Consider the following 72,089-nt stretch of genomic DNA (forward strand, 5'->3'; position numbering starts at 1 on the left):
CATCACAAAACACCACTCATTGCACATGCCTTTCCCCTCTAATTCACATGCAAAAACCACCAACACATGCACCCATCTACATTCACTTTCCTTTGCCGAGCACTTCCCTTTCATTTCAGCATTTCCCCTTTGCATTTCCACCTTCCCACTTCATCATTTCACCACAAATCAACCACATGCCCTTATTCCTCCATCATTGCACAACATTGTAACCACATGCACCCTTTAATTCATTTTCAGCACAATCACTTCAAAGCCGTGCATTACTCCTTCACATTCCAACATTTCCACATGCATTCCCCTTACAATTTCAGCCATTACACATGCATTTCAAACCTTTCAACACCCTTTAATCATCTCCCTTTAAGTTATGATTTTATTTCCTAACCCTACATGCATTATTTATTAGCATCTTCACATGCATTCACACACACTTCACACAAACAAACATCCTTGCCGTGAGTTCCCTACCTTTTCAGCATTCCATTTCATCATTTCACCAACAATTCAGCCACATTCCACATGCATAACCAACCTAGTGTCACTCCCATTCATTCCCTTTAATCATTTAGCCACCATCATACATTTATTCTCTTCCCAAACACATACACAACCTGCCATCATTCCAGAAAACCATCCATGCCGTGGGTTCCCTTTCATTTCTGTCAAAGTACATGCACTTCCACCCTTTAATCACATGCATAAATCAGCCACATGCATCTCCCATCACCATTTCAAATTTCCACCAACCTCCTAGCTATTATGTTCCCCCCATTTCACCTATAAATAAGCATCCAACACTCCTCAAAATGCATTCACTCTTCCATACACATTTCAGTCACAAACACCAAGCAACAAACCCCTTGTTGCCGTGTATCTCCCTTACAATCCAAACACCATTCCAACACTTCACAACACCACTCCTCTACCATTTCCATAATCCCCCAAACCTCACCTTAGACCTTGTGCTACAACAACGAGGAAGATAAGAGGGCCTAAACGTTCATACAATTCAAGTTTGAGTTGTTGGAATGTTTAGGTGTTTCTTTGATTTGAAAGTTTAAATTCAATTCTCTTTGTTTTGTACGTATGAGGAATGGAAGAGAAGAGTGCCTAAACGTTCATACAATTCAAGTTTGAGTTGTTGGAATGTTTAGGTGTTTCTTTAATTTCAAAGTTATGAGGAAATAAACCCCCCTTTAGCTAGGGGGTGATTCGAAACTATGTTTATACTTGCATTACGAATTGATTACCTTTCGTTGGAATTTCATAAGTTTTGAATTTAATTTGTTTAACCGTTTGATTGATAACTTATTTATGAATGTTTATTAAGAATGCGCGCTTAATTTTCATGCATGAATATGACGCTAGAATATAAGTGAGTTTCACCTAATCGTTATGAACTTATATTCACAAGTAGTGGAGGTTGCTTATAAACAATCGCGTTAAATGAATTCTTGGCACGAGTTTCATGCTCATCATAGTAACGAATGCCTCGTCAACATTTATAGTTTTCATAATGCTTAATGATCTTTGATTGTATCTTTATTGTGCTGTTCACGTAAAGGACTTTTGGAGAATGTTGTGAATTGCGTTGCGCTAACCCATCCAATTCATTAACTTAAGGAAAACTTGACGGTTAATTTAAGCGGACCTAATTAACCCGGGACGTTGAGTTTCATAATTTATCGAAAGACCAACTGAGAATCAATCTTGTATGCAAGTGTAACATACGTGGAGAAGAATCCCTTGGCTATTCCATCATCCATATTTTCATCGCATTCATATTCTGTTTTAATTGCAATTTGTTCATTTAGTTTAATTTCGTCAAAACCTAAATCCCCCTTTACTTTAAATGTCAAATTAGTTAGAAATCAATTTAGTCTGTGTTTTTAAAGTATTTTGAGTCTTTTGGTTTGTCTTAGTGTTTTAAAGTTTAGTTTTGCATTCTTTGAGTCTAGTTTAGTGTTTATTATTACGTTTTTACGTTTTTGAGTCAAATCCAAGTGATTAACAATCCCTCCTAATCCCCGGTCCAGAACGATCCCTACTTATATACTTACTACAATTGACAAAAAAAGGGTTTAATTTGTGTGCGTATAAATCACGCATCAACCACATTCGAAGCAACCTTCCTTCTTTTTTTTTTTTTTTTCTTCTTGGATTTTGACCTACCTCTGTTGCCTATTTTCTCTTCCTTTGTCTTTTCCCGCCCCCTCTCCTTGCCTTTTGCATAAAGGCCTTGAGAGCTTTCAATTATATCAACTAGTTTACCATATGACTAAAGAGCTTGAATTACATCTTCAAGCTTTGATAGGAGCATATTTATGCGACTTAAATGGCTTGTTCTCGTACATTTATGTTATGTTTCTTTAGTTATTTTAGTACTTTAAGCTATTTTCGTGTGTTTGTAGGTCCAAAGGGCTAAAGGAGCAAAAAGATGCATTTTGGAGACTTTTGGAGCACTTTTGGGCTAAGGACGGATAGCTTATGCTTGAAGCCAAAGTATTGGACGAAATTGAAGACCTAATTGGAGCCAAAGTGTTGGAACCTTGTTCTCTTTAGTTTTAGGACATTTAAACCTTTCCTAATCCCAATCATGCCATGCATAACACACATCCATTCTAACACATTGTCATTGCACATGCATTTCCTTCATTAGTTAACCCACATGCACTTATCACTTATCATCACCACATATCATATCACTTAATCACTTATCACTTATCATCACCACTTAACCACTTATCATATCATAACCACATATCATATCACTTATCACTTATCACTTAACATAACATCCACCTACTTCACCTACAACATCCACTTCACCTACAACATCCACCCACTTCACCTACAACATCCACCCACTTCACCTACAACATCCACCTACTTCACCTACAACATCCACCTACTTCACCTACAAATGACATAGCCATATGTTCCCTCCACTACTCCTATAAATACCCTTGCATTCATTCATTCATGAACATCTCATTTCATACACAACACATTACAAACACATTCTCCCTTCCCTAGCCGTGAGCTTCCCATCCATTCCCTTATAATCCAAACACCACTCCTCATCCATTTCCATAATCCCCCAAACCTCACCTTAGACCTTGTGCTACAACAACGAGGAAGATAAGAGGGCCTAAACGTTCATACAATTCAAGTGTGAGTTGTTGGAATGTTTAGGTGTTTCTTTGATTTCAAAGTTTAAATTCAATTCTCTTTGTTTTGTATGAGGAACTAAACCCCCCTTTAGCTAGGGGGGGATTCGAAATATATGTTTATGCTTGCATTTTGATTTGATTACTTCTAATTGCGTTTCATAAGTTGTGGATTCAATTTGTTTAACCGTTTGATTGATAACTTATTTATGTATGTTTATTAAGAATGCGCGCTTAATTTTCATGCATGAATATGACGCTAGAATATAAGTGAGTTTCACCTAATCGTTATGAACTTATATTCACAAGTAGTGGAGGTTGCTTATAAACAATCGCGTTAAACGAATTCTTGGCATAAGTTTCATGCAATCATAGTAACGAATGCCTCGTCAACACTTATAGTTTTCATGATGCTTAATGATTCTTGCTTGTTTCTCTATTATGCAATTCATGTAGGGAACTTGTGAGGAATGCTTTGGGTTGTCGTATGCAATCATCCAATTCATTAACTTAAGGAAAACTTGACGGTTAATTTAAGCGGACCTAATTAACCCGGGGTGTTGAGAATTCATGGTTTATTGAAGTGCAATTGGAAATCATTTTATTATGCAAGTGTAACATGTATGGAGATGAACCCCTTAGCTAGCCATACCATCCATTCATTTCCGTCAATTTCATATTTACAATTTGTTTTCTTTACAATCTATCCATTTTAGTTTAAATTCGTCCAAAATCAATCCCCACATATTTCGTTTAAGTCTTAGTCTTAATCTTTCTTATTTTTAGTTTTGAATTCTTCGAGTTTAGTATAGCATTTTAGTTTGTGTTTTTAAAAGCATTTTGAGTCTTTTGATTTGTTTTAGTGTTTTAAAGTTTAGTTTTACATTCTTTGAGTCTAGTTTAGTGTTTTATATTATGTTTTTACGTTTTTAAGTCAAATCCAAGTGATTAACAATCCCTCCTAATCCCCGGTCCAGAACGATCCCTACTTGCACCTATACTACAATTGATAAAAAGAGGGTTTAATTTGTGTGCGTATAAACCACGCATCAAGCTTCAAGGACTTTTTTCCAAACATTAGAGTTGTTCGAAAGTGCTTGAAAGACAAAGGTAAAGACCTCAACAAGATGATAGCCATATCATCATCTTTGTAACTTTCTTCGACCTTTTGAAGATTAGCTATGCAATTCTGGAACTTGCATATGTGATCTTCAATATCACCTCCTTCTTCTAGTCGAAGCCCGAATAGTTCATCTTTTAGAAAAGTTTATTGGACACGGTTTTTCACATATAAACATTCTCCAACTTTTCCCATGCTTCTTGGGCAAACATTTCAATGATGTGTGATCGAACTGATCTTGTGAGATGGATCTCAATGGAACTCTTAGCCTTCTTGAGAACCTTATTCCATGCTGCTTTTGTCATGCTTTCCGGTTTCTTACCATCGAGTGAAGCATCCAAATCCTGCTGTATCAGTACGTTCTTCATCATCATTTGCCAGTCCGTGAAGTTATCCTTGCCGTCAAAGGGCTTTAACGCAAGTCCTTGAACCGCATTCATCTTCCCTTTTGACATCGTAGAACACCTTAATCCTAGCTTTGATACCAATTGTTGAAAAAACCCGCACATTAGACCTTGTTCTTTAATGTAACCAACGACAATAGACTAAACTAGCAAATATTAGAAAACTTAGAGACACACAAGAATTATACTAGTTCGGCAGAACTTTTGCCTATGTGCAGTTGTGATTTCTCTAGTAGAGAAATTATCGCTCCTTTGATTAATAATAGAGATTACAGATTTTGCATGCATTTATATCTTCCTTATTTGGCGTCTTTGTGATGTTTTGGATTAAACTAGTTGCATTTTATATTATTTGGTGTTAGTGTGCAGCTAAGTGTGTAATAAGATCAATTGGAAGGCAAATGAAGCAAAAGCACGCCTTTTGGCAGCTGAGCATTATTACAAACGTGGAAAGGATTCTTGGGAGTTAATTTGAAGTCCAAATGAGGAATCTAGGACTAATGTGGCTGCTGAAATTCAGGAGAAGATGTGTTAGGAAAGTGGTGCATTGGAGTCACATTGGGTGGTTCTAAACAAGGCAAAAACATTCGGACACCTTGCTTATTCCACATAACTTGTGCCGTGTACTCCCTTGCCTTGTCCAGCTCCCTTTTGCACCAAAAATATCCACTCCCATTAATTAAACCATTCAGCCACTTTTACATCAACATCACACACCATGCCGTGCATTTTCATCCCTTGTTCTAGCTTGGTACAACCAATTCCAGGTTGTCCACTCCCTTGTTGCAGACATTGCACATGCACCTTTGATTAAATAAACCACATACATGCATATTATCTTTGTGCCGTGCATCCACCATCCCAGAAATCCATCCATTCCATGCAGTTCCAGCTCACATTATGCCATTCCAACTCCCTCTTGCCCATGCCGTGCACTTTCATACCCTTTCCAGATTTGTACACCCAATTCCAGGTTGTCCATTTCAGCTTTGCAGCCAATACACATGCATGATCAATTAAAATAGCCATATGCATGCATATTTCCCTAGTGCCGTGCATCCACCACCCCAGAAACCCACTCATTCCAGCTCACTTATGCACTTCCATCTCACATGTGCAATTCCAGCTCCATTCTTAATGATGGCAGTGACATTTCCCTTCTATAAAAACCGTGCAAACTCACTTCTCTGGGCTTCTTCGATCATTCCATGATTCACACATTCTAAGCCGCTCCATTTCTGTCCATTTGCTCTCCCATTTGCAGAGAACATCCAACCTTAAGCCGATCCATTTCCTGTACATCACACTTGGAGAACCAACACCGAAGGCCACTCTTAAAGGATTTCAACATCCGTTTTGCTTCAAGGGTTTCTTCTTATTAATTCTATGTTCACTCATGTTATTTATTATTATGTCAAACCTTTTGTAAACATGAAGTGTAACTAATCTCTCTCTAGGGATTCGATGTAGCCTTGCAAGATTGCCATGTAGTTAATTCAGAATTCTCAGTTAGTCTATTTATTTCTTGTTTCATTCTTTAGTTTAATTGTGACTTAGTGAGTTGATTTTAATGCTTGATCATCGTTTGAGTTAACCACAGGTTGTTTAACCAAGATTAAAGCACACATCATGCATAATCTTGGTGGATATGTGAATGAACGAAGGGAATGTTTTGCAAACATCCTGCCGAGTGTTCCCTTGGGTTTTATGAAAGTTTCTTGTGCACTACATAATCTTGATTAGGAACCAAAGTTGCACATCACAATTAGGTTCATGATTAGAGACATTTGATCAAATCCACACATCATATGGTTGATCATATCCAAGTGAAACAAACTCAAGAAATAGGTAGATGACTGAGTATAAACTGATTTGACAAACATGGACTTGGTTTAGCAATGGTGAAATCGAATCCCTAGCTTCATCTCCATTGATACTATTCCATTTTATTAGTTGTTGATTCATTTATTTGTGTTTACTTCATTTCCTTATGCTTTCAAGTTACAACAACAAATCTGCCTACATTGATTAGTTTTATTTCTCTAGTAACGAGTTCTTGCAAAACAAGTGATTATATAGGTCCAATTAGTCTCTATGGATTCGACACCCTTACTTGTGCTATTATACTAAACATGTTTTAGCACTAGGAAGGAAGACAACAACAAAAATGGCGCCGTTGCCGGGGACTGATTTCAGTCCCTTGTAATTGCTTGTTTGCTATTAAACTTTGTTCTTTTCATTTTAAGTAGATTTCTAATTTTTATTCAAACTTGTTTTATTTTGTTTCTTGTAGTATATGTCAAATAGACTTGCTGAGTTAGGCCAAAGAATTGAACGGTTAAAGGGCAACACTTTGGACAACTTTGTGCCATCAAGTTCTTCCATTATCCGTGAAGAAGAGGAAGAGAATTCACCTAGTTCAACAAGTAAAGGATCTGAGCACTTTAATTGGGAAAGAGAAGAAGATATGGCGGGCAACCAAGATGAGCTTCGAGCTTTGGAGGACTTTGCTCAACCAATCATACCAAATTCACCTTCATGCATCTTGCTGCCCACAGAAGCTAGAAACTATGATCTTAAATCTTCACATTTCCATATGTTTCCCTCTTTTTATGGCTTACCTAATGAAGACCCTTTAGCTCATATTAAAGAGTTTTACAATGTTGTGAGTGGTTTACCTTTGCAGGGAGTAAGTGAAGCAAATTTGAGGATGAGAGTGTTTCCTTACACCTTGAAAGATAGGGCCAAGAGTTGGTTGATGACTCTAACACCAGGTTCCCTCACCACATGGGATGTCGTGGCTAAGAAGTTTTTGGAGAAGTTCTTTTCCACTCAAAAGACAGCCACATTAGGGGGACAAATCTTCAGCTTCAAACAAGATGATGGAGAACCTTTCAATGAGTGTTGGGAGCGCTTTAAAAGCCTTTTGCTGCAATGTCCACACCATGGGTTACCTTTTCACTTACAAATGCAAATTTTCTATGATGGACTAACCCAAACATGTCAATCAACTGTTGATAATGCAGCAGGTGGAGCTTTGAAGAAAAAGAATGCTCAAGAGTCATATAACATTTATGAGATGTTGGGGTCTAATGCTCAACACAAAGATTTAAGGGGTAAGAAAGTTGGAGTCTATGAAACAAGCTCTAATCATGATCCTTTGTTGCAGGTAGCTAACCTAGAAAGGAAGCTTGAATCCGTGCTCAACATGGTGCCAAAAGCAAATGAAGTGTGTGCCATTTGCAACATACCAAGCCATCCTACTCATCAATGTCCATCTAGGGAGGCTTACCCCGAGTATGTTCAAGAGCAAGTGAACCTCATGAATTCTTACAATCAAAGGCCAAGGAATGATGTGTATTCCAATACATATAACTCAAGTTGGAGAGATCATCCCAACCTTTCATGGAAGAACAACAATCAATTCCAAAATTTCCAACCAAAACCTGCCACTACTCTTGAGGATACGGTTAAGTTGTTAGCCCAAAATACCTTGCAATTCCAACATACCACAAATAGTACTCTCCAACAACATTCGGCGGCCCTAACCAAAATGGAGACACAATTGGGGCAGATTGCAGATGCCTTGAGCCAAAGAGAGGTTGGAAAGTTTCCAAGCCAACCCGTGATACTCCAAAGGAACCAAGAGCAAGCCAAAGCAATCACTACACTTAAAAGTGGTAAGGTTATCAATAATAGAGTTGGCAATGAAGTTACTAATGAATTTGATCATGTGAATGCAGGAGTTACTCAAGGAGAAAATGAGAAACCAAATGAGGAACCAAGCCATGCTACTTCCTCATTTGAAGCACCAAATCTTCACAAGGCCGAGAAACCATACACTCCACCAATACCATTCCCTGGAAGACTTGCCAAGAGCAAGCAGGATAAGTCATTTAAGGAAATTTTTGATATACTAAGTAAAGTGAATGTTAACTTGCCTTTGCTTGATGTCATTAGGAACATGCCGGCGTATGGGAAGTTCTTCAAGGAGTTAAACAGCTACAAAAGGAAGTATGGACCACATGAGAAGATAGTGGTGTCTGAGAATGTGAGTGCCGTTTTGCAAAGAAAACTTCCACCAAAGCTCAAGGATCCTGGTAGTTTCTCTATCAACATCACCATAGGGGACAAGAAAGTAGAGAAGGCGATGCTTGATTTAGGTGCTAGCATCAACTTAATGCCTTATTCCGTGTACCTTCAACTAGGTTTGGGGGATTTGAAAGCCACCACCATCTCATTACAACTTGCAGACAGATCCGTGAAATATCCAAGAGGTATAGTAGAAGATATTCTAGTTTAAGTTGATACGCTAATCTTGCCTGCAGATTTTGTAGTGTTGGACATGGAAGAAGCTCCTATACATGACCGAGAGTTGCCTATCTTGCTTGGAAGACCTTTCATGGCCACGGCCAAGACCATCATTGATGTGCAAAATGGACTCCTCACTATGACAGTGTTAGGAGAGATAGTTCAATTCAAAGTGTTTGAGTCTCTTTCTCATCCTTCTTCACCTCTTGATTGTTATGCCATTGATGTGCTTGATTCACTTGTTTTCTCTAAGTTCTTGCAGGCACAATCTAATGAACCATTACAAACTGTTTTGAGTCAATCTCAAGATGAGTTTGATGAAGAAGATGCACTCATGGAAGAAGTAGCTGCATTGGAAGCATTAGCATCGTATCCTTTGAATGTTTCACCTCTTTTAGAGCCTTTAGAATCATCGATGTCACATCTAACTCCTTCCAATGTTAAGGCACCAAAACTTGAACTTAAACCACTTCCACCACATCTAAAATATGCATATCTAGCTGAATTTGAAACTCTTCCAGTTATCATAGCTTCTGACCTCACCCCAAATGAAGAAGATAAACTAATTAGGGTGTTAAAAGAGTTCAAATCGGCTTTTGGTTGGTCTATTGCAGATATCAAGGGAATAAGCCCTACCATGTGCATGCATAGGATTCTTTTAGAGGAAGGAGCCAAGTCAACCCGTGAACCACAAAGAAGGCTCAATCCACACATGAAAGAAGTTGTGAGGAATGAAGTGTTGAAGTTGTTAGATGTGGGGATCATATATCCCATTTCTGATAGCAAATGGGTGAGTGCTATTCAGGTGGTACCTAAGAAGGTAGGAATCACGGTGATAAAGAATGAAAACAATGAGCTTGTGCCCACAAAGCCCACGGCTAGTTGGCGTGTTTGCACCGATTACAGGAAGTTGAATTCTAGCACTAGAAAAGATTACTTTCCTATGCCTTTCATAGATCAAATGCTTGAGAGATTGGCAGGTTACTCACACTATTGTTTCCTTGATGGTTACTCAGGTTACAATCAAATTGCAATTGCTCCGGAGGATCAAGAGAAAACAACCTTTACTTGCCCTTTTGGCACATTTGCATATAGGAGAATGCCTTTTGGACTTTGCAATGCTCCAGCAACATTTCAGAGATGCATGTTGGCAATCTTTTCTGACATGGTAGAAAGATTCATTGAGGTATTTATGGATGACTTCTCAGTGTTTGGTTCCTCTTTTGACGAATGTCTTAACCATCTCTCTTTAGTACTCCAAAGATGTCAGGAAACAAATTTGGTTCTCAATTGGGAAAAGTGCCAATTTATGGTGAAACAAGGAATTGCGTTAGGACATGTAATCTCTAGCAAAGGAATGGAGGTGGACAAAGCAAAAATTGACGTCATCACCAATATGGTAGCTCCCACCACTGTGAAGGGAGTAAGAAGTTTTTTGGGACATGCGGGCTTTTTTCGTCGTTTCATTAAGAACTTTTCAATGATCACTCGCCCATTATGCAATCTGTTAGCTAAAGATGTTGTATTTCATTTTGATAAGGCTTGCATGGATGCATTCAATACTTTGAAATATGAACTAACCTGGGCCCCTATTATTATGGCACCAGATTGGTCTTTACCTTTTGAATTAATGTGTGATGCCTCTGACTATGCTATTGGTGCAGTTTTAGGGCAAAGGGTGAACAAGCTTCCACATGTGATCTACTATGCAAGCCGGACTCTAGATGATGCTCAACTTAACTATTCCACAACTGAAAAGGAGTTGCTTGCTATTGTTTTTGCCTTAGAAAAGTTTCGGTCATATCTTGTGGGATCTAAAGTTATTGTGTTTTCTGATCATGCAGCCCTTAGGTATTTGATGACAAAAAAAGGATGCTAAACCACGCTTAATTAGATGGATACTCTTACTACAAGAGTTTGACTTGGAAATTCGAGATAAGAAGGGAAGTGATAATGTTGTGGCTGACCATTTGTCACGGCTTAATGAAAACCATGGAGTTGGACAACCTTTGCCTCTAAATGAATCATTTCCAGATGAACAACTCCTTGTTGTTCAAGAAAAAGAACCATGGTATGCTGATTTTGTTAATTATCTTGCTTGTGGTGTAATGAGAAATGACCTTTCTTTTCAGGAAAGAAAGAAGTTCCTTGCCATGGTAAAGCACTACGTTTGGGACGAACCATATTTGTTTAAATATTGCCCTGACCAAATCATTAGGAGGTGTGTCCCAGAGAGTGAGCAACAAAGCATTCTAACGTTCAGCCATACATTGGCATGTGGAGGACATTTTGGTGCCAAAAAGACATCTCTAAAGGTTTTACAATCTGGTTTCTTTCGGCCTACTTTATTCAAAGATGCTTTTGATTTTTATTCTAAGTGTGATAGGTGCCAGAAAATGGGGAACATTAGCCGAAGAAATGAGATGCCATTGAACAACATTTTGGTGGTGGAGCTCTTTGATGTTTGGGGAATCGATTTCATGGGACCATTTCCATCCTCTTTTGGTTACTTATACATATTAGTGGCAGTAGATTATGTATCCAAATGGGTTGAAGCCATTGCTACAATAACTAATGATCATAAGGTTGTTTTGAATTTTCTTAAAGATGTGATTTTTTGTAGGTTTGGAACCCCAAGAGCTATTATTAGTGATGGTGGCAGCCATTTCTGCAACAAACCCTTTGAATCCTTGATGAAGAAGTACAACATCAAACACAAAGTGGCAACCCCGTACCATCCTCAAACCTCAGGACAAGTGGAGATTAGCAACAGGGAGATCAAGAACATTTTGATGAAGACTGTGAGCCCTACAAGGAAGGATTGGTCATTGAGGTTAAATGATGCACTCTGGGCATATAGAACGGCATATAAGACCCCCATTGGCATGAGTCCTTATCGCCTTGTGTTTGGGAAAGCTTGTCATTTGCCAATGGAGCTTGAACACCGTGCATATTGGGCCATCAAGAAGTTCAACTTTGATTACAAGGATGCTGGAATAGCAAGAAAGCTCCAACTTAATGAGTTGGAAGAACTTAGAAATGAAGCATATGAGAATGCCAAAATCTACAAGGAACGGACTAAGCTCTATCATGACAAGGCCATCCTAAGGAAGGAGTTTCACCAAGGTATGAAAGTACTTTTGTATGACTCACGTTTGAGACTTTTTCCAGGTAAATTGAAGTCTAGGTGGGTGGGAGCATTCAAAGTGCTACAAACATTTCCCCACGGAGCTGTGGAGATAGAGAATATGAAGAATGGCACATCTTTTAAAGTCAATGGGCAGCGATTGAAACCATATTTGGAAAAAGTGGAGGAAGAACCAGTGTATCAAGTTGTAGATTTTCTTGAGTTTACAACACCATGAACATGCTACCATGTCTTGCCTAGACATTAAATAAAGCGCTTGCTAGGAGGCAACCTAGTGTGGTTTGTGTTATTTCTTTATGTTGTGTTTATATTGTTACCATGCCATATTCTTTGCCTACTTGCATTGCATACAATTTTAAAACATCGAGGACAATGTTTAGGTTAGGTTTGGGGGTATGGGATGGAAGGTTTGGTTTGTTTTAAGTGTGTTTGGTTTAGTTAAGTGTGTTTTTGCTTACTAATAAGAATGTATATGAAGGCTATGTAGTTTGCAAACAAACTATTGGGTTGCTATGAGAAAGTTTTGAATCTTGTTGTTATTTATAAAGCTGTAACTCTTGAAGATATGATGATAGAGGTACCATACTCAAATTCTGGAAGAAGAATAGTGGAGACTACCCTAGTGAGTTATTTTGAGCCTAATTACTTCTTTGAGAGGGTTTAAAGTTTTTCTACTCCTATCTTGTTCTTTCAATTTCACTCTAAATGATCTCATTACTTCTATTTTGTTTGGATACTAAGAATTACTCTCCGTTGCAGATACCATGTGTTTAGTATCATTTATGAATGAACTCAATGAGACGATGTTAGGCTATGCATGTTTTAACTACTCAAAGGCTTAAATCCTATCCCTTTGTGTGCTCCATTCACCCTTGTTGCAGCCAAACACTTTAGCCTAATTCTTTCATCACCCACATCATACTCTACCCATTCTAGCCCATTACAAGCCAAACCTTATAGTTTGGGGAATACCAATGTGATGAAGACTAAAGGTAAATTGAGCTTAGAACAACATTGTGGCGTGTACCAAGGGCACCTATGTTGAAGATGTTTCTAAAAAAAAAAAAAAAAAAAAAAAAAGAGAGTCAAAATGGATACAAGTTCCAAATCCCCTCATTATAATGCATAGGGCCTGGACGCCAAGAACAAAGAAAAAAAAAAAAAAAAGACAAATGCAAGTGAAGAGCATGATCCTCAAGGACACTTTGGTATGCCCCAAGCTCTAGTATTTCATATCACTTCTTTCGTAACCTATACCTTAAGCCTTGCATTACAATCTTGAGAAAGACCTAGCTGATCATTGAGGATGTATTCATGGGTGATGGTAAGTATGTGTGTTATCTATATTCTTAGCATTTGATTCATTTCATGAGATCTACTCAGAAATTGTGCTTCCATTTCAGATTTCATATGTGAGAATTTTGATTCCCTTTACATAATTTCACTCATATATGGTTGTGGAGAGACTAAACCTTAGGATCTGAGTGAGAACTTGAGGAGAAGATGTGAGGAGTAGAGTTGAGGTGAATTCTTTCTTAAGCATTTGGGTATGGTGACCTTGAAGTTGTAAGACACGGAGAAATATCTTTATACGTTACAATTGATACGATTCTTTGGAGTGGCAAACTTTTGAGTGTGAATGTATGACAAAATCTTCATTGGTTCTTATTAGTTTGTTTAAAGCATGTAGTAACCAAATTGTTTGCAGATTTTGTAGATGTTTGTGGGTGTCATCGCTGTAAACCCTCAGGAGACACAACTCCTCCAACTAGGGACACCTAGGGGTTCAAAGGCTTGTTGCATATGCTCAGTGCAATCGTTTGGCCAGCGAAAGTGGTTTAGTTAGATGTTTGTGTTTTGTGTGTTTTAGTTTTAAGTTTGCTCGAGGACTAGCAAAAACCAGGTTTGGGGGTATTTGATAAGGCACATTTTGCATGCATTTATATCTTCCTTATTTGGCGTCTTTGTGATGTTTTGGATTAAACTAGTTGCATTTTACATTATTTGGTGTTAGTGTGCAGCTAAGTGTGTAATAAGATCAATTGGAAGGCAAATGAAGCAAAAGCACGCCTTTTGGTAGCTGAGCATTATTACAAACGTGGAAAGGATTCTTGGGAGTTAATTTGAAGTCCAAATGAGGAATCTAGGACTAATGTGGCTGCTGAAATTCAGGAGAAGATGTGTTAGGAAAGTGGTGCATTGGAGTCACATTGGGTGGTTCTAAACAAGGCAAAAACATTCAAACACCTTGCTTATTCCACATAACTTGTGTCGTGTACTCCCTTGCCTTGTCCAGCTCCCTTTTGCACCAAAAATATCCACTCCCATTAATTAAACCATTCAGCCACTTTTACATCAACATCACACACCATGCCGTGCATTTTCATCCCTTATTCCAGCTTGGTACAACCAATTCCAGGTTGTCCACTCCCTTGTTGCAGACATTGCACATGCACCTTTGATTAAATAAACCACATACATGCATATTATCTTTGTGCCGTGCATCCACCATCCCAGAAATCCATCCATTCCATGCAGTTCCAGCTCACATTATGCCATTCCAACTCCCTCTTGCCCATGTCGTGCACTTTCATACCCTTTCCAGATTTGTACACCCAATTCCAGGTTGTCCATTTCAGCTTTGCAGCCAATACACATGCATGATCAATTAAAATAGCCATATGCATGCATATTTCCCTAGTGTTGTGCATCCACCACCCCAGAAACCCACTCATTCCAGCTCACTTATGCACTTCCATCTCACATGTGCAATTCCAGCTCCATTCTTAATGATGGCAGTGACATTTCCCTTCTATAAAAACCGTGCAAACTCACTTCTCTGGGCTTCTTCGATCATTCCATGATTCACACATTCTAAGCCGCTCCATTTCTGTCCATTTGCTCTCCCATTTGCAGAGAACATCCAACCTTAAGCCGATCCATTTCCTGTACATCACACTTAGAAAACCAACACCGAAGGCCACTCTTAAAGGTTTTCAACATCCGTTTTGCTTCAAGGGTTTTATTATTATGTCAAACCTTTTGTAAACATGAAGTGTAACTAATCTCTTTCTAGGGATTCGATGTAGCCTTGCAAGATTGCCATGTAGTTAATTCAGAATTCTTAGTTAGTCTATTTATTTCTTGTTTCATTCTCTAGTTTAATTGTGACTTAGTGAGTTGATTTTAATGCTTGATCATCATTTGAGTTAACCACAGGTTGTTTAACCAAGATTAAAGCACACATCATGCATAATCTTGGTGGATATGTGAATGAACGAAGGGAATGTTTTGCAAACATCCTGCCGAGTGTTCCCTTGGGTTTTATGAAAGTTTCTTGTGCACTACATAATCTTGATTAGGAACCAAAGTTGCACATCACAATTAGGTTCATGATTAGAGACATTTGATCAAATCCACACATCATATGGTTGATCATATCCAAGTGAAACAAACTCAAGAAATAGGTAGATGACTGAGTATAAACTGATTTGACAAACATGGACTTGGTTTAGCAATGGTGAAATCAAATCCCTAGCTTCATCTCCATTGATACTATTCCATTTTATTAGTTGTTGATTCATTTATTTGTGTTTACTTCATTTCCTTATGCTTTCAAGTTACAACAACAAATTTGCCTACATTGATTAGTTTTATTTCTCTAGTAACGAGTTCTTGCAAAACAAGTGATTATATAGGTCCAATTAGTCCCTGTGGATTCGACACCCTTACTTGTGCCATTATACTAAACATGTTTTAGCACTAGGAAGGAAGACAACAACATTATCCTTGCCGTCAAAGGGCTTTAACGCAAGTCCTTGAACCGCATTCATCTTCCCTTTTGACATCGTAGAACACCTTAATCCTAGCTTTGATACCAATTGTTGAAAAAACCCGCACATTAGACCTTGTTCTTTAATGTAACCAACGACAATAGACTAAACTAGCAAATATTAGAAAACTTAGAGACACACAAGAATTATACTAGTTCGGCAGAACTTTTGCCTATGTGCAGTTGTGATTTCTCTAGTAGAGAAATTATCGCTCCTTTGATTAATAATAAAGATTACAGAACTTTTGCAATACCCTAGAACTAATCTCTCTCTCTTGTCTTGGCTACCACAATTTTTCTCCCTTTTAAAAATAAGCCTTGCCGTACACTATTTGTAGGCATATGGTAGGCTTACATGTCCCAAGGTTGATGAAGTCCTATTTCTAAGTGGACTAGGAAATTACACTTATCCAAATCCAAATAGACTTCTAGAAATCCAAACCTAAATTGAATAAGGAAAACTGAAATTCTTTCCTAATCCCTCTAGGACAAGAATTGGTATACCTCTAATTTTCCTAAAACAATCCTAAACCAATTAGGACATGTTTGACGAGCCAAAATCCTAACAATGTTGACATCTTACGTAACATCGATAATAACCTTATAACTAGCTCAAACTATTATTATGAGATTTTTCTTTTAATATTATTGAATCTTCCTCTCGAACATACATATAGTTTTATATGAACTAACAAAAAAAAAAAAATTGGTTTAAAAGAAATCAAAATGTTGGTAGATGGGTAGTTATATATGGTAAACTTTATTTTAGGTAGGAGTTTAAAAAACCAAAGGGTAGTTTTCCATCAACAGGTGTTTACCCTAAGACTTACTCAAGTATCAGTAGACAATAAATATAAGTTTAAATTACAAGATAGGCCCTGGACTACCCTAGTCTCCATGTGGCTCCATCACTGTTTCTCACTGAGATGTAATATATTCTAAATTTTGTCTAATTGTTTTTATGGATTTTTCTAAAAATATTCTAACAACTCATTTAGTAAATAATTATGCTTATTATTTTCTAATATTATATTTTTTGCTTGACTAATAATAAGATCTACAATACTATTGGCTTATGGATTTTCTTCACTATGTAAAATATGATTATACTTTCTTAATGGAAAATAACAAACTAAACTATTTTGGTCTCAGGTTATTTTTCTTTTTTTTTTGTAGTTCATTAATTTCTAAATTAAGGTAATCTATCATAAACTACAATCTACGTTTTTTTTCTTTCTAAAGTTATGACTAATTGATTTCTTAAAAACTCTCTTTCTTCTCTCAAAGTCTTTGAAGAATGATTTGTTGCTCTTTTTGCTTTTAATACATTATGTTGCGCTTCTGTGTTCTTATATTTACTTATAAATGAAGGGTGTTCAAGATAACCAAGATAAAACTTCTGCCTCTTCAAGGTCTTGCTTATTCTATTAGAAATATATGATAATATTCTCTTTATGCTATTTATAGATGGGTGCCTATGACAATAAATACTTGGTGATTGTGGTTGACAAGGTTTACAAAGACAATAATATGTAGTGTTCATACAAAATAAACAAGTGTGATATCAGTTGTGTTTATGATTTCTATCCTCAAGGTACTTTACTATTATAATTATACTATTAAAATGCTAAACTTGGCTCTGATACCAAATTCGAAAGCAAATGCCCAGTTACATAGTCGGATGTCCATTATAACAACTAGACATAAAACCTTGCACATGGAATTCGACATGTTTCAGCATAATGACCACTCACAATGTAGGTATAAGGCCTTAAAGGCTAAACTCAGAGGTACCTTGGTTAATGTTCAATTATTTGTATGACAATCATTCAACTATAATAGAGTGCTCGAATAAAGTAGATTGTCAGTTTAGCAGGTTAATAATATAACTACAATAATGTTTCCCTATTTTGGAATGGAAGTCTAATTAAAAGAACACACTAAAAGAAAGAAGGAAAAACTTATGTAAGACTTGAGGATTGCTTGAATATATACACTTGAACTTTTATTGATGTATAGAAGATAATTACAAGGGAAGTGTTTGCAAGAAAAGTCTACAAAGAATGCTAGGAAGGCTTCGGATGCTCTATCCTTAAGTGTTTGCAGATTGAGGTGTGTGTTTACAATGAGGGAAAGCCTCTCTTATTGTAAAAAAAAAAAGTTTTCAAAATGAATGGTGTAGATGTCTCTTTGGGTGTTTGTCAACTTTTTCTTGATTTGTCACTTTGCTTTCACTATTTTTGAATCTGCTGAAATTGTTGAATCTATTTTCTGAAACGTGAACTGAATTATTTGTCTTCTTTTTGCTTTGTCTCTTTTACTTTTGTTTTGATAATGGCTATGTGAACTTGATGCATGCCTTGTCTCCCTAGAGCCCATACTTGTCATCTTTTCTTTATGCCCATTTTGGGTATTATAACAATTTTTTTGTCTTGATGATTAAACACAAATTTTTTAAGTGTGTTTCATTAGTTTTCCATAAAAAGAAAAAGTTTGTTCACAAAGAAAAATACAAGCACGTAAAATAAAATAAAAACTCCAGACTGTGGACTGTAGTGATGATTCTATCTGATATATTGGCAGAAGGGTTATTATCCAAAATGGTCCCTGAGATTTGCATGATCAATAGAAATGGTCTCTGAGATTGTCCACCATCCACGATTTTGGTCCTTCCGTTAAAAACGATTTAGGGCAATTTTCAAAGCTTTGTAACTCAATTGTTTCTTAACCAAATTCGACCCATAATATATCAAAATGAAGATAGGAAATTTTAGAATAAGATTATACCTATTTGGAAGCCCAATGGTGGCGGGAGATGGCCGGAAAATAGCTTGAAAGGTGATTGGTCCGCGGGAAAACTGGAAAACTGGCCGGAAATTGGGTAAACTTTAAGCATTCATAACTTATTCAATACTTAACCAAATCGAGTCATTTAAAAACAAAAATAATACTTCTTGACGAGATGAAAAGAATGGTACCTTTTTCGAAGGCTAACTCACTGTGGTTTGGTCGGACAATGGCTCGAAAATGGCTAACCATTTTCGAGTTATCCACTTTTGTGCAGTTTTTCGGCCAAACCATGGCGATTTAGTAGTAAAGAAAGATACCATTCTCTTCTTCTCATCGAGAAGTATGATTTTTGTTTTTGAATCACTCGATTTGGTTGAGTATTGAATAAGTTATGAACGCTTAAAGTTTACCCAGTTTCTGGCGAGTTTTCTAGTTTTCCTACCGACTAGTCACCTTTCAGGCTATTTTCCGGCCATCTCCGGCAATCAATGGGCTTCCAAATAGGTATAATCTTATTCTACACTTTCTTATCTTCATTTTGATATATTATGGGTCGAATTTGGTTAAGAATTGAGTTACGAAGCTTTGAAAATTGCCTAAAGAGTTTTTAACGGAATGACCAAAATCATGGATGATGGACAATCTCAGGAACCATTTTTATTGATTTTCAATATCAAGGACCATTTCTATAGATCATACAAATCTTAGGGACCATTTTGGATAATAACCCTAGTTTTAATTCCTTGACACAACAGTATAAAACATGGCCTTGAATGCATAAAAATAAAAAGTTTGAGTACCTCTTGAATTTGGTGTTGCATATCCAATAAGGGATGTGCTATCCACACACCCCTTTTTACTTCTCACACACCTCCTGCTAATTTCTGTCCGTTGATCTTCTTCAATTCATCCGATCCGATGGCAGAAAACTAAAAAGGTGTGGGAGAAGTAAAAAATGGTGTGTGGATATCACATCCCATCCAATAATCAACCAATAGTACATTTCATAGGCATTATACTTTAAAAAATGTCCTATCATTTCAGACTATTCAAACTATAGTAATTCGATTTCAAGCAATTTGCTTCGACTTTTTCAAACATTACTGCATATATATAGAGGTGACAAATCGACTCATTGGGTTGTTAATGGGTACCTATTAAGACTAGTTTAATTTGATTTCACCTTACACCATCATCATCACTACAAATCTCACCTTTATATTATGGTGGTATCAAATAAACAGGTCTTAACGAGAGGTGGCAAATCGACCCATTGAGTTGTTAATGAGTACACATTAAGACTCATTTAGTTTGTTTTCATCTTACACCATCATTATCATTACCAATCTCACCCTTATATTATGGTGATTTCAAACTAAACGTGTCTTAATGGGTACCCATTAACAACCCAATAAGTTGATTTGTCATCTCTAACTGCTTACCTTAAGCCTAAATTGAACTATTTTTAATCATAGTTTTACATGGGTTAAGCAAGGGTGGGCACGGGGAGGTGTGATGCAACTTCACCCTCAAACCTAAACCGAAACCGGGAAATATCAACGGTTCGGTGAGATGAGGTCCCGTTTAAATCTATTACTAAAACCGTAGAGTTCGGTTCACATTGGTTCCTATTCGATTCATGTTGGTTTACGGTTCTGAATATTAAATCATTTGAATACCAAATCAAAACAGTATTTAAAGTTTACTTGTTTTCACTTTCTTGTTTTTTGCATGCTTGTATTCAAATACGACTTCTAGAATGCTTATACAAAGTTACAAACAAAACATATCCTTTTCAAATACTAAACCAAAATGCAAATGTCCTTGACACCAAGCAAACAAAAAAAGAGACACAATTCAAATGTACAATATGTTTATAATACAAATATACATCCATATGTACAAATATATCCACTATGCAGTAAGAATGTTAGTACAAATACAATAATTTTAAGTCCAAAAGAGACTTATTAAGAGATTAAAAAAAAGCCCAAGAAAAAAGGGAAGAAAAAAGTAGGATGTAACATAAAACCTTAAGATCATTCTATCTAAGGAAAATATGAAATCGAAACCTAAATGTCAAATTTGGAAATTTAAGAGAGAAAACGACCTCCTTTTTTAAATATGTGCTTTACCTCAATAAGGGAACCGTGTAAGTGAAAGACGTAATTAAGAAATGCTCCCATGCAATCGCCCTAGGCAAAACCAGTTTGATTTTCACCACTCATTTAACAATACCTGTATACAACTATTAAATTTAGTTAATTATTTATATTCACGGTTCGGTTCGGTTTTAAGTAGTTATACTAACATGAGAACTGGAACTGAAACCAGTATGAACGGTTTGGTTTGATTCTTGAACCCACGTTGACTTTTGTTTGTCAACACAGTTTTTAATGGTCTATTTTGTCGCGGATTGATTTGGTTTCGTAGTTTCATGGTTGTTATGCCCACCCCTCTTACGCGTGTGGTTTGAGGTTTGAAATGAACCAAATTAGATCACTCCCATCCTTACTCCTAAGTGATCGATCATTCCTACTTAAATTAATGCTAGCTAGTGTCCACCACTTAGTACTACAGTCTAACAATATTTCTCTTCACCTCTAGGTGAAATGTCTTATTTTCGAATGTCGTGAATAACGAATTTGTTACCAATTTATTCCTTCAACCCTTAGTGTAGAATAAAAAAGAAAAAAATATTAGCTAGTGCCCTTCTGCCTTGAGCTAATTTGGTTACTAAAAGTTCTGGTTAATTACAGATATACTTTAGTGAAATATAATATGGAGCTGGCTATGTCATGTCAGCCTGAGAATGACCAAAAAAAACTTCCTAGAAATTCTCTGTATACTCCACCAATAATAGTATTTGTATAAAATAATCAGACATAGAATATTTGATTAGGTTGTTCTCATCTTCGGTCATCTTTTCCTAAGTCCTATTGGGACTAATCTAATCATTCATTACCAGTTGCACAGAGAGAGAGAGATAAATAAATATATATATATATATATATATATATATATAAACTTCCTAGAAATTCTCTGTATACTCCACCAATAATAGTATTTGTATAAAATAATCAGACATAGAATATTTGATTAGGTTGTTCTCATCTTCAGTCATCTTTTCCTAAGTCCTATTGGGACTAATCTAATCATTCATTACCAGTTGCACACAGAGAGAGAGAGATAAATAAATAAATATATATATATATATAGAGAGAGAGGAAACCTTTAAGTGAATGGATTCCAATTTTTTTTTTTTAAAAAAGGGTGACATTCTCTTAACTGTTAAATTTGGCTTTAATGAAATCTTATGGTTGAGATTCTATGGCTTATGATTTAATTTCAGTCATAAAATTTTATTAAAGTCAAATCTAATGATCAGGAAGATGTCCCCATTTTTCTAATGGTCAGGAAGATGTCCTCATTTTTTTTTAAAAATAGGGATTCCTTCCCTTAAAAGGTCTGTATAATATATGTTAAAAAAATAAAGGTGCATACAAAGTTGACTTTAAGTCTTACCAAACTCGCCCATCAAAGTCCAAAATCCATGTGTATAAAAGCTATCTCACCAGATTGCACTAAAACTTGTGTAGGAGAGAAACCTTCCCTTCATCCTATGCATGCAATTTGCACACAATATCTGATCAGGCATTGATGTATTGGTGCCAAAAAAAATAAAAAATAAAAAATAAAATAAAATAAAATAAAATAAAGAACACTTCATTTCTTTAGTCCTTGACCGTGATGGATTGGCCTTGGAATTTTCTTGTGTATTCTATCATCTTATCTTTACCCGCCCTGCTCTTCTTAATCCCCCGGAGATCATCAAACTTGGGTCACGATCGGCTTCCTCCTGGACCACCGGGACTGCCCTTGTTTCGCAATATGCATGTTTGACCTCGGCACAATGCCACACAGGACGCTCGCTGAGCTAAAACACAAGTTTGGTCCTGTAATTTGGCTAAGACTTGGTGCAAGAAACACCATGGTAATTCAATCTGCTAAAGCTGCTGCCAACCTTTTCAAGAACCATGACATCTCATTTGCAGGACGCACCAAGACTGAAGCAAGCCAAGTTTATGACTATCACAAAGGTTCATTAGCCTTAGCCCCTTACGGCTCACACTGGCGTGTGTTAAGGCGGTTAGTCACGGTTGACATGCTGGTGAACAAGCGCATCAATGAGATGGCTTTCATAAGAAAAAATTGCCTTGAAAAATTGCAATTGTGGATAGAAGAGGAGGCTTCAAAACTGAAAGAAGGGCACGGAGTTCATGTGGCAAGGTTTGTGTCCCTTGTGAGCTTCAACCTTCTTGGCAACTTCATGCTGTCTAAGGACTTGGTGGACCCGAATTCGAAAGAAGGGTCGGAGTTTTTTACAGCAATGACTGGAATGATGGAGTGGAATGGGCATGGCAACATGGCAGATTTCTTTCCATGGCTGAGGTGGCTTGATGCGCAAGGCTTGAAGAGGAAGATGAAAAGGGATCTCGGAAAAGCTTTAAAAATTGCCGCTAGGTTTGTGAGGCAGCGCATGAAAGACAAGCAGCTGCGGTGGGGTGAGAACTAGGGATTTCTTGGATGTGTTGCTTGAGTTCTGATCATGATGTCAATATTTTCATACTGGTAAGTGATGATAAGTTTTATTTTATTTTATTTTTTTTCATCCAATATAGAGTATATAATTAAATACCTTAATCAAGTCCTAATTAGCCATATGTACTTATCATTCTATTAAGTTCATAAAATTGGTGCTAATTACTTCAAGTTTTGAATTATATTAAAGTTGGGTTGAGATTACATAAAATGTTGTATCAACGTCATACATAAAATTCTTTGACCAATCGTTCTGTTAAATATATGTTCAGTTTAATTCGACCATAGTACATGCTATACATCACCCAATTATAATTTATAACTTCTTAAACTCATCCAAATACATGTAACAAACGTGTAGGGAGCTGTTACATTGATGCTGGCTTCAAAAGATTTTAGAGGATAATCCTATTTAATTTTGTGATGGTTTGTCGAATTGAGGAAAGCACAATCTCTAAATTGTAAATAGTAGTTTGCATCTTATAGTGAGTATTTTAATGTATGGAGAGGTTAAGGACCTTCCTACAAATACCTTAAATGTTGGGAAATATGCTCAAGTTTTAGCATATTACTTACAAAAGTCCTAACATATATATATATATATATATATATATATATATATATATATTTTGAAGACTTGACATTGAAAAACAACTACTCTCATATGAAATATAATTTCATAAGATGGACTGTGCACACTATTAAAGATAGTCAACCTAGTAGTGGATCCAATTATTAAGAGTTAGACTAATGAGTAAGTTGATCATCGAGGAGAATGAGGCTAAAGCCAACATAACTAATGAATTAGCCGGGTAGAAACCTAACTTAGTTGATTGGAGATCCTATGGTCTAAGTTCAATAGGCAAACTGGTTAGGCATGATTTAAAGAAGTTAACACAATATATACCTCATTCCTATGATGAAAGAAAGGTGTTGTAGTTTTAGGTGTACATATTTATACTTAATGACATTGACATCTTATAATAAATAAGCGGAGTAAAGCAGACTATTCTTAATCAACAGTCACCTATGTGAGAGTAGAAGTGGGATCACTTCTATGAGAATAAGATGGCTAAATTCTCTAAAGCACTTACGAATCTAGGATTTTTCAGGATCAAAATGAACACAATCTTATGAACCATTATATATTAGGATAAAAGATGTGTATTGGTTATTGTCTTAGTTTACTATACATGGTGAATGGTTCAATGTCTCCTATACACACTACTTCACTAGTAAATCCGATAAGTATTCACCAGGGTAGGTTCAAGTTCAAAAAACACCTTTCCTAATGCATCACTTGTTCGCATGTGTTCTCATATTCTTCTAATTTTTCATTCATGTAGGAGATTGTTGGAACTTATATATTATAATTATTATAATATTTTATTATAAATTTTATATGAAAAATAAGAGTCAATTAAGTGTTAAAAGTTATGTATCAAAGGGTGCCGCAAGGGGAGCAATCCCCTTTGGTGATGTATCTGTTGAAGTGTATTACTTAATTACCTAAACCCCAAAAAGATACATCTCATAGGCATACCGTATATTAGGTTCTATAAATGTTTAAGAACAGTTGTCTTTAAAAAAAAAAAAAAAAAAAATTAGTAGAGTTTTCTCCAATGTCTTTTTATCATTGTTAGTCAAATTTTGAATAGTGTCTTAAGAGTACGGAATATATAAGGTTTGTCAAAGTCTGAAGATTGTGGTGCTTCAACTTTAGATTCTAGATTGTTGAATCCTGAGAGACAGATTCCTACCGAACTACTAGCACAAAGTAGAGACGAAATTCTGTTTTTAGGACATTTCATTTATGCAAGCCTCAATCTCCAAATTTATCATTATTTCTTACTTTCTCTCTAGTTTATATTAACCTTGTGCACAATTAATGTTATGATTTACTTGATGACTATTATCATTAAAATTCTTTTATTATTTTCATATTTTCTTATATTGCATTCTTGAAACGACACTTTGCTTTGTCACACATATTTGGATTTAGATGCACCAAACGGCTTAATCTTTCTGTTCAAAAGTGGCCACAGAATTCGTAAACTTATACTTCTGTTGAACAGGAAATATTTCTGGCTGGCTCGGAAACGACGAGCAGCACAATAGAATGGGCACTGACCGAGCTGCTATGCAACCCGGAGAAATTAATCAAGGCCAAAGCTGAGCTCACTCAAGTGATAGGTCCAAGCTGCAGAAAGATTGAGGAGGGTGATATTGAAAAGCTTCCATACTTGCAGTGTATAATTAAAGAAACACTGAGATTGCATCCACCAATCCCATTCCTAATACCAAGAAAGGCCACGGAGGACACCAAATTCATGGACTACTTTATACCAAAAAACACGCAGGTGTTTGTGAATGCTTATGCAATCGGAAGGGACCCCGACGTGTGGGATGATGAGCCAGCGTTGTTTAAGCCGGAGAGGTTCATAGGCATGAAACGGGACTAAAAGGGTCAAGATTTTGAGTTCATTGCATTTGGAGCTGGAAGAAAAGTTTGTGCAGGGTTGCCACTAGCTCATACAATGTTGCATCTCACTTTAGGGATGTTGCTTCACCAATTTGACTGGGAACTTGGTGGAGATGTTACTAGAGTAAACATTGAGTGGAAGGACAAGTTAGGGATAACAATGAGGAAGTCTGAGCCTTTACTTGCAGTGCCTAGAAAGTGCTTGGTATAGTCACTCAACACTTGGTCAAATGATGTGGCGGGCCATAGGTTACAATAAGAGGTGGAGGATGGGCTAAGCCTCACAATGAGCTAGCAATAATGAGGTTCAAGTTCGCCTTTAGCGAGAATCGAACCTAATACCTCTTACTTACAAGTAAAGATGAATATCATTAAACCGTAGTATTAAATGACAAATTATACAATCGTATTTGTTAAAATAATGATGTGACCGGTGATAAGTTACCGTCTTACCTACAAAAAAAAATAAAAATCAAGTTCAAAGTGATCTCACATGTGTACAAATGAAGAAAAAATGTCACATTACTTGCATAACTAATTATATATTATCTCAAGGACTATCTTGAGAAAATGATTTATGCACCATCGTTTTATGTTTCTGCACTCTTTTGTTTTTGTTAGCTGGGTTGTCCTTGTCCTTAATGGCCAAATGCATTCTCAAAGTCCAAGGGATATATCCAATTATATGTTGCCATTTCAAGATCACCTGTTGGTAGATGTATAACAAAACTTCAAAGTTCAAACCTCTAAAGTAATTGTGTTATTTTTAACATAATCTAATAACAATACAGTGGTGGAAAAGAGTGTTGCCCTTACACCACGACATGGGTTTAAACTCCGTCGGCTCCCTAATCTAACAACTAATCTAATAAATCTATCATTGGACAAAAAAATAACAATACAAAATCTAAAAACTGAGTAAAATATTTGCATCACAGCTAAGAACAGATCGTAATAAATTCAATAATACTCATTATTACCTTAATTAAACACTAATCCAACGGCTATTATTTTTAAACTTTCCCTTAAGATCTATCTAAAAATTAACAGAAAACTTTGCCCACTCTGCTCACGAGAATACAAATACAAATAAAGTTTCCTTCATGCTTTGCACTTGCACACAATACTGCTGATTTTAAGAGACAAAAAACGTTACAATGCTTCATTTCTTCAACTTAAGCGAGTGGAGTTTTCTTGTATGTTTTATCATCTTCTTTTCACCAGCTCTGCTCTTCTTGATCCGCCGGAGATCATCGAAATTGGGTCGCCATCGGCTTCCTCCCGGACCAAATGGATGGCCTGTACTCGGCAACATGCTCGACCTTGGTACAATGCCACACAGGACTCTCACTGACCTAGGACACAAGTTTGGCCCTGTAATTTGGCTCACACTTGGTGTGAGAAACATTGTCAATTCAATCTGCCAAGGCAGCTGCAGACTTTTTCAAGAATTATGACCTCTCATTTGTAGAGCGCACAATAAACGAAACCGCAAGAGTTTATGACTACCTCAAAGGTTCATTGAGCTCCGTACGGCACACACTGGCGCGTGATGAGGCGGTTAGTGACAGTGGAGATGGTGGCGAACAAGCGCATCAACGAGACTGCTTTCATACGAAGAAAGTGCATAGAAAACATGCAGCTGTGCGTTGAAGAGGAAGCCTCCAAAGTCGAAGAAGAGCGTGGCATTCACGTGGCACGTTTCGTGTTTCTTATGACTTTCAACCTTCTTGGCAATCTTATGTTGTCTAGGGACTTGGTGGATCCGAATTCGGAAGAAGGGTTGGAGTTTTTAAGGCAATGAATGGACTGATGGGATGGAACGGGAATGCCAGCGTGGTAGATTTCTTTCCATGGCTGAGGTGGCTTGATCCGCAAGGCTTGAAGAGGAGGATGAAAAGGGAGCTTGGAAAAGCTATACAAATTGCCTCTTAAGTTTTTCAAGGAACGCATCCAAGAGAGGGACGTAAGTGGAGAGAAAACTTGAAAATGTGTGGATAGTGAACAGTAGTTACCCTTCACATTTCACTTCTCAAAGCCTGAATAGTGAAAAATTGAAAATGTGTGGTCCGGTGCAGGAAATATTTCGGGCTGGTTTGGAAACAACAAGCAGCACCACAGAATGGGCATTGACCGAGCTGTTATGCAACCCAGCAATGCTAATTGAGGCGAAAGCCGAGCTCACTCGGGTAGTAGGTCCGAGTAATGCATGACACCAGTTTCATGGGGAACTTTGTACCCAAAGACACACAGGTGTTTGTGAATGCTTATGCAATTGGAAGAGATCCAGATGTGTGGCATAAAGAGCCGACGTCGTCTAAGCCCGAGAGGTTCGTAGGCTCAAAGACTGATTATAAGGGGCAGAATTACTAGAGAAACTATGGATTGGAAGGACAAGTTGGGGATAACAATGACAAAATCTGAGCCATTGCTAGCAGTGCCTTAGGAAGTTGGGGATGCAAATGTTAATAGAGAAACTATGATTGTTGCTAGACAACAATTTGGTGTTCTTGAATGAGTGATCTTAATCGACTTGTTTAATATTGAAATATCATACTGAATGTCAAATGTATTCATTGAATAATGTGACATTGATTCAAATTACGTAAAATACTGACGCAAGCATTGCCCCACCTAATTTGTAAACAAATTTGGTGAATGAATTTGATGATTCAAACGATAATGGTAATAGTATTATGTCAAATTGTTGCTCAACTATGTGCTACAACAACGCTAGCTATAGGTTTTTTTTTTTTTTTTTTTTTTTTTTTTTTGGGTTTTTGGTGGGGTGGGGTGGGAAGTCTTAAAGAAGTAAGTTGTACGGCATTACTGAAGAATCATTGTGTAGAAAAAGAAGATCAATCGATTGATCATGCATGGTTTTTGATTAAAAATTTACATAAGAAAAAGTTAATCATTTGGATTTTTCCTTGTAGTTGGTATGATAAGGGAAAAGAGGTGGGGGGGGGGGGGGGGGTGTGGGAAGTCTTTTTTTTTTTTGGGTTTTTGGTGGGGTGGGGTGGGAAGTCTTAAAGAAGTAAGTTGTACGGCATTACTGAAGAATCATTGTGTAGAAAAAGAAGATCAATCGATTGATCATGCATGGTTTTTGATTAAAAATTTACATAAGAAAAAGTTAATCATTTGGATTTTTCCTTGTAGTTGGTATGATAAGGGGAAAGAGGGGGGGGGGGGGGTGTGGGGTGGGAAGTCTTAAAGAAGTAAGTTGTATGGCATTACTGAAGAATCATTGTGTAGAAAAAGAAGATCAATCGATTGATCACGCATGGTTTTTGATTAAAAATTTACATCAGAAAAAGTTAATCATCTGGATTTTTCCTTGTAGTTGGTATGATAAGGGGGAAAAAGAGGGGGGGGGGGGGGGGTGGGGGTGGGGTGGGGTGGGAAGTCTTAAAGAAGTAAGTTGTACAACATTACTGAAGAATCATTGTGTAGAAAAAGAAGATCAACTGATTGATCACGCATGGTTTTTGATTAAAAATTTACATAAGAAAAAGTTAATCATCTGGATTTTTCCTTGTAGTTGGTATGATAAGGACCCAAACAATAGGGGCAACATGATCAGCACATAGTCAATTTCTGACCGTTGATATATATGAAGAACATAATTCATTGATACTATTACCAAAAGAGGAGTGATTTCTGCCTTTTCACCTCTGACTCCCCTTTTTTTGCGGTCATTAGATTGAATAGATCAAATAAGAATCAATTGACAAAATTAGGAGTGCAGGAGGTCAAAAGGGAGTGCTGCAATCATTTACCCTTCCGAAAAACAGAGGACAAAAAGAGGAGAAAATAATTAAAAAGAAGCAATCAATCTGATTAAATGAATGTTGCTACGGATATGTCAAAAGATCGGTGCAAATATACCTATCCGTTATGCCACTGAGTTTCGTATTACAAGATAAGCTTTACAAGAAACTGACCATAGGCCACCATTTCATCCAACATATGAACAAACGAAAGAATCGTTGAGTTCCTTTGAAGAAAAACTAAACAGCAAAACAGAAGCGAAACGTGTTAATTTGATGCGTTAAACATCTTAAGAGTGGTGTAATTCGATTTCTGATCACTTAAAACTACTTCTTGGAAGTGTTGTCTAGTAACTCATGCTTCTCTAAACCACTTTATTGATGAACATCTCCACCTTATAGACCTGTGCAAGTCCAAAATCTGCTAATGCCATCTGCAGAATTTGTTAAGCAATTTCATCCCGCTTGAGGATATAATCATCGTATGGCCAGCTGCCACCAGCGTCTCGCATAGCCTTCCTATTAAGTTCGTCAACCATGCACATATAGTTCAGACCAATGAGAAGCTCTGTAATTGCATCTTCAGTTTTAGCCTGACTTGCAAAGTAAAGGGTCTGGACCAGAAGCACATTTGTCTTGGAAACTTCCTGCTGCTTCACAATATTGTGGTCAGAATGCCACCGTATCATGTTATGGGCGAGTGGAGCAAGCCATCCCAAGATGTGCTCCATTGCTCGATTCCACTCTCCTGCAAGGGCAGGATTATACACAGATGAGCCCATAGTTTTGGCATATGACTTTAGTCTAGCTCTCAGTGCAGCTCTTATGGTTGTGGTCAACATATTGTAAAGATCAGATCTTACGTCAAGGCTGATCAAGTGAGGTGATGAAGCTATCTTTTCAATCAAAACTATCAAATATGCGTAATGGAGAGCTAGAGCAGCATCGCCAAGGGTAGATGGTGGAGCATTCAATAGTGTGCATTTTGAACTAAACAGGGACAGTTTAGAATAGATGCCGTGGCTGAAAGATTGAGATCCCATATGTGTGTACTTTAAGTTATCAAAATGTTTGATACCGGTAATTCTCAACCTCATAGAACCACCCATATCTGGCTTGCAGCTCTCAAGAACAGGAGAATTGCTTCCACCCGTCACACATTCTTTAAAAGACCGAACATGAGCAAACCGTTTGGGTTTTAGATGGGAATAACTTCCATGTTGGACGGATGACTGGTGATGAGCTTGCTGCTGCTTGTTTGTTCTATTCTTGCCAGCATTAAGCCTCGGCTTTGTAAGCGACCTCCCAAGAGGTCCAGAATAGAACCCACATGGATTACCATCAGATGGATGAACGGAAGAGTGCATAAGAGCAGAAAATGAATGACTGCGGGAAAGACAAACAGAATTGATAACTTCAGAGCTATCCATTCCCTCTCCCAAAGCCATTTGATTAAATCCAAAGACCAGCTTTATCCTCTCTAACATTGTAAAAAGGGATCTTGCCAAAAGTCGGACAATGTAATCATACGTTCTACTCCAAGGAGACATATCTTGTAAAATTTTCACTTCTTGACGCCGCCACATTACCTTCTGTTGAAACTCAAGCAATTTTACCCGATTTACTTCAGGATTAGCGCGCATTCTCCTCAGAGTTTGCTCAAGCTCTGCCAGCACTTCCAGCTCCTGCGATAATTGCATTGTAGCCTCAACAAATTTCTCCATTTTCTTCACTTTCCTCTCCATTTTGCTCCAACTGTAAGCCCATCCAAGCCACTGAAAACCATTCTCGACAGGGTCCTCGAAAATTTCTTCAAAACGGTGATACACAGGGTCAGTGCACTTCTTCCCAAGCCTGACGACAGACATTGCCAGATATCCCAAATCCTCAATTATCTCATTCAGTGCAAGTTCCATCAAGTAATCATCGTTGTCAGACACGAGCCTTCTGACCCCAATCAAGTTAACAATCTCTTCCCTCAACCTAAGCATCTCATTCTCACTCACACTATTCCATAAATTAACCATCTTTAACATCAACCCCGCAACTTCAAATGCCAGAATTCCAATCACCGGCTTGTCAGCCTCCGCCAAACGACTCCATGAGAACCTCAAACTACCAAACCAGGACCCAGACACTATCTCACCCCCCATTTAAGCACATACACCGCAAAGTGCGAAACTAACCCTAAACAGAAACCTCAGTAGATTCCTTTCCTGTCCCAGAACAAGAAGTACAACTATATTATATTGTTAAACACAAAACAAAATCACAATTTCTTGACCCCGAAAAAACACAGAAATTTCATGGAATTAACCCTAAATCCCAAAATATATCTTAGCTCAATAGTAAAACCATACACAAATATAAAACAATCATGGCTCTAACCCTTCATTTGGTTGCTCGGAAAGACATTAAATACCCAAAAATCAAATAAAGAAATTGATAATTTCCCGGGTCCAGAACACAAGAATTACAACATTTTCTTACCAACCAAACAGCCCTCACAGATTCAAACAACAATACACTAACACAAGCATATACACTGGTACTAACGCTGTTCATACATACAGTTACAGTAGGAAGAACACTCACCGTTTTACTCGAACAAGGTGGAAGCTTGACATTGATCTGAAGCGCAGAATTAAACAAACATGGCTGAGCTACAGAAAGAGAGGAAAGAGGAGGAAGGTTTGAGCGTTTGGGGGTTGGAGTGGGAGGTAGTGCGTAGGTTTTGACCGTACGTGCCACCTGCGTACAAATAGCCGCGCCCGCAACGCGGAGAAAAACAGGGGAGACAAATCTTAAGTCGAAAAGAGTCCGAAACGAGTCGTAACCGGTCCAATCGAGGTGAAAAGCAGGATATTACGTCGCCCCTTGGGGAATGCCAATGGTCCGGTTCTTTACATTTTTAATATTATTTTTATAACAGCAATTCCCACTTAAATACTCCGTAGGCCGGAGGTAATTCAATTCCTTCAAGTGAGCGATAACTGTTTTTAATAAACAGTAACTAGCTAAGTGCATCTCTACTTCTAAACTAAATAACCTTGAATGTTGGTATAAAAATATTACTATGATTTAGTACAAGATAATTTTATTTTTAATTTCGAATAATAATAAAAGATTGGTTGGTTGAAAGTATTTGAAAATATTGAAATATGGTGTTAGGTGGAAAAACATGGTTAGGTATTTATAAAAAAAAAATACATATATTTAATTTTTTGTATTTTTAATTATGTTTATATAATTTTTAATTATTTTTTTATTTGTGGTTGTCAGCTTTGCGTCACATGGCCTAGGGGCTGGCCCTGTCGATTCTTGGAGGAACTACAGGGAGCCCAGTGAATATTTTGTTTTTTAATAAACAATATTATTTACTTTAAGGGGGAGTGGGCAGCTTGAAGGGTTTTTAGGTGGGGAAATGGATTTAATTGACTATCCCCTAGGGGATTTTTTTGGGCTAGTGCTCAAAGGGAGTTCAAATTTTTTTTAACAAACAATATTATTTACACTAAGACCATCTTCAACCCTTAGAATTTTAGGTTTTAAACTAACTCAATCATTCTCCAATGGTTGAGCTTAAAATAAGTTTTTTTTTAGTTAAAACATTAAAATTTGAGCAAATATAACCCATAATTTAAACTAGGGATAAAATTGCATGCATTAGCACTCCTAAACAACTCTTATATTAAAAGATTAAAGGCTTATTCTTAAACCATTGAATGTGCCCACAATATCAAGAACCGAAGGATAAGTTGAACAACCTAAATATACCAAAATACGTATCCAAAATTTTAGATACTTGATGTTATCTTTTATTCTATGATCCTAACATATTCTTATTTTTTATGAGGAAAAAAATAAAAACATGTATGTTATTTATATAATAAATGTGACATTGTCAAGGCAAATTAAGTATATTTTTGGATGATTTGGTTGGTGGGTTGATAGGGACGTGTAGTTGCGAGTGGGTGTTCTTGGACATGGGTGGTTTGTGGTTGGCAAGAGCATTGGGCATTTCACTGTGGGATTGCGTTGGGCCGCCAGTGATCGAGGCCGACAACAACAAAGAAGAAACAAAGAAAGGGTGTTTTGCATTGTTGAATGTTGAATGTTTTTGTTTGTATTAGCTTGCTGGTTTTGTTGTTAGTGAATTGTGTTTGGGGTATTTCCAGGCGCATATACTTGTCACCTAAGATAAAATTTGATTAACTTTCCTCTTCTAAACGGGAGATATTATGAGGATGAGAATCTTCTTCGGATTCTCTTTGTGAGGATTTCGGGGATCATTTCATCGTGTTTTTTCATCGTACATTATGCGGCTAGTTTTCGTCAGGTACTGTTTGTGTTCAATTTTAAATAAAAAAAATTCAAAATGATTTATGGCCGTATAATAACAGATGAACGGAAATGATGAAGTGATTCTCAAAGTCCTCACAAAGAGGATCCAGATAGAATCTTATTCCATATTATAATGAGAGGGTGTGCAATGGATTTTAGAGAGAGAGAGACTTCTCATATCAGATGGTACATTTGTTTTGTTCTACACTTGGTTTAATGAGGGATAATCAACTGAATTTAAAGTTTAAGAAGAAATGGGCAGGGCCTTATAAATTCAAGATGATAATCAGCGAATACCTCTTTTAAAAAAAACACAAGTTTTGTCTAGATTTGGGAAACTTCGACCCTTCTTTCATAAGCCTTTCCCCTATGTTTTATTGTTTTGGTACTCCTAGCATGGTTCTTAGTTGAAGTACCATACCAACTAACCCTTTCGCAAGGAATCAACCCATCAACACAGCCTGAGAAAGCTTAGTTTAAAACACAACACTCTTTGTTTTAACCCTGTCACTGTTATAGTGACGCGTTTGGCCTTGTTTTACACTTACATGTATGATTTGATTTACCTTTTTACATTTCCAAATTGTGTAAAGTTCATATTATTTAGTTTTCTTTTTGCGTCATCGTCATTGATTGATTGCACTTCTCTGGCGAGACAATGGCAGAAGCAAGGGTTACAAGAAGATCTTGCAGCGGAGCGAGTTTCCAATCAGATCCATCATTTCTCTCATCTCATTGCAACTATGTCCTCCATATCGCCATTTCAAATGGCGCTCTCACATCTGTATGATGTTGCCATCATCTCTCTCATAAGTCTTCTTCCACAGGTTTTTCTTACTTCTTGAATCGGATCTATGGCCCCAAATCCTCTTTATTAACTACAAACATCCATGTTGATATATAGTTTTTAGTGGAGACATAAATTAATCACATTGAATAGAAGAATGACACATGGAATTTTGGCTTAATATGACAACTTTATCCTTGACGTTGTTAGAAGATAGGAGCATATTTATGCGACTTTGTTATCTTATTTCTTTGCATTTACTTAGTTAATTTCCATTTATTATAGTGATTAGTTTATTTTCGTATTATTGTAGGTTCAATTGGTGAAGATGACAATAAATGGCCAAAAGGAGCAATTTGGAGCAATTTTGGATTTGGATTGGATAGCATTTGTATGGAGCATAATTGTGACATCCCGTCCCGAAACTATCAGAGCGTACATGTGAAATGACTACTTTACCCCTAGTTCGTTTTCGTTATGTTTATTAGGTGTTTTGTGTGGTGTTGGCATGTGTTGGGCCACACACACACACTCACTCTCATTGTCTCTCTGTCCATTTCCCTGTCTCTCTCCCGTGAACCCCATTCCTTCCTCTTCCTTTGAACGTACAGACACACCCCCAAACCCATCAAACCTTAGCAGATCGAGGGAACCAAGACCACTGTCGAGCTCGTGAGGTTGAGAGGAGTGCAGCTGTACCATTTTCAGGTAAGATTATCATTGTTTTCACGTTGATTTCACAAGGTCCGATTTGGGGTACTATTCATGCGAACGTAATTTCTTACGTTTTATGAAATTTGAAGCTCGTAGCTAGCTTAGTGGGGTCCCAAGGAGTCTCGGAGTAGCTCGTTTGACGGAAGTGGACATCGGGATCGCCGTGTTCGAAGTTGGCCGGATTTGGAGTTTGGTGACAGGTGAGATCTCGCGATTTTTAAGTCTTAAAAGTGGTATATTTATGTTCTCCTAGTTCTAGGCGTCATTTTGGTACAAAAATCGTGAAAATTGGTTGAAAAATGAAGGAGTTAGGACGTTTTAAAGATTTTCCAGTTTTCCGGCGCCGGCGACGGCACCGGAGGCTCGCCGGAGAAGGAGACAGAATATTCCGTCAAGTCTGACGGAATATTCCTGACGCCGTTAACGGAATCCGTTAGAACTAACGGAATATTCCTTACGGCGTCAGTTGACGCCGTCAGCGTGCCAGGCACGTGCCTGCGCGTAGGGGCGCGTGCGGCGGTGGAAAATTTTTCTAAAAATTTGGGTGTGATCCTAAGGTTGTGTAGAGCACGTTGGTATATTCATTTGTCCAATTTGAGCAATGTATGAGAAGTTATTACGAGAAGTTGGTTATATGCTTTAAAATTGACGTTTTTATAGTTGTTTCGCATATAGGTGATACGTATCCCGAGGACGAGCGTGGTCACTCGAGGCAGGGGGGCTACGACCCTTCCACATACCAGTGAGTGGGCTTTTAGTTTTCCGTATATACCTATATACTATATTTTTCCCAGAAATTGATTAAATGGTTATTAGTTATATGCCATGCATTACATTATCGTTATTCATGCATCGTTGGTTACGTTAGTAGTTGCATATATATATACATATGCATATTGGGTGCTGTGGACGCACAGGTAAGTGCCAGGTAAGTGTTATCCATATTTACATTCAGTAATGGTTTGAGATGCTTAGAAAGCTCATAACCTGCACCCCCGGTGTTAGTGCTCCTGCCCATAGTAGGGCACAGTCCTTCACGTGATGTTCACCTCCCGCACCACACGCTCAGCTTGGATCCAAGTTAGGTGCACAGTCCTGTCGTAGAGACCACATTAGGTGGTTCTGACTCGTAGGTGACCCGCGATTATTTGCACAGCCTTCACGTGATCGTAGCACTAGAGCGTATATATGTATTACACCTAGGCCTGTCGTACATACCACTTTAGGTGGTTCCGACTCGTGGGCAGGTTCAGTGATCGAGTTTGAGATTTGAGCTCTATATGCAGCCGTACAGGTCACGTTAGGTGACTCCGGCTGTCAGATTATGTTATTGATATGAGTTATACCTGAGCACTTGCATTTCATTATGAGATTTTGACATGGCATATTCTTGAGCATGATTGACATATCTATATACATATGTATATATGTTTATTTTCTGGGAAGTATACAGGTTTTACGGCGAGGGGTTAGAATGTATTTTTTCTAAATGGTTTTTGAAAAGCTTTGTTTTTGCCCACTCACTCTTTTGTTTTGCGCCCCTCCAGGTTCTAGTTGCTTAGCTGTTTCGGTGGTTTCCCAGAGGGATTTTCCGGCATTTCTGACAGACACTCACCAGCGTAGGGTCACCTTCGGGTGTACTATTGTCGAATCATTTTCTTTGGACTGCTGTAGACTTAATGCTCTGAACTTAGCGTCTCACTTACGCTAACACACGTTTTTTTAGTACTTTGTATACTGGTTTTTAATTATTCGTACTCTTTATATTACTTTTTCATTAGCTTCCGCACGTGCACATGGTTACGTCACCTCCGTGTGATGGCCAGCACGCCCTGATCTCGGTCGGGGTGTGTCAATAATGGATGGACATTTTTGGTGACAAATGACGCTAAAAATGTGCTACAAATCTGGAATAATTAAATTAAGGCTTGGAAGACAAGGAATCAGCTGAAAACAAGGAGATCTTAGCCAACCTTATCATATCTTATCTAGTCTTATATTATCCCATATTATCCAAACATTATCCTATTTAATCCAACATTATCTAAACTTATCTCCAGCTGCAAAAGGAGTCCTTATCCTATTCTAAATACTTCCCATCTGATTCTAGGAGTCCTAATCCATCCAAACAACTCAATCCCTTTCCTCCTTGGATTCAGCCATTTTAACCCTATATATATATATATATATGAAGTTCCTGCAGAGATATAGAGAGTTTTTAGAGAGAATTTCAGAGAGAAAAATACAAAGAGTGCCACAACTTTGCAAGGAAGGAAGAAGAAGAAGAAGCTTGGAGCCGTGCCTGCCATCTAAAGCCTTTTGGATTGCTGGAGTGTTTCTAGGTGTATTTTATCCTTAGTTTTAGTCCAATGTTTGTTTTAATTTGGTTTTCAATTATGATGAACATGTAGAACTAATTTCTTTTTAGCTAGGGGTGAATTCAAAGCCATGAACATATATGTGATATGAATTGATTACATCCAGTTATTGTTTCGTAAAACATGAATGCGATTTACTTATCTATTTGATTGACAACTTATTCTTGTATGTTGATTAAGGATGCATACTTAGTTTGCATGCATGAATTTGATGCTAAAAATATAAGGGAATTTCACCTAATTGTTATGAACTTATATTTACAAGTAATGGAGGTTGCTAGTCACGATCGCATTAAGTAAATTCCTAGCAGGAGTATTATGCAGTTTATAGTTATGAATGCCTTGTCAATGCTTATGATTTTCATAGAACTTAATGATCTTTGATATGTATCTCTATCATGTAGTTCATATAGGGAACTTGATAAAAATAATTTGATTGCGTTGTTGAGTCCAATTCAATGAATTTAGGAAAATCCGATGGTTAATTTGTGCAGTTCACGGTTAACTTAGGGCATTGTCATTCATGGTTTATTGGAATAATAATTGGAAATCGATTTGTATGCATATGTGTCATGTGTGGAGAAGGACCCTCTAGCTAGCCATTCACCCATTAAAACACCCAATTTCTTCCAAAGTTGTTTAGAGTCATTAAATATGTTTGCTTTTACTTTAAATTTGTCAAAAACCACTTCCCCCTTTATATTTCATGTCTTTTAGTTATAATCTATTCAAACAGGTTTCTTTTTAGTGTTTTGAGTCAACATACGTTAGAATTTGTCCATACACATTGTTTCGAGTCAATTTGTTTGTTTTGTGTAGTTTTGAGTAGTTTGACTCAGTCTTGAGTCGTAAGAGTCTAGTTAATTGTAATTGAGTCTAATTTGAGTAGATTAGCATCCCTCCTAATCTCCGGCCTAGAACGATCCCTACTTTCACATACTACAACTATCTAAAAAGGGTTTAATTTGTGTGTTAAGAAATATCACATCCAGACCACACCAGACCTCAAGGGGCTAAGCATTTTCCTGCTTTATAAATCTTGGGGCTTTTGTCCCACACACAAATCAAGGTGTTCTTCGAGCCCATGTGTTAGAAGTACGCTCATAAAGCCACTCATTTGATGCAATGGCTTTTGAAATACTTATGTTAATCTATTTATTTAGTTTAATGGAAGAGCAATATTTATTGTTAATCACCACTTGATGTATTATGTGTTTAATCAATAATGGAATCCAAGGAATGTAATCAACGCGAGAGATAAGTAATCTAAATATGCAAGATCAATGAGAGCTTTCTCTTATGTTGATTCCCAAACATTGCTAGCCATAGGATTGTTAATTATGCATTGACAATCCGCTAAGGCTAGTATGTGTGATGTCAACTCAATTGAGTGTATGACTTGTCTCAAGTCAATAGTGTTAGACACTAAGACAAACACATAGGTTCTCAAAAGGTTGTTGAGTACACTGAACAATGATCAACAGAGAGTTCTAACAAATTTTTCATGTAAGAACTCATAAGTTGCAATTAAATAGTTTAATTGTGTGATTTAGTTGGTGATTACAATTAAATAGTTTAATTGTGCATAGTTAAGATTAATTAATTAGTTAATTAATCATACGAAAAAATTCTTATTAGGCTTTAAGTTAGCTTCAGGTTTTGTGGCCAAAATAAATTTTGGCCCATAAGGCCTATTTTGCTAAAGTTGTATGACAACTTAAACAAAATAGACAATTAGCCCAATGACTAGAGGGAGGCTGTTTATGCAAGGAGGGAAGGCTAAATTTCAAGTTTGCCACTCACTTGTGGGTAAGTATAAAAGTGAAGTTAGAGCTTTAACCTCATTCGGGTTTTTTTAAAGACATATAGTGAAACATTTTCTCTCTTTTCTTTCTAAGGAGGCTAGCCGCTTAGAGGAAGTATAGCTAGAAATCTTTCTTCTTCCAATTCATTCCATGTCCTCTTCACATCTCACCTTGTTGTGGAAACTTAGTGACTTTCAACCTTCGAAGCTTTGGAGATCATTTTCACCAAATCCTCATAAAGCAATGAGGAAAGAGGCAAGGAGGGAAACATCCAAGGAGATAGAAGTGAACTTGAAGGTCATCCATTTGCATGATAACTTTGTAAATAGAAGGATGGGCTTCAAGGGTATGAAAGTTCAAATCCTTCTATTTAACTATGTAAAGAATCTTGGTTCACCATTCACTAGGCTTTGAATTTCATGGGACTTAGAATACTTTTTGAGTTCTTGCATGCTTTAATAGTTATTTTGTATACTTGTATACTCAAATGCTTTTAGTAAGTCAAAGTTTTCCTTCACCATGATATCCCACTGATGCCATTGTTTTTTCCAGGCCCAAGGAGGCGGGGGTTAACTTTTCGAAGTCTTCTTTAGGTGTCCCCGCACTCCAGCGCCACTATGTACCAGAGTCCTCCCAGAGACTTCCTATATCTACCCCTATGGGAATTGGTCTGCATCACGCTAGTTGAACATAGTGATCTGCCTAGTATGGCCTGAAAACTCACCTCCCAACTACCTGGGAGGATAGTCCCTCCTATAAATAGCCAAGTCTAATACAAAAATTGGTTATCACCACTAAGGCCCTAAGGCATGCTCTAGTTTCTTTGTATGATCCAATCGAAGCTTTGCATTCTCTATGCTCTAGTTTCTCTTACTTTTTATATTAGACTAAATAGCCAAGTCTAATACAAAAAGTAAAGAAGAGCTTATGCTCTTTTACACCACATTTGATCAAATCAAATTACAACCAAATCTAATCTACACATATTCATGGTTCAAACAATTTTGAGAGACAGCCAATCACTAGCTTAATTATCATAGGCTTAGGTTCATAATCACTCTTTCTTTAATTAATCAAACACTTTAACTAATTAAACTAGAATGCAATAATGTCATTTGGTTTTTGTATCCATAAAATTTATTTAAATGGAGTTAAATGAAACGAAAACCTAATTCCCATTCAAAGAGGAAAAGCTATTTTTTTCCTCTAGCTAATTTGGGCCAAAATGCAAAATGCAAACTTTTGCGGTCACTTTGTAGAAATGCAAGAGTTCATGACTTCATGTAATTACAACTAAAACCCAAAACTTTCAATAATTTAAAAAACTTCATTAAAGGAACGAAACAATTTGTCCTTCAGTGAATTTGAGCATGTATTAAAAAACATAAACTTTTGGGTCAAAGTGCAAATACACAAAAGTATCAAAACTTTATGTAATTGCAAGAAAGCCCCCAAAACACCCCACTTGTTGGAGTGGCCAAATTTTGAAGAGAGTGTATGTCAAAAATTCAAAAAAATTCAAAGTGTGAGGAAAGTGTGACAAGTGTAAAAGTACTAATCTAAACACACAAACCAAGACAAACAAAGACTAAACAAAATTCAAAGTAATTTTGTGTCAAAACTTCCCAACCTTTTGTTCTTGCTATGAAAATGAAGAACACAACAAGAACAATGGAAAACATTCATGAAAACCCATAAGAGCTTCATGCAAAATTTTCACCCAAAGACACCCAAAACTATCTTAAACAAAAGGGGATTAACTTATAAACATACTAGGGTACTTAGGTAACTAATGTCACTTAAAAACTCTTTTAACAAGACAAACATGAACCCAAAAATCCACCCATGGATTTGGCTGAATTTCCCCAAACAAAAGGCTCCAGCTTTTAGTTCCAAAACTTATGCTCATTTGAACTACATCTACAACTTTTGAGATGACAAATTTTCATGCAAAATTTACATTCAAAGAGGCAAGAATAAAGCTTGTAACTATTACAACATTCAATTCTTAAGCTATGAATAACAAAACCTAAATGGGTTCATCAACTAGACCTAGGCTCTTATACCAGTTAAAGGAAACTATTTGATAAACTGAGTTCATTAAGCAACATATTGCATGCATTTAACAATTAAATGGCAGAAGCATGCACTTTAAATCAAAACTTAAACCATAAAATTCAAAGTCTAGTAGTGATGGTGAACCAAGACTTCACTTAAATTGATAGACCCTGACCCAGAATGTCCACTTGGACTCCGAATCGAGCTATGCGAGCCGGCACTAGGAAGGTGGTGAAGCCATTAAGGGTGTGTTTGTTGTACTAGACTATTTTGAACTGGACTAGCTTTAGGGACTAAGATAGACTAGCTTAGAATAGACTATGCTGAACTGATTTAGTGAAGCGTTTGGTGCAATGTCGGACTAAGAAGTAGGATAATGAACATAGTATTATCCCCAATTTGGTATTTGCTCAGACAAGGACTAAATTATTATTTTATTTAAAATTTTTTGTTAAAAATATTTTATAATATTATTGATTTTCATCATAATAAATATCCCATTCAAAACCCAAAAAAAAAAAATTAAATAAATCCCAGAGATCCTAATCCATCACTGCCTTTTCTCAAAACAAAATAAAAAAATAACTAAAAAAAACCCATCATTGCTATGCGCGTATTTGCTTTAAGAGGGGAAGCTCCAACATGCTTCTCTGCGCCTTCAAAACTAATAGAGCAGAATATCCTCTTGGAGATTCCCTCAGGGGAACGAAACCTAGATCCAAAAACGTGTATTGAAGGCTGAATCTTCCTCCTCATGCTCGGAACTATAGGAGTAGTGAAGAACCCAGATGCATTTCTGGCCATTTATTTACCCACAAAGCAAAGAGCCGCAGAGATGATTGAATTCAGCAACTATATGAGAATAACCAGTAAGTACACATTCCCGATCCTCTTCCAAATCAAATTTAGCAAATAGATATCATGATCCAAAAGTAACCCATCCATATTCTCCGATTCAACAGTAGGATCATCATCGTCAGCCTTGTTGTCGTGAATCCACCAGATCCTATATCGATCAAAAATGGAGGGAAAGATGACGAGAGATGAGACCTGTCTGGATGAAGCTCAGTAGAGGATTGCTTCGCTCTTACCAGGTCACGAGAAAGAGGCAGCGTAGTGGGGAATGATGCGAGATTTATACGCACACAAATTAAACCCTCTTTTCGTCAAATTGTAGTATATGTATAAGTAGGGATCGTTCTGGACCGGGGATTAGGAGGGATTGTTAATCACTTGGATTTGACTCAAAAACGTAAAAACGTAATATAAAACACTAAACTAGACTCAAAGAATGTAAAACTAAACTTTAAAACACTAAAACAAACCAAAGACTCAAAATGCTTTAAAACATAAACTAAATTGATTTCTAACTAATTTGACATTAAAGTAAAGGGGGATTTAAGTTTATACGAAATTAAATTAAATGAACAAATTAAAACAGAATGTAAATATGAAATTGATGAAATGGAATGAATGGATGATAGAATAGCTAAGGGGTTCTTCTCCACACATGTTACACTTGCATACAAGATTGATTCTCAGTTGATCTTTCGATAAATTATGAAACTCAACGCCCCGGGTTAATTAGGTCCGCTTAAATTAACCGTCAAGTTTTCCTTAAGTTAATGAATTGGATGGGTTAGCGCAACGCAATTCACCACATTCTCCAAAAGTCCTTTACGTGAACAGCACAATAAAGATACAATCAAAGATCATTAAGCATTATGAAAACTATAAGTGTTGACGAGACATTCGTTACTATGATGAGCATGAAACTCGTGCCAAGAATTCATTTAACGCGATTGTTTATAAGCAACCTCCACTACTTGTGAATATAAGTTCATAACGATTAGGTGAAATTCACTTATATTCTAGCGTCATATTTATGCATGAAAATTAAGCGCGCATTCTTAATAAACATTCATAAATAAGTTATCAATCAAACGGTTAAACAAATTGAATCCACAACTTATGAAATTCCAACGAAAGTTAATCAATTATATTGCAAATATAAACATAGTTTCGAATCACCCCCTAGCTAAAGGGGGTTTAGTTCCTCATAACTTTGAAATCAAAGAAACACCTAAACATTCCAACAATTCAAACTTGAATTGTATGAACGTTTAGGCACTCTTCTCTTCCATTCCTCATACGTACAAAACAAAGAGAATTAAAATGAAACATTGAAATCAAAGAAACACCTAAACATTCCAACAACTCAAACTTGAATTGTATGAACGTTTAGGCACTCTTCTCTTCCTCGTTGTTGTAGTACAAGGTCTAAGGTGAGGTTGTGTTGAATGGATTGGGGAATTATGGAAATGGATGAGGAGTGGTGTTTGGATTATAAGGGAGAGATGGGAAGCTCACGGCTAGGGAAGAATGGAAGTGTTTGAGGGGTGTTGTGTTGTGAATGAGATGATGAATGAATGAATGCTAGGGTATTTATAGGAGTAGTGGAGGGAACATAGGGCTGTTTGTTTAAGCATGCATGTGCTGGAATGTGGTGGAAAACAGCTAGGAAAACTGGAAAGGAGAATGAATGCCACGGCAAAGACAGTTTTGTGAATGATGGCAGGTTGTGTGATGGTTTTGTTGTTGGTTAAAGCTTGTGAAAGCATGTGCAATGTGTGGTGGATGAATGAGATTGCATGTGGCTTTATGTTTGAATGTTTAAAGGGTGCATGTGGGTGGATATGTGGCTGAAAATGATGAATTAGACAACCTGGAAATGGCAAGGGAAATGCACGGATTAGACTTGTTGTTTGTGTGAAGTGTGTGTGAATGCATGTGAGTGGCTGATTTGTGTGTTGGGAAATCATGTGAATTAAAGGGATGAAGGTGGGTTATGCATGGCATGGGTAGGAGTGGAATGATAGCTAGGTTATGATGATGAATGCATGTGGAATTGCAAGGAGGAAAGGTGCAGAAAATGGAAGGGGATGCACGGCTAGGAAGAAGAATGAATGATGTGCATGTGTGTGAATGCATGTGGATTAGGTGGAAAGAGGTGGGTGTGCATGTGATTTGAAATGCATATGTTTAAATGGTTGAAATGTGTAGATGATTATGAGTATGATAAGTGATAAGTGAATGATATGTTAAGTGATAAATGAATGATATGTGGTGAGTGATAAGTGAATGGAAGTGATAAGTGATAAGTGAATGGTTTGATAAGTGATAAGTGAGTGGAAGTGATAAGTGATAAATGAATGATATGTTAAGTGATAAATGAATGATATGTGGTGAGTGATAAGTGAATGATATGATAAGTGAATGCTTTAAGTGTTTAAAATAGGGAACAAAGCCCTTCCTTGCATGGCAAGGAAGGGGGACACAAGGAAACACACGACAATGTCCTAAGGTTGCAAGGAATGTTGTTTTTGTGTTCTAAAATGCGTAGGAGTCTTCAATGATGCTTAAACATGAGGTCTTTTAGGATTTAACTTTCCTACTTCAAGTCTTTAATTTCGTCCATCCTCTTGGCTCCAAGCATATGATATCCATTCCAATCTCTAATTTGCTCCAAAAGGCTCCAAAAGGCATCCTTTTGCATACCTTGCCCTTAGAACCTGAAAACACACAAAAGAAGCATAAAGGACTAAAATAACTAAAGAAACATAACGTAAATGCACGAGAACAAGCCATTTAAGTCGCATGAATATGCTCCTATCAGGGAATGCACTAGTTAGGTCCTTAGCAATCCCATGCTTTAGCGTGATACTAATTTGGGCGACCTAACGAAGCCCTTAGCCCATATGAGTCCAGGCTAGTCCCATTTAACTTAATCGTTAAACTTATCAAACATGGGATAATAATCATATCTAGTCTAGTTACACCTAAGAAGGTGAAACAAACGTGCCCTAAGTGTGGTGAAGTGGAAAATTGTGAATAAATTTAAACCTAAAAGTGACTAAATACAAGAGTGCACATGTGAGCGGGAATGAACCCATTACACACGTGATGAGCATAAGTAAAGTACAGTAAAAGTAAAATAAGAATTATACCATCGGAAGTAGGCTCCAATATTAACATTTGCCAGGAATCCTCGTCGTCATAGAATTTGGCCACTAAATCCAAGAGGCGTAAAAAACAAGGGTGAGTGGGCTTGAAAATAAAGTATTGTAAAAACCTTTTTGAAAACATATAACCCCTCGCCGTAAAACAAGTATAGTTTCCACATACATATACTACATATAGTATGAAAACACTTACCGTAAAATAAACATATAATATCAGGTGCTTATCGACATATGTTGACACATGAGTTCATGTAGATGTATTATGCACGTCACATACGAGTCCTAATTGCCTATAGCAATCTAGGATAGGACTAGCACCTACAATGGATCCAAAGTGAGGATATCCGTGCGATGTGAACATACACGTGAAGGTTGGGCCTGGCCTGGGCAAGTATTAGCACCATTATAGCATGCACAATAAGCAGTTAACATAAATATGATCATGGAACGACAATTCGATAATTCAAGTCAATAAAATACTATTCATGGCCGCAAATATAATTAAAGCATCCCAGAATAGTACGTTATGCATCCTGAAGGATTTACGATGATTTCATAATTCACATCATTACGACATTACTTATAAACTTTAATTTAAGTATGCAACGCGTATAAAATTCATTATTAAATGTATATGGAAACTAAATAAATATATACTATTTAAAAAACAAAGACCCACTCGCAGTCATGTTGTCGAGGTCATAATCCACCTCTTGGACTCAGAAAATTCTTGTGCTGTGTTTCACCTAGAAACGAAACCATTTACGTAAATATATAAAGTATTAACGTAAATTCGCATATTCGTAAAAAGTACGGCTAATAAAGGAACTATTTTAAAACGATCGAATTCTGGAAAATGGAGGGTGGATTCAGATTCGACACGTCAAGAAACCTAAAGAGGGACCTTAGGTTCTTCCATGCACCGCCACACGTGTCGAGCCTTCACGTGCTTGCGACTATAGCTGTACTCGCCTCCTTCACGAAATCTACAGTTTTTGCAAGTTGCAGGGCTAACTTTCGAAGCTAGATTCAAGTTCATTTCTCAACTAAAATCAATGATTCAAAAACCTAAATGAAGTTAGAAATGTAAGGAATAGATCTATACCTATTTGAGGCCGAGTTGTGGCTGAAGTTGGTTAAGGGAATGGCCTGAAAGTGGTTTGATGTTCACGGTCCAATTTCCAGAAATCTGGGGAAACTCTTCCCCAAGTTCATTTCATGCTAAGCCTTCACCAAATCCTGTATTCAAGGTCAGAATTGAATCCAACAACAAAAACGGAAGTGATTTATGAGACCCTGAGGCTTACCTTAATTGCAAAAGTCAAGAATCTCTCCAAAAAAATATGGAAGTTGTTGTCAGGGTTAGTGTTCGCAGTTCGAGGTCCTATTTCTAGGTTGGAAGGTTAATAAACTTCATCGAGGAGGCGAAATTAGGTGGTGGTAGTTTGATTTGCTTGCGTGATCAAATAATAGTGGTTGCAGTGGTTAACTCACTGCCTCTGTGCACAGAAAGTGACAACAGAGTTTGAGAGGGAGAACTTAAGAAAGATGACATAAAAGAAAGGGAAAATGAGAGAGATGAGAAAGATGATAGAGTCTTCGATAGTTCTAGAGGAAGGGAACACAAGGACAAGGAAAGAATGGGGTGTGGGCCCTACTTGGCACACAACCCAAATCCACAAAAGGACGAAACAGAAAAATATTTCCCGAAAACATAAATTTACCAAAATGCCCTTCACTCTTTGTAATTCATAAAATTGTCATCGTAGTTCTGAATTTAGTTTTGATTTTGTATCATCAAATACTTTGAGAATATATGTGTGTGTGTGTGTGTGTGTGTCTTTGGGTTAAGCCTAATCGATAATTAATTAAGCATGAGGCCTAATTAATAAAATAGTAACGTAGACGGGCCTACTTGCCTACTTGCTTAACAAACCAAGTGAATAAGCCATCAATATTAAAGTCTCCAGCATGCAATATTGACAACTAATTGTTGTCTCAATAAACAAGTAATAAATTCATGAGGTTGTAAAATTACCATTTTACCCCTCATTGGAAAACATGCATAAATCATCTGATTTATGCTCGTTCATGCTCACATGTTAGTAGGAACACGTACCACCTAGAAATATGTGCCAAGGAACAAAGAGTGATAAGGACTCGAATGTCCATGAAGGATTTCCACCTGTTAGAGGCATTTTCGTAATTTCTCAAAGTTAGGCAATAAAATAAGTATAAATTTGGGACAGGATGTCACACAAATTATAAAGAATGTTGAGAAACTTTAAACATTTTAAGCACCTCTTTGCTTAGCAAAGGTTAATCGCCCATGAGAGTGCCTTCATTCCATTGCATCCTTGTTCCTTGGTTCCAACGGATGGATGAACATTTTTCTTGGCTCCATGTTTTCTTGGATTTTGATGGAAGAAAGGATTCTCCAAAAGCCACCAAAGTTAGAGGCCTATAAGTTTCAACACCAAGGATGACGGAAGGAAGAAAATGAGTGATATAGGAGGAAGAAAATTTTAGCTTTCTTAGAAAATGAGTGATATAGGAGGAAGAAAATTTTAGCTTTCTTCTCCCATATGGCCAGCCTCTCTAGAGAGAAAGAGAGAGCTTGTGTTCTCTCATCTTTCCTCAATGAAACCATAAAGAGGTTAAGGCTATAAAGTTGCATTTATACCTCTTTCCAAGTGAGTGGCAAACTTGTAATAAGTCCACCATCCTACTCCTTCTAGCATAGACAGTTTGGAGATTATTTTTCGATTAATTCCCATTTAATTTTAGTTGTCATAAATCTTAAACTCGATAGGCCTTGTGGACCAAAATCCATATGGGCCTCGAAACCCAAAACTAACTTAAAACCCAATACGAACTTTTCGTATATTAATTAATCTTTTCCATATACAATTAAAATATTTAGTTGTTCTTAATCAACTTCGTTATATCCTTCAGTCATTACCTTACATGGTGTGCGATCCAAAGGGTTCCTTTAGGCTAGGTAGTTGACAATTAGAACTCTTACTAATCGATTGTGAATTAAAACTTACTTTCAACCCTCCCTTTAGTGATTATTCATCTTTAGGGCTTCCACAAACTATGAGTGACACCTAGCAGTAATTCATGACTACCCAAGCTAATCAGAAGAGGTTGGAGAACATATTCAGTATGGGATTACAATGCAATACGGTCTTTCTTTAATCCAATAATCTTGATCATATTATTTTGTTGGTAGTTTATTCATGTCTACTATCCAATGTGATTCTCTTACTTATATGATTACATTGAATGTGATATGGAACGACTTCTTAAATCTCATTCATACTTTGCTAGAGATTCTTAATCATATCAATCAAATGTTTGAAGGTTTGTAATCCCTTATCGTACATTCACATGCCCAGATGATTAAGTAGCTTAGCCTCAACTATTTCATGGACACTCTCAATGGAATGCCTATAACACAATCAAAGATTAAGGATCTAACTATAAGACAACTATGATGTCTTAGGTCAAAGAACTACTTTGCATTATCCTAACGATGAGTTCTTATGTGACATGAATATGAAAGCTCCTTATTGATCGCGTTCAATGGACTCACTCTTTAATAAGCACCTACATACTTGTCTTGGTGTCATTCACAACAATGACTCAAGATTAGTCACTCTCCTTGGAGAGAATACATAGCATGTACTGATCTATCCGGATCGTCAATGTTCAATTAGAAATCCTATGATCAAGAACGTTTACGATATGTTTATGAAAGAGAATGGTCTCATGAATCTAACTTCCTTAGATTACATTCTCTTAATTAGATATTCTTTGGACTTATTGTTTAAGTGTATAACATTTAATGAGATGGCTTTAAACAACAATCTTTGCCCTTACATTAAACTAGATTAGTTTAATATGTGAAATGTTCGTAAAGTATCATATTATGGTTGTCTTTAGAGTACATTTCCAACACCTACGTGACTACTGCAAGGCAAGTTCAATATGCAACAACTTTTGATATGAACAATAATTTTATACAAGGAACCCTCACCTACATTAGGTCTAATGAAGATTGGCTACTTCGTTCGTCTTAATCTGGGGTGTTCAACTATTAAGCCATCCAAAAGACAAATTGTTATTTGAATAAAATGGTCAAGAGATAACTCAAAAGAAGACATCTTTCTCCCTAGTCAAATCCCACCTCACTATGTGTGGACCACTACCTCATTATGTTCAAGTCCTAATTGGATGGAGAAGAAGTCCCAACATGACAAGAAGAAGAAAAACTTCAGCAAGTGGAAAAGGTAAGGCTTTCCCAAAATTTGGAGACCAAGTCACATGTTTTTCTCCTTGGTGGTGGTATCCATTTAGTGACGCATGGGCTTGACATGTAAAAAATGCAATATTGTGAAGGCACTAGATCCATGGTGCACAATAACAAGTAATGATCTTGGGAAAATAAGCAGCTTCCACTCTGACAATGACACAGCAATTTCGAAAAGTATAACAAGTTCCAACACGAGATGAAATCTATTGGGGCATTTCATCCCTAGAAAGGGCATAAAGTTCAACTCCGAAATTCTATGTCAAGTTCCATCGGGGTTCCAAACTCAAATATGAACCATGACAGTTCTACAACGCAACATCTTGTTACAACACAAAGACTTACAATAAGGGAAGAGTCTCACTTTTTATTTTTTTATTTTTTACCATTATCATTACTTAATTATATCATAGCTTAGCTCTATTTGGTATGAGCCATGAATAATTTGATTGTTGATATGTTCTTATTTACGACTTATCTCGTGATTCCAAGAGATGATGACCCCATGATTTAGGGAGAAGTGTTCTAGGCTAATTCGCCAACCATGGACCTAGTTCACAAAGAGTTTACAAGCCACGAAGGGAAGGCAAGTTTGGCTATGTACGAACCAATACCTTATCATAAGTTCAACTAGTAGACCTCACGTCTGAAGTCTCCATGTAATTCAGTTTAAGTTATCAAACACTCCAACTGGGGCAGGTGCTTGCAAACTCTGGGTGCAATGTAATTATGCCTGAAACCCAACATGGGCACTTGAATGACTTACAACGAAAAACTAATTATCTGGATGAATTTCGATACAAGGCCAGTTGGAAACGCAAACTAAGACACTCAAGATCGCTATGTCAAAGTTTCAGATTTTTTTTACAAAGCCAATCTTCCAAAGACAGCCAGAGCTACATTCCTATCAGAACTGTGCAGTTTTAGGAAAAGGACGATTTCAAGATCTTTCTGATTTTTTCCCGTGACACGTCATATATGCCTGGAAAGATAAGAAGTGTAAAATATTCCTATTTTTTCCAAAATTTTCCAAAAGAAAGAACAGTCTCAAATATGGCACGTAAAACAGTTGAATAGCAAGCCAACTCAAGCAGCACGTCACAGCAGCACTGCATACTTCCCATACTAAATTTTACCTATTTGGAGCACACTAGATTTTGTGCCATATATCATCACGAATATACAAATGTCAGTTTTTTTTTTTATATAGAATTTTGCAATACTCAATTCCAAGCTACATGGAAGACGTTATCGCCATTTTACCACTTAGAATGCAGGCTAGAATTCTATGTGGGATTCCTCAAGTTCTTTCTCTGAACTCATATCAAACAATGTACAATGTGCTGTAATAATGCATGAGTTTAGGATATGCACATTCATGATCAAGTTGACGATTAACCTAAGGGTTCCAACCAATTCAAGTCTACTCCGATGACCTAAAAACAAAAATCACCCACAAAGCATTGTGTGACAACTCCGCATTTGTCCTCTTCCACTACTAGCTTGTAAAGGAAAAAGACAGGGGCATATATCATATAGAGTAAGAAGAAAAATTTCATAAATCCAAATGACACCTACACTACGTGGTAGTTATGGATCTGGATTCCCACACATGAAGTAGTCCAAACGACGATTTACTCTGCCTTACTCTGAAACTATTCGAAGTAAGGTGGATAGAAGTTATAACTCATTTGTAGTCTGGTCATAGACTATATAGCTTTCACCTTGAAGTTGCGTAAACGGAGTAGTGATGCCACCATTATCTTATTTTGGAAACTCACCGAGATTGACAATGCTTGTTTTGCAGGATATAAAGACCTAATCCAATAAAGAATTAACGAGTTTCCTATGATCTTGGAGTCTTTAAAATCTAAGGGTTGGCTTGCGTCGTAAGTAGTCACACTCCTACTAGGATGCAATATTGATTCCTAGATTCCTCTGGAAATCTCAAAATGCATCATCGAAGACAAACAAGGAAAACAAGTTAAAGGGCCATATGATGGATGAACAACCTTGGTCTAAACCATGGTAATGCTCCAAGAGAAAAAGTACTTTTAATTATTTGATTGCATACATGATTAAATACATGTCCAGGACAGAAGATGCATAGATGGGAATAATCTTTTTCGATCCTTGCTATCGTTTGTTCTTTCTTACATCATTCATGGCAGTACATGGAATACCCTAAATTCCAAGATTGTGAATAGCTTTGAAAATTTGCATAATTGCAAGTCTAAAAATTCAAAGTTATAATGTCAGAGTATAGTTAAAAGCTTGAGAGGCTTGAGCCATAATAAGTGTGATTACAATTAGCGGCCTATGGACATGGGGACATGGCGCCTTGATATGGAAGTCAATGCACCATCGGCCTCCAGAAAGGTTATGGGTAATAACATTCAGACCTGAGCTTTAAACCATTTGAGGGAATAGTTGAAATGGCGATCAGACATTTGGATGCATGAAAAGAATGATGGTTGAATTGACAAGTAAATGAATGTAATGTCTTAATTTAGTTCATGTTGGAACCAAATGCCGCCCAGTCTCCCCTTATTTCTTTTATTCCATCTATATCGGGATAGCTAAGCAACTGGTGGTATGTCGCAAGAACGACTCTAATCTTGTGTAGCTAGTTTTGGCTGAATATGGTGTTGTGAGGAGTTGGGCAGTTCATAACATAGAAAGTCACTTTGTGGTTGTATGGCTCTGCCTGAACTGCCAATGTTCCTATAGAACGAACATTTCCCTTGTTGATGCTGTCGAAAATGACCATCTTCTTTGATGCGTCTTTGAAGATGACATATACTTCTAACCTATTATCTACCAGGAGTCAGTTAACCATGGCATGAGAGATTTGCACCTTGATGACAAGGGCATCGTTGAGGCAAGAGTGAACATCTTCTAATTCTCAGGCAAAAACCATTAAAATGTTACAATCGACGAGTAGTGGTTTTTTATCAAAGCCCCCATTCGAGGCTTCTTCTATGCCGTCTTCCTTTCATTTTGAGTCCCATATATGTATTTGATTATGGGAAGTGTTTCTTTTCTAGAACACTAAACTAAGCGAATGTCTCAACTCTTTTTAAACTTTCTGAGTCACATCTTGGGAGTAAGTCGTTGGGCTCAAATCAACAGTTACTGTTGAGATTTGAGTAGGTGTTGCCTGGACCATTGGCTTCTTAAGGCAGGATACGATATCTTCAAGGGCCTTTACTCGCCTTTTGAGGTCTGCTAGTCCTGTTCATTCCTTGGTTTGTGAGCTTTTTCAAAGATCCTTACAAATGCATTTATGTATAACGTACACTACCATATCCATTCCATGAAGGAAACATCCTCGTTTTCGAGCTCAGTGTCACCCCTAAAGGTGGCTTAGTCGCAGCGTGATCACTTAAGAGCTGTCTTCATAGGGGTAAAGTGATTTGGTCGAAGAGAATATGAGTTCACTTTCAATGATAGCACCAATTGTTAGAATTAAATTCGCGCACTGGCGTAAGCGGTGAAGATGCACAAATCTGAGCAACCTATAAAAGAGCTAACAACCATGAGCAAGCCAAATACTAGGGGGATGGGTGCTGGCCAAAGGCTTTTCTACGATCAAGTTAGTAAGCAAGTATATGACTCAAGCAGTGCGATGATTACATTACCAAAGGCGAACCTAAGTCGGGTGTATTTATACCATTCAGGAGAGAGATATTTTTAGGATATAATCTGGTATTAAGCTGGGATAATCCTAAAAGATATCTAGGAATAGATATTGCATCCTCTTAGAAGTGTGATTACTTGTGGCGCACACCAATCCCTGATGTGATATAAACTAACACACAAATTAAACCATTTTTAGATAGTTGTAGTATATGAAAGTAGGGATCGTTCTAGGCCGGGGATTAGAAGGGATGCTAATCTACACTAATAAGACTCAAAAACAGAAAACTAGACTTAAATAACTCAAAACAAGCTGAACTGACTCAAATAAAACAAAACTAAGTTAAATTGACTAAAAAAAAAACAACTAGAAAGAAGTTTGGACTAAAATTAAACTAAAAAGACTCAAAATACTAAATGGGGGTTGTTTTGACGAATTTAACTAAAACTAAGTAGTTTGCAGCAAACAAATTAAGTTGGTACGAAATTGGGTGAATTAAACGGTGAAAGGCTAGTTAAAGGGTCATTCTCCACACATGACACATATGCATACAAATCGATTTCCAGTTATTATTCCTATAAACCATGAATGACAATGCCCCAAATTAATTGTGAACTGCACAAATTAACTCTCAGATTTTCCTAAATTCATTGAATTGGACTCAGCGACACAATCAAATTATTCTTATCAAGTTCCCTATATGAACTGCATGATAGAGACACATATCAAAGATCATTAAGTTCTATGAAAATCATAAGCATTGACAAGGCATTCATAATTATGAATTGCATGATACTCCTGCCATGGATTTACTTAACACAATCATGACTAGTGATTTCCACTACTTATAAATATAAGTTCATAACGATTAGGTGAAATTCCCTTATATCTTAGCATCAGATTTATGTATGCAAACTAAGTAGGCCTCCTTAATCAACATACAAGAATAAGTTATCAATCAAACAGATAAGTAAATCGCATTCATGTTTTACAAAACAATAACTGGAGGAAATCAATTCATATCACATATATGTTCGTGGCTTCGAATTCACCCTTAACCAAAAAGAAATTAGTTCCACATGTTTGCAATTAAATAAAACCAATCTAATTTAAACATTGAACTAAATCTAAGGATAAAAAGAACCCAGAAATGTTGTAGCACTCCAATGGCAGATTGCACAATCCTTGGATGCAGGTCACGGCTCAAAACTCCTTCTTTTCTTCATTCCTTGCTGCATCACTCTTTATATTTTTCTCTGAAATTCTCTCTAAAACTCTCTCTTGTGCGGCAGATATGTTATGTATTTATAGGCCAGGGTTTCACAACAGAAATCCTTAGAGAACAAGGATATGGTAAGGCAGATTTGTATTGGAAAAAGGATTAGTTACATGGCAGAAACCAGGGAGAATAAGGAGAGGGTGCGGCAGATTCTAGGGCTTCTAGAAAGGGAATATTGTGATAGGTTTCTAGAAGGACAAGAAATAGGATATGCGGCACTAATCTAGGGCAAGGGATAGGGCTTCTAGAACCAGATATTCAAGTGATTTAATGTGAAATTGAGTCCTCTTTGCAGCTGGAATTAAGGTAGGATAAGTTTAGGTTAGGATAAGATAAGATAAGGTTTGGATAATGTTCCTTCCTTTTAGCTGATTCCTTATCTTCAATGTCTTGAATCAATTCTTCCAAATGTTAAGCACATTCCTAGCCTCTTTTGATCTTCAGAAACGTCCATCCACCTTGGTCCATGCATGTGCTATCCATTCCAAGCCCAAAACTGCCCTAAAATGCTCCAAATTGCATTTTCTTGCCAACTTTGCCGTTTGGACCTACAAACACACGAAAATGGCTTAAAACACTCTAATAAATGGAAACTAAACGAGTAAATGCAATGAAATAGGCTAGCAAAGTCGCATAAATATGCTCCTATCAATTCCTAGATTGTAAGAATTCCAAGAAGATAGGAAACCTGACTAATTTCATATTCACAGGTCCCCATGTCTTATAGAACAAGCATAGTCAATCTCAGCGAAGTTGCTTGGACTTCGCTCACTATTATAGAACAGGATGATGGTGGCACCACTGCTGTTAATCCAGCTCTGCTCGGAGCTGTTAAGTCCATGATCGAACTTATGAGGTATTTATACTTCGATCCGCCTTACTCTGTTCCTGAAAAATCATGGTCCCACATTTTTCATTTAAGAAAAAGCTCTCAAATTTTCCCACTCTTTTCCCTGAAATTCATCATCCTCCCAATACTCTTTTTTTTTTTTAATTTCTCTATTTTTCTTCAATGGCTAATCCTTCAAACGTGATTCCTGCTCCCACGACTAATTATGATTCCCAATATGACCCTTCGATGGTGAAGGTGCGCAATAAGGAAGAAGGTGAAGCCTTTGCTTGTATTCGTCAACACATCTTGAAGGGTGAACCATCCAATTAGAAGTTTTCCACAATGTTCAAGACCCTTTGCCTGACCCTTTTGATCCCAAACGTCCATATACCAGGATCCACCCTTGGTACCTAAATCTAGGGTTAAAATTCCCTCTTTCACCTTTCCTGAAGCAAGTCTTGAACTACTAAAAGATTAACTTTTGCAATCCTACACTTGCATCATTTTGTATCATCACTAGTTTTGAGCTCCTGAATTAATGATATGGGGCGTAGCTTGTGCATCCAAGAGTTCTGTAAGCTCTACACCATGCTTTAAAGTGTTGACCTTCACTACTTCTTTCAATATTGGCCAAGTGTTAGATGGCCTGCTTATATCACCAATTTTCCATGTCGCGACCAGGACTAGTACAAAGACATTATGGTGCTTGATGACAACTAGGAAGGTGAAAATTTCTAAGTCTAAAGTTTAGAACGGCCCATTTGTCGTTCTTCGATGTAACAATGATTTGCAGAGCACTGGTCAATGTCGTCCTCAGTTGATTAATAGGGCCTTCAAAATTATTCCTCTGTTTTACCCATGTTAAAGTGGTGGCCAGAAAGGCCAAAAGTGGCCAAACGATCTCAGAACTCAACGGAGTTCGTTACCCTCATTGGGTTCTACGAATTTCTCGACCTGGAACTCTACTTCAAACAACACGAACCTTGAACATTTATTGTGGGACTCTCTTGAGTCAAATGGTGAAGGTTGGAGGGTCAGCCATTTACGGGGACGCCGAGAAGCCTGACGGGGAACCAAGCCGTTCAAAAGTTATTGGGTTCGGGATCATGTATTCGAATCTCACTAGATCGTGAGCTTGGTGGTGATCAAGGAGTTGTGATGAAGCTGTTGAAGGTGATTTAGTGGTTGGGGTGGCTGCATTTGTGGCTTGAGGAGGATGAGTGTAAGTCAATAGAGAAAAGAGAAAGATGAAGGAGGGAAAAGATAGAGAATTAGAGGGAAAGAGAAAGTGAGATACAGAATGAAAACAGGAAAGTGATGGAAGGAACACGAATCCCAGTGGCACACATTCCAACTTCAGAAATGACAAAACTAAAATATTGCCAAACAAATAGTGAAATTACCAAATTATCGTCGACGTTCTGTGTTCCATAAATCTTTGTTATAGCTCCAATTTCAGTTTCGCTAGTGTTTACACTTTTGTAAGACCAGCACTACAAGGATACATTAAAGTAATAAGTCATACGTATCATGAGCTATATGTCAACTGAAGTCAACATTTTCCTTTCTAGGGGAAATTTGGTCATTTCACCTTTGGGATTAAACTATGTTAATTTTTGGGACAGGTCGTCACAGTCTCACTGTAAATTTGACCATGGAGATTCACTTGTGTTGGATGAAGGACGCTAAGAAAGGTGATTGTGATTTCGACCATGGAGATTCACTACAGCACTCGCTCAGTAAAATAAAAAGCACAATGAGGAAGAATAAACGTTGGAAACTTATTGTCAAAATTTTATAAGTGAATGGAATTTGAATGAAATGAGTTTGTCTAACCTTTTAACGGTTTTACAACTTTTCATATGGTCTTTGTATTTGTGTGTAGACCTAACAACTTCTTACACGACCCATTAACACGATATGTAAATGACATGAAAATAACTGATTTCGGGTCAACACGATAACTAATCAGGTTGCTATCGGTTCACACAATAACAGATTTATACAAGGGTGACACGTGGGTAACCTACTTCGACACGTTAAGAGAAAAGTTATTTTGATGATTTTAATTTTTTTAAGTTACTAAAAAACGTTGTGGACTAGCGCAGCTCGGCTCGGAACTCCATTCGAAGCTTCTGCGCTTTTAGGATTTTGGAATCCCTTTGTTTTCTCTTCTTTTTTGATACACCTAGACTTATACATCAACATAAAACATGCATATAGCATAGAACAGTAACTATAGCATTCATGGCATAAAATAAATAAAAATAAAATTGATTAGGGTTTAGGATTATTTGGATGTTGATGAAGATGGTGAAAAGCTTTTGCGAGATTTCTTTTATGGATCCTCTATTTCTTACATAGATAGGTCATAAGATAACGTGAAGTAAACTAAATCATAGTATTCCTGAATCGCTTAAGTAACAAATCAACACAATAGTTACCATGTATAATAAAATGCTCAACCATAATTCCAATACCCAAAACAAACAACTCTAACATAAGAAATCCATATAAAATTGAAGATTGATAGAAATCCACAACAATACCATCAACTTTACTTAAGACAGAGGGCATTGAAAATATTACCACTTGACAAGATCACAGGACCATAGAATGCTAGACCACTAAATAGAGAACCGATATGACCAAGAACCAAAAATATGGAAAGTTGTGGTGATTAAGAACAACAAATTGAAGGAGGACTATGTCACGGTTTATCCAATCAACGTCGACGCTAGCACGCCTAATTACAATGCAAGGGGCTAACTTTCTCTATGTAAGCTGGACATAATTATTTTCTTTAGTATTCGAGTGATATTCCAAACTATTGAGAAGAGAATTCAAGTTATATAACACGTTTTTTTTTATTTTCCCTAATCCTTATTTCTTGATAACTCTTATTGTTTGTTTGTTTGTCTTTTTTATTTTTATTTTTATTTTTTTCAACTGGTAGTAATTGATGTATGGAACGCATTTAAACGTTCTGATCTAATGACAGAGAACTCTTCACATGAAAATGCATTATGTGTTATAAATAGGTCAAAGTTAGAGGAATAATCTTTTTAATTGTAGGTGCAAGGTAGATGTAAAATGCCACACTAAAACTATAGCACAAGAGGATAACAAATAAAAGGCAGAGGAATGGATGATGTTACTGATATTTTTCTCTCGTTCTCTTCTTCTTATATTTTCTGTTCCATGAAAACATGCGGAGTGCTCTATTTATAGAGCAACTCCAAACTGATGCAGTTAATGCATTTTGAAATTTACGACACTTCGTCTGACTATACAATCTCTATGTATTCAACTTTCACTTTGCATGGGCATTGAAAACTTCTGCCCATGCTGAAGAATTCTGCTAATGAATTGTGGGCATTCATTGCCATCAGACTTTTCAACACTCCCCCTTAGATGCCCACATATCAACATGAGTTGCCTCGTTAAAACCTTGCTTGGAAAAACCTAGTGGGAAAAAACCATAGCGAAGGAAAAAGAGTACAACTTTCCTGGATCGTTGATATAGTGTCAAGTATGCTTATGTTGCCTCGTTAAAACCTTGATAGGAAAAACCCAGTGGGAAAAATCCTAATCGAATGAAAAAAGTACAACAAGCATGTATCATGGATACTCCCCCTGATATGTATCTCCCCCTGATTCCGCATTCTCCAAATTTAGCTGTTTGGTAAGTCGACGTAATCCGATGCCTTGCACTAACTTCTGAAATGTGCACTTTGGTAGAGATTTGGTGAACAAGTCTGCCAGATTTTCATTTGAACGGATTTGTCTGACTTCAATAACTTTAGCCTTCTGAAGCTCATGAGCACTGAAAAACTTTGGAGATATGTGTTTAGTTTTATCGCCCTTGATGAATCCTTCCTTCATTTGGGCAACACAGGCTGCATTATCTTCATAGATGACAGTTGGGTTGTCTGTCTTCGAAGCTAGACCACATGAATTCCGAATATGATGGATCATTGATCTTAACCAAGAACATTCACGACTTGCTTCATGTAAAGCAAGTATTTCTGAATGATTTGAAGATGTAGCAACTAATGTTTGCTTGGTTGAGCGCCATGAGATTGCTGTATCTCCATTCTTAAACACATATCCAGTTTGTGAGCGGGCCTTATGCGGATCAGAGAGGAAACCAGCATCTGCATATCTAGCAAGGACCTAGTCATTTGTGGAGTTCTTTAAGTAGAAGAGACCCATGTCTGTTGTCCCACGAAGGTATCGCAATACATCTTTGATACCCTTCCCATGGCGAATTGTTGGAGCAGAGCTATACCTTGCTAACAAGTTAACTGAAAAAGCTATATCTGGTCTAGTACATTGTGCTAAATACAACAAAGCACCTACTGCACTTAGATATGGTACTTCTGGACCAAGGACCAGTTCATCATCTTCTTTTGGACGAAATGGATCTTTCTTAATGTCCAAAGAACGAACGACCATTGGCGTGCTTAGTGGATAAGCCTTGTCCATACCAAATCACTTCAGAATTTTTTCAATGTAAGCTGATTGGTGGACCAAAATTTCACTAGCACAATGCTCGATCTGCAGGCCGAGACAATATTTTGTTTTTCCAAGGTCTTTCATTTCAAATTCGCTTTTCAGATATTCAGCAGTTTTATTGAGCTCTTCAGAAGTTCCAACTAGATTCATATCATCAACATATACTGCCACTATATACTGCCACTATAGCGAATCTAGAATTGGATTTCTTAATGAACACACAAGGGCAAATAACATTGTTGATATACCCTTCTTTGATCAAATACTCACTGAGACGATTATACCACATTCGTCCAGATTGTTTCAGACCATACAATGATCGCCTTAATTTGATCGAGAGCATACCTCATGGTTTGTTATTTGTTTCAGGCAACTTAAGTCCTTCTGGGACTTTCATATAGATGTCAGTATCTAATTCTCCATATAGATACGCAGTGATGACATCCATAAGTCGCATGTTAAGTCTTTCTGAAACCACTAAACTTATTAAGTAACGGAACGTAATTGCGTCCATTACAGGAGAGTATGTCTCCTCATAATCAATTCCAAGTCTTTGAGAAAAACCTTGTGCAACGAGTCATGCTTTGTATCTTGCGATCTCGTTTTTCTCATTGCGTTTCCTTGTGAATACCCATTTGTAACCCACGGGGTTTACACTAGGCGGGGTTTGGACTACTGGTCCAAAAACATTCCGCCTTTCCAGGGAATTTAATTCTGCCTGGATTGCATCTTTCCACTTAGGCCAATCCTGTCTCTGTTTGCATTCATCAACAGAACGGGGCTCAATATCATCACTTAAGAGGATTTCAGTGGCTACTGCGAATGCAAACATATCATTGATGATTATTTCATTCCGATCCCATAATTCATTTGTACATGCATAATTTATAGAGATTTCTTTGCTTTCATGTACTTCTGTCTCTTCAGGGACATATGTCTCATCAAGGACATTTTCTTTTTCTGGAAGTCCAGAATCATGAATTGTGGATGTATCATTCATTTTCTCTTCATGAATGATTTCATTTGGATTCAGTTGTGCCCTCGACTTTCTCTTTCGACGGGCTGAATCTTTTGAACCTTGGGGTCTACCACGCTTCATGCGTGCACCAGATGAATCATTCGCTACCACTTTATTTTGTCCAACAGGGACATCAATTCTTGCAGGTGCATTTGCAACTGGTATATGTGATTTTGTCACTTTCATAGCATCATTAAATGCATCTGGCATTTGATTGGCAATGCTTTGAAGATGAACGATCCTTCTTACTTCATTTTCACATTGAATGCTGCGAGGATCAAAATGAGACAAGGTGGGAACAACCCATGTCAGCTCTTTTCGTTCTTCTGGAACGGTCTTTTCTCCCACTAAAGATGGGAAAATTATCTCATCAAGGTGACAATCAGCAAAACGAGCTGTAAACATATCACTTGTCAAGGGTTCCAAATATCTAATGATAGATGGTGAATCAAAACCCACATAAATTCCCAGTCTACGCTGAGGTCCCATTTTAGTGCGTTGTGGCGGTGCAATAGGCACATAAACAGCACAACCAAAAACTCGTAAATGGGAAATGTTTGGCTGATGTCCAAACACGAGTTGTACTGAAGAGTATTGATGGTTGGCTATAGGTCTCAATCGAACCAATGATGCAGCATGTAAGATGGCATGTCCCCATGCAGAGACTGGTAATTTGGTTTTCATAAGCAGAGTGCGAGCTATTAACTGAAGTCGTTTGATCAATGCTTCTACTAAACCATTTTGAGTATGGACATGAGGAACAGGATGTTCAACATCAATGCCCAAAGTCATGCAATAATCATCAAAGGTTTGAGACGTAAATTCACCAGCATTATCGAGTCGGATTGACTTAATGGGATAATCTGGGAACTGTGCTCGTAACTTAATTATCTGAGCAAGAAGTCTCGCAAAGGCTACATTCTGAGTAGACAAGAGACAAACATGTGACCATCGGGTAGATGCATCAACCAAAACCATAAAATATCGAAATGGTCCACATGATGGTTGAATAGGCCCACAAATATCCCCTTGAATTCTTTGCAGAAATGATGGGGATTCAGCATCAACCTTTAGTTGAGATGGTCTAATTACCAACTTCCCTTGAGAGCAAGCTTTGCAAGGGTTATCATTTGAGGCAGCAATGTGTCTGCTCACTAATGGATGTCTATTAGAGTTGGTAATGATCCTACGCATCATGGTAGATCCTGGATGACCCAGACGGTCATGCCAAAGCATATAAACTTTTGAATCAATGAACTTCTGGTTCATGACAGTATGTGATTCAATTGTCCTTATGTATGTATAATACAATCCACTCGACATACCACGCAACTTCTCCAATATACGCTTTTGGGTATCATTGGAGGTAATGCATAGATACTCCACATTTTCTGCACTTTTTGTTTCAATGTGGTATCCATTTAAACGTATGTCTTTGAAACTCAACAAATTTCGAGTAGATCAAGCGGCATACAATGCATTCTGTATGGACAATATTGTTCCATTTGGTAACATAATCTGGGCTTGCCCTGAACCTTCAATTACATCTGAAGGTCCTGATATTGTTGTTACCCCTACTCTTGTAAGTATTAAGCTTGAGAAATACTTTCGATCACGAAGTATTGTATGTGTGGTTGCACTATCTGCAAGACAAATATCTCCGCCATTTCTCATGTTCTGAGAATAACCACAGTTTTTATCCATGCTCTCTGAGTAAGAGAATCAGAGTTAAAAGCAAGTTATAACAAGAAATTTACATGCCACTTTTATTGAATCTGAAATACTACAAGTTCAGCATAATAAAAGTACATCAATGATTCAATCGGACTGGTATACTTCATTTCCCCTTTCCACAATAAAGTCTGGAACATCTAGATGAGTTGTGTTCAACTGCCCTGATAAGTCAAACACCGGATCAGGTATATCCATTGGTCTAGCCTGGTCGAGAAAATTGGTCTCGACACCCTTCTTCTTGAGGGAGGCTTGATACAGATCCACTAGATGTTTTGGGGTACGACAAGTACGCACCCAATGCCCATTGCCACCACACCTATGGCAGGCTCCTTCAGAGTTTCTAGGAGCATTGTTTATATAAGCTTTGCCTTTGTGGCGATTCGCATTTTTGAAGCTCGGGCCTGAATTATTCCTCGGAACCTGGTTGTGAAACTGAACTCCATGGTTCTTGCCTTTCCTATTCCATCGACCTCGCTTGTGGCCACGTCCTCGTTTATGATTATCACCACCAGAGGATGTGGCGTTCACTTCAAGGGAAGCAGCATTCACTTCTGGGAATGGTGCAGATCCAGTAAGTCGAGAATGATGGTTTTTCATCAGGAGCTCATTATTCTGTTCAGCTACTAAGAGCACAGATATCAGCTGGTTATACTCAGTGTAGCCTCGCGCTCTATACTGCTACTGCAGGAGAACGTTGGAGGCATGAAATGTGTTGAGAGTCTTTTCCAGCATATGCTCCTCAGTAATAATGTCCCCGCAGAGCTTCATCTGAGAGGTAATTCTGAACAATGCATAATTGTATTCTGCCACTGACTTGAAGTCTTGGATCCTCAGATGAGTCCACTAATAGCGAGCCCTTAGAAGAATCACCGTTGTCTGGTGATTGTATCTGTTTCTCAAGGCATTCCAGAGAGCTAACGGATCTTCAACCGTTAAGTACTCGCTCTTTAGCGCCTCATCAAGATGGCGGCGAATGAAAATCATAGCCTTTGCCCGATCTTGAGAGGATGATTTGCTCTCTTCCCTGATGGTATCTCCAAGATTCCCTGCTTCCAGATGGATCTTGGTATCCAGTACCCAGGTCAGGTAATTCTTCCTGGTAATATCCAGGGCAGCAAATTCAAGCTTCGCCAAGTTCGTCATTTTCTTTTCTGAAAGAAAATGAGATGTGTAAGAACTTGCAATAATATGTATTCCTGGAGGAATATGATGTTAGAACTTCTGGTTCTTACAAATTTTTCATTTTGATCTTCAGGCCAAAATGATAAGGATTCGAAACTTCTGGCTCGAGATTTTCAGGGTGAATGAGGAGGGCGATTGTACTGCACCATTCTCATTGAAATAATGTAAAATAGAATGGGCGATTATTCCGCACCACTCAAGTAACAGGAAAATTAAATATGCAGAGCAGTGTGGACGATTATACCGCACCACCTAAAATTGCAATGAAATTAAACAGCAGGTAAATTTATATATGCAGGGTAGGGTGGGCGATTATACCGCTCCACCTAAAATTTGCAGTAAAATTAAATCTGCAGTCCAAGATAGGCGATGATACCGCACCGTCTTGGATCGCAGTAAGAATAAATTTGCAGTTCAAAATGGGCGATTGTACCGCACCATCTTGGATTGCAGTAAAATTAACGTAAATAAATACTGGGTTAGTAATCAATCTCTACACCAAACAAGTAATCAAAGATGTATATAACCGTTAGATTGAGAACTAAGAGCAGGCATGGAGCAAACAGTTCATCGCGAGGGTATACGGCGCAGTTGAGGCAGAGGAAGAAGATGAACAGTAAAAACCTTAAAGGAAACATTTTTCTTTCTTTTGTTTGTTCAGCGAAGAGAGATAGGAGAATAATTATATTTAGAGACTCGTGCTGATAACGTGTTATAAATAGGTCAAAGTTAGATGAATAACCTTTTTAATTGTAGGTGCAAGGTAGATGTAAAATGCCACACTAAAACTATAGCACAAGAGGATAACAAATAAAAGGCAGATGAATGGATGATGTTACTGATATTTTTCTCTCGTTCTCTTCTTCTTATATTTTCTGTTCCATGAAAACATGCGGAGTGCTCTATTTATAGAGCAACTCCAAACTGATGTAGTTAATGCATTTTGAAATTTACGACACTTCGTCTGACTATACAATCTCTATGTATTCAACTTTCACTTTGCATGGGCATTGAAAACTTCTGCCCATGCTGAAGAATTCTGCTAATGAACTGTGGGCATTCATTGCCATCAGACTTTTCAACATTATGAGATTAAACGTCGCATTATCATGCTAATTATTTTTACAAATAGAAAGGCTATGTTTATCAAAAACTTAATAAAACAAATCAGAGTTTGGAAACGTAAGCTTGGGATTTGAACTTTTTTTGTAGCTTAATGAAACAAAAGATTTTATATCGCTTATTAAATTAACACCCCACAAATTGATGAATAAACCTCACATACATAATACACCCCACTTTTGCTTTTTTACTTAAAAATTATCTTAATACACCCCACATGTACTTTTCCATAATACCCCCACAACTCACATTCTTAATATGCACCTTATATTTTGTACATACACCCCACATTTTCTATACACTACACATTTCTCAAATCTTATAACACTCATTTTTAATTTTCAGGGACTGAATCTAACCATTTGAACGTTTAGTTTGCCGAAAGATTTCAAATCAACTGATCAAATTGGTTCCATTACCTTAGTTGGACAAGTGCTCCACCATCGTCTTCTAGTGAATCTCAGCAACGTTACCCACACTCACATCATCCACATAGAAGAAGATGATCTCAAGGGTTGCCAAACTTGCTAACAAGATGATGATCACTTGTAGTAGAATAAGGAGCCTTGGATGATATTCTTGCAGTAGGGTTTTTGAGATACGAAAAATTAAGAGCAATAAATTTTTAGAGTTTTTTTGTTTCCTGCAAATTTCCCTAGAACGGAAGAGAGGATTTTCCCAATTTTTCATAGCAACTTTCATCATCTTTCACGTCACGTACAACACTATTAAATAGAACTAGACCTAGAGGCTTGAGGTTAGAAAAAGGCAAAGGGGGCTTGGGCATAGGATGCATCCAATACAATCAACTGATCGGGGGTTAGGGTTTTGTTCAACAATGGAGGGTAGGAGGATTTTGACAGTTGAGAAGATAAATAATACGCTAAAAGTGATTTGGGATGTATTTAGAATTTTTTTTTTTTTTTAAACCTAATAAGTTCAAAATTGTCATTGCATAATGGGGTAACTAAGTCATTTAATATTAAATTTTAATATGAGGTGTATTCAACATTTTGTGGGGTGCTAATATAAAGTCTTTTATATTATTATTTTATTGCAAGTTTTGGCTTTTACAGCACAGCACTTGTTTGACTGCATTTTTAATCTAAATGACTGTTTTCAGGATTCCAAAATAATTTGTAATTTTCCCGGTCTTTCACACCAAACTTAGAAAAGCTGAAATCATTTTGCATTCACAGAATAGCCCTTCAAATGTAACTTTTATCCCATCAAAGTCCTCATTCCCATCTTGTGTGTTACCAATGTTGCCCTTCTTTTTTATTTGGAAGTTTTAATGAAAATCTCACGGTTCTGTTCATTTTAACGAAAAATCACATTTTTACATTAAAAAATCAATTATGGTACTATTCACTTTACTCTTTATTTTGTCCTTATCATTAAAACTCAAAGTTTTAAAGCCTTTTTCATTAGTTTTTCTTTTTTATTTTCCCAAGAAAATCAAAGATAAAAAATAAAAAACGTGAAAGTAATATTCTAGTGACAATATTTGAACCAATAAAAAAGAGGTATTAGTTGATTTACCTCAACTTGTAGTGAACTGTTAATTTACCTCATGAGTTTTAATTTTAGTCAATTACACTTTTGAACATGTAAAATTAACCAATTACCCCATTCTCAACTTTCCACCCAATTTTTCACCTCTCAACCCCAACCCGAATTCCTTCCCCGCATGAAGAAAATTCCAATTCAATCCCGAACCTCAAATCCTACCAAAGAAACGCCAAATTGTGGCTCTTCAATTTCTTGACTTCCCACACCTTATCAATCTTCAACCTTCTCCAAAATTCCCTCCATGAACGGCACTCCCTTCTTGCCGTCCCCGGGCAATTGCGTTGATACCTATGAGGCATCCTAAACATATCTGACATCGGCTCCTTCTTTTGTGTCTTCTTCTTCATCTTTGTCGAGCCTCGCAACGACCATCGTTGCATGCCTGGAAGAGTCGTTATGGAGAAAGGGGATGAGAATGCAGAGTAAGAAAACAAGCAAGGTTGGGTTTCGATGGATTTTAGCCTAAAAATTTGGCATTGTGTGGCAGAGTAATTGGATGGGAAGCTGAAAATCTAACGGCAGGGGTAATTGACTAATTTAACAAGTTCTAGAGAGTAATTGACTAAAATTAAAATTCATGTGGTAACTTAGCAGTTCCTTACAAGTTTATGAGTACATTGGCTGATATCCTATAAAAAAAAATAACTTGCAATGAAAGCAATGCTTTTATCCTTTTTATGGGATCTTGCCATAAAAAAAGGGTTTGCTTATTTTTGTTGAAATTTTCTTTAGTTTCTCAAAAATTTTTATTTTTATTTTTACAAATGATATTATTAGTGAGTTAAATTGTTAAATATTAGGGGAAGGCAAAATGGTTGGGATAAAACTCACTTGGATGTAGGGGTGGGCACGAGCCGGGCCGAGCCTAAAATTGAAAGAACCAAACCGGACCCGTTTGGGCACAAGCCGGGCCAAGCCCAAAATTGAAAGAACCGAACCGGACCCGTTTGTAAATAAAACGGGCCGGGGCGGGGCAGGTTTTGGAGTTTTCAAAATGGGATCTAGACCTAACCCGGACAATTGAAACAGGCCGGTTCCCACGGGTCCCCATGGGTCCAAATCTTCACCCACGCTTAACCTAAGTCTGGCCTTCGCATCCTATTCATTCCCCTCCCCAGTGTCTTCGCTGATGCCTTGAGCAAATCCTCCAAACTGTAACTCATCTGCTGATCCCAAAAAATCCCAAAAAAACCCATTTTTTCATTTTCTTTTTTTTTTTGCATTGACAAATTAAAAGATATTAAACTATTATGATACAGTAGCAACATTTTCCGACGAGTCTCTACAAAATCATGACCTGGGTCCGCGGTAGAATGATGTAATCCATGGTTTCCTAGAACAATTTGTCGGCTTTTAGAGATTTTCTAACCTAGGTCGGATTAACGAGTATCTACAACATCTCTAGCTTGGCCAAGACCTCCTTTGAACAATGCCATTTTCCGTCGCCGCTGTTGAAGCTTCTAATTGAATCTCGACATCGGCATGACATAAGTCTTCTTCTAGAGGTGGAGTATGGGTGTAGGTGTGGTGTGTCTGTTCTCCGAGAATGAGAGTTGCAGAGATGGGGGGAGAAGAATGAAGGAGAAGGTTCGAAAGATTAGGGGAACAAAAGAAGTGGGGTGCATGTGTGTGGGGTCTAGAGTGTTCTCGAGAATAAGAACTATCACAATGAGGAACAAAAGGAAATGGGCCTGGGAGACAGTACCCAACACGGGGGTATTTTTGCAAACGGGCCTGTCGGGGTACCCGTTTTCCTATAATATTGGAACTAGCCCGAACCTAAAATTTCAAAACCCCGCCCCGCCCCGCCCCGTTTCTCTTTTCCAAAATTAGGAACCGGCCCATACCCGCCTCGAACCTTGATTATCCGACTCGACCCATGGTTCCTGTACCCGTTTGCCCACCCTTACTTGGAAGCATAAACAATATTACTTTCCATCACTGCATTAAAGCGTCATATGCTCTGAAATTTATTCTTTTAAATTTATTTTCCAAATAAAATAGAAAAATAAAACTTCAAAATTGGAAATTACAATAATATGGTAATTATAAGGTTTTATTTCATTAAAAAGAAAGATTTTATACCTTATCAAATGTATCAAATCACGAATATTTTTACTCAAAGTTTTGTTTTGATATGCACCAAAAATTAATAACATGAAAATAAAAAAAGTAAAAGAAAATTTAAAATAACCGAAAAGCAAAACAAAAGAAAGAAATTTATATACTGTCTTAAAATGTATTAAAAAAAAAAGGATAAAACCGTAATCGCATTCTCAAATAGATAAATGTCATTTTTTTTTATAAAATATTTCAAATATAGCCGAAAAGCCACTTAAAAATACCTAAATACCTTGAAAATTAAAACCAAATAAACATAAGAAACAACCCTATTAGAAGTTCAATCGTTCCAAAGAAATCCAAAACTAAAATTGAATTTCCCATATGATCAGAATAACAGACTTGTATAAGAATTGGGACGAGTTGAGATCAACAATTTAGAACTTACAAATTGGTGTTGTAGATTAATTAGATTGGCGGGGAAAAGAAGAAAGGATAAAGTTGGAATGATCCTCTTGTGAATTAGATTGGAATTTGATTCCAATCAGTTAGAAGCCTCAACCAGTTTCATGTCTGCTAAATTGATTGAACAAAACATACTCCTTTAAGACGATCTTGTATCAACAGTAACAATTAAGTTTCAGACATGAGTGGTAAAATTTGAAGTTCGTACTCCATTAGTTGATTGTTGAACAACACCCGCAATTGCTCTGCAACATTTATCAACTCCCCTTGCGGCCTCACACTTTGAACAATGATGTAGAGGAGATCTATTCAAGGGTTTTGGGTTTTTGTGTAATTAGGTTTTGGATTTTTAGGGCATTTAGGTCTATTAATGGGTTTTGCACTCTAGTTGCTGTTCACCATTGCACCGACGGGCGACGACATCTGTGGTGAAAATCTATCACCATTCTATTTCTTTTTTTCTCCGTGTAAAAGCTCTGGTTTAGAGTCTAGTCCTTTTCTTCTTGGTCGAAGAGGTTTGGACTCTCTGTCCAACTGCTAAGCTTTTAATCAGGTATCACTGTTTACGGTAAGTGTTTTCATACTATACGTAGTATGTTATATTTGAAAACTATACTTGTTTTCTGGCGAAGGGTTATTCGTTTTCGAAAATGTTTTACAAAGCTTTATTTTTTTAGGCCCACTCACCCTTATTTTTTGCCCTTCCAAGATTTAGTAGCAAAACTTTTGTGTCAACGAGGATTCTTGCAAATGTTGACATAGGAGATTACTTTCGATGGTATAATTCTTATTTTACTTTTACTACACTTTACTTATGCTCAGACATCACATGTGAACTAGGTTTCAATCCTACTCACATGTGCACTCTTGCATTTAGTCACTTTTAGGTTTAAATTTATTCACATTTTTCACATCACCGCACTCTATGGCTTTGTCACTTTCCGAGTGTCGGCTAGCACGACTCAATTCAGAGTCCAGGTGAATATTCCGGGTTGAGGTGTGTCATTTCAAGTAAGGAAATTAAAAGAAATATCAATGTGGAGTATGCCTATTTTTCTATGTGCTTGAATGAATTTGGAGTCATCGATGCTATGAATGATAGGTTTCATTTGGAGCCAGTGATCGGGTGGATTGTCCATGGAGCTTCTGCACTTGGTCTCCAATACATAGCATTGAAGCTACTTGAACAACCTTGTTCCTCCTCGTGTTGTGAAAGAAATTGGAGCACATATAACTTCATTCACTTTCTAAGAAAGAACAAGATAACAGCACAAAGAATCGAGGATTTTGTGTTTGTGCATAATAATCTTTGTCTTTTATCAAGGAATAGTTCAACATACAAAGAAGGTATTACTCAACTGTGGGATGTTGGAGGAGAAGGCTTTGATAACTTGGATGAAGAAAGTTTTGGGATGCTAGAAATTGCTACCCTTTCACTTGATGAATCATCGTTGGAGAATACTTTGGTTATTGGGGGAGACATCATGAACGTGGAAGTTGAATGAGACTCTTTCTTTCTTTCTATTTTTTTAAATTTTCGTTTAGATGTTATTTCTAGCTTTTCAAGTTTGGAGACTAGTTTGGTTATTTGTTGGATTATCTTTTCAAATGTTTGGAGTTTATTGAAATAAATTTGAAATTGAGTAATTAATTTGAATGCTCATTTGATAATGTTTTCAATATAATTATTTATTTATATTTTTTTTTTTAATTGTCGTATCCATGACGTATCATGTCTTCATTTTTACGAATCTACCGTATCCCTGTGTCCATGTTCGTGTCCATGCATCGTAGATTTTAGGGTTCTTTAGATATAAACCCTTGCAATTCTTATTTCCTATATAAAAACCCACCTAATTATAAACATCCAAATAAAACTCCAATTTAAAAGTGATTGCCATGTAGGAAAGTAATTGACCTATTAATACAAAATATTTACAACTTGTACCACAATATTCAATGTAAGATCCCACATCGCCCAGGGGAGCGGATCCTGTAAGCCTTATATGTATATATTCTCATCTTTATCTAGCACGAGGTCTTTTGGGAGCTCACTGGCTTCAGGTTCCATGGGAACTCCGAAGTTAAGCGAGTAGCGCTTTAGAGCACTCCCATGATGGGTGACCCATTGGGAAGTTCTTGTGTGAGTTCCTAGAAACAAAACCGTGAGAGCGTAGTCGGGGCCCGAAGCAGATAATATTGTGCTACGGTGGTGTAGTGGGCCCGGGATGTGGTCCCGAGCGGGATGTGACATTCAAAATAAATCAATAAATATTATTACTCACCTTAATTACAATGAATAAATAATTTATTGCATATTATTCACATATATATACATATATACGTTCAAATGTATATAGTACTACCATAAGCTCTATATATATATATATATATATAGTTTACCTATATATCTAGTACTACATATATGATCAAACATATTATACTAATTAATCTACCTATATGTAAATTTATGATGAGCAAATAACATATATTTGTAGGTATCATCGTATTTATTGGGCACATTTTATTATTATGTGTACAAACGAATAGGTAAAATAGTATTGAATAAAATAATAATATATTTTTTTTATGTAATTATTTTGCATAC

The 72,089-nt window shown here is 37.1% G+C and overlaps 1 protein-coding gene, 1 non-coding gene and 2 pseudogenes across 2 annotated transcripts; 2 read left to right on the plus strand and 2 right to left on the minus strand.

Moving 5' to 3' along the window:
* Positions 1 to 7,538: 7,538 nt before the first annotated feature.
* LOC137746359 (small nucleolar RNA R71) lies at positions 7,539 to 7,649 on the minus strand. The gene has a single exon (XR_011069829.1). It is a non-coding gene; the product is annotated as a small nucleolar RNA R71 (small nucleolar RNA).
* A 14,879-nt stretch (positions 7,650 to 22,528) lies between these two features.
* LOC137744411 (cytochrome P450 76A2-like) lies at positions 22,529 to 26,073 on the plus strand (annotated as a pseudogene).
* A 946-nt stretch (positions 26,074 to 27,019) lies between these two features.
* On the plus strand, positions 27,020 to 28,308 carry LOC137744784 (cytochrome P450 76A2-like; annotated as a pseudogene).
* A 1,454-nt stretch (positions 28,309 to 29,762) lies between these two features.
* Positions 29,763 to 32,519, minus strand: LOC137745835 (protein PSK SIMULATOR 1-like). The gene is made up of 2 exons (XM_068485858.1): positions 32,231 to 32,519; positions 29,763 to 31,851 (listed from the first exon to the last, which is right to left on the minus strand). The coding sequence occupies exon 2, from the start codon at positions 31,786 to 31,788 to the stop codon at positions 30,082 to 30,084; it is 1,707 nt and encodes a 568-aa protein (XP_068341959.1). The 5' UTR covers positions 31,789 to 31,851; positions 32,231 to 32,519; the 3' UTR covers positions 29,763 to 30,081.
* Between the last annotated feature and the right edge of the window lie 39,570 nt (positions 32,520 to 72,089).

The sequence above is a fragment of the Pyrus communis genome, chromosome 9, assembly GCF_963583255.1.
Source record: "Pyrus communis chromosome 9, drPyrComm1.1, whole genome shotgun sequence".
Taxonomy (NCBI): Eukaryota; Viridiplantae; Streptophyta; class Magnoliopsida; order Rosales; family Rosaceae; genus Pyrus; species Pyrus communis.

Coding starts and splice junctions, on each gene's coding strand:
- LOC137745835 (XM_068485858.1), bottom strand. CDS start 31,788: ATGGGGGGTGAGATAGTGTCTGGGTCCTGGTTTGGTAGTTTGAGGTTC.